Here is a 72,089-nt window from a genome sequence, read left to right as displayed (position 1 = left end):
CACAACGGACATGTACGTGGAGTACAAATACTGATCACGTCCATTGTGGAATAATGTTAATTGGGAACAGTGCAGCCCCACCCTGTGCGAGTGTTTAACAGAATACAGTGAATTCTACCAGATCAACCTGGTACTTTTGTTAGTGGGTCCTCTCCCTGTTAGACAACAGTTATTACAGGACACATCAGAGCAGGCAGATGAACCGTTGCGGGAACGACCAGGTAAGTGGGTATAGGCACACGGTCGTTAAATATCCAGCCCCGTTCCTGTGTCAAGGAACTGTTGCTGCACAGTCTCGAGTGCTAAAGGATAGCTTTTATTGGTGCTGCATACACTATAGGATTGTAGCAGACTGGTAAATAACGATGGAAAAAATCCACAAGCCCAACATCACTACATTTTCATTGTAAACAATGGCCACTACCACTGGCGTTGGACAGGAATAGTAAAAGAAATGCAGTTTATTTAGAAATAAACAAAAAATGCTAGATGGAGAGCCATACGCAATCTCATACGAATCTCTGCACCCACTGCCGCGAATTTTATGAGGTTTTTACTCGTCAAAGTAAGATTTCACATTAAGGTTTTCCTTCGCTAGACATAACCTTGGCTGCACTGCAAAGGGATTCTGCATCCTTAAATTATAAAAAAGACGTGCAATCACAGAACGATCCGTAGCTCTCGAAATTATGGAATTTCAAAATCATATTCGAAGCGCCTAACATCCCAAGTTATAGTAGGTTATAAGTGCCCTTCGATTCGAATCTGAGGATATAGGAATATAAGGTGCGTAATGTACAGTAGCAGCCAAAGTCAGCAGAAAGAGTATTTTTCTTCTTGAGGCCAGTCTGAAGAAATTACCCACTATGAAGTGTGAGACACGTTTTCACGTAGTCTCCCCATCGCTCTCTTAACCATTCTGGAAAAATTCGTTTGTGAAGATCACGGTCACCCTCTGCTTACGTATATGTGTGTACCTACACAGAATGTCCCCAGAAAAGTCTCATTCCGTTCATCAAGCTGATCGTCACTCTTCATGAGATGATTACACTACAGCTGAAACTGCTTCGCATAGCTTGTTACGTAGATAGAGACTAGGCGCTGAGTAATGATAGGGTAAATGGAGCAGTGGCGGCCGGGCATCGCTTCGGCTGCACAGTGGACGTCATGGAGGAGGCGGGCCTCGGCAGGGGACCGTTAGCGGCACCTGCTGCAGGTCGGGCGACTGGGAGCCGCGCCGCGCGTGGGACGCCGGCTGCCCACGCAGAGGTGCGCGGAAACCCATCCGCGCCTCTACTGGCGCTAGCGCGCTTGTCAACAAACCCAATTGTCCAGTCCTATACGCAAAGTCCGCACAATAGAAAAGCAATTGAAATCACTCAACAGAGGAAAGTCTTCTGGGGATACCAATTCGATTCTACACAGAGTACGTGAAAGAACTTGCCCCCTTCTAACAGCCGTGTACCGCAAGTCTCTAGAGGAACGGAAGGTTCCAAATGATTGGAAAAGAGCACAGGTGGTTCCAGTTTTCAAAAAGAGTCGTCAAGCAGATGCGCAAAACTATAGGCCTGTATGACATCGATCTATCGTAGAATTTTAGATGTTTTTTGCTCACGTATCATGACATTTCTGGAAACCCAGAATCTACTCTGTAGGAATCAACATGGATTCCGGAAACAGCGATCGTGTGAGACCCAACTCGCTTTATTTGTTCAGGAGACCCAGAAAATATTAGATACAGGCTCCAAGGTAGATGCCATTTTCCTTGACTTCCGAAAGGCGTTCGCTACAGTTCCGCACTGTCGCCTGATAAACAAAGTAAGAGCCTACAGAATATCATACCAGCTGTGTGGCTGGATTGAAGAGTTTTTAGCAAACAGAACACAGCATGTTGTTCTCAATGGAGAGACGTCTACAGACGTTAAAGCAACCTCTAGCGTGCCACAGGGGAGTGTTATGCGACCGTTACTTTTCACAATATATATAAATGACCTAGTAGATAGTGTCGGAAGTTCCATGCGGCTTTTCGCGGATGATGCTGTAGTATACAGAGAAGTTGCAGCATTAGAAAATTGCAGCGAAATGCAGGAAGATCTGCAGCGGATAGGCACTTGGTGCAGGGAGTGGCAACTGACCCGTAACATAGACAAATGTAATGTATTGCGAATACATAGAAAGAAGGATCCTTTATTGTAGAATTATATGGTAGCGGAACAAACAATGGTAGCAGTTACTTCTGTAAAATATCTGGGAGTATGCGTACGGAACGATTTGAAGTGGAATGATCATATAAAATTAATTGTTGGTAAGGCGGGTGCCAGGTTGAGATCCGTTGGGAGAGTCCTTAGAAAATTTAGCCCATCAACAGAGGAAGTGGCTTACAAAACACTCGTTCGACCTATACTTGAGTATTGCTCATCAGTGTGGGATCCGTACCAGGTCGGGTTGACGGAGGAGATAGAGAAGATCCAAAGAAGAACGGCACGTTTCGTCACAGGGTTATTTGGTAATCGTGATAGCGTTACGGAGATGTTTAGCAAACTCGAGTGGCAGACTCTGCAAGAGAGGCGCTCTGCATCGCGGTTTAGCTTGCTGTGCAGGTTTCGAGAGGGTGCGTTTCTGGATGAGGTAACGAATATATTGCTTCCCCCTACTTATACCTCCCGAGGAGATCACGAATGTAAAATTAGAGAGATTCGAGCGCCCACGGAGGCTTTCCGGCAGTCGTTCTTCCCGAACCATACGCGGCTGGAACAGGAGAGGAAGTTAATGACAGTGGCACGTAAAGTGTCCTCCGCCACACATCGTTGGGTGGTTTGCGAAGTATAAACGTAGATGCAGATGTAGAATGGTTTAAGTGGACGGCGTATTGTCACAAATGCGTGATTCGTTCTGAAAATTTCAGTCATACAACTTAACACGTTATGCTGGACGGCGAGTGTTCATCAGAAGCGAAGGCACCGTCGCGTGCGACCGCTTTCGTTCTCAGGTTACGCTATACGCCACGTAAGCCGCTACCCTAAAATGTATTTGTAAGCATTGAACGTATGTGGTTCAAATGGTTCAAATGTCTCTGAGCACTATGGGACTTAACTGCTGTGGTCATCAGTCCCCTAGAACTTAGAACTACTTAAACCTAACTAACCTAAGGACATCACACACATCCATGCCCAAGGCAGGATTCGAACCCGCGATCGTAGCAGTCGCGCAGTTCCAGACTGTAGCGCCTAGAAGCGCTCGGCCACTCTGGCCGGCTGAACGTATCTAAATAAGGTTTTCAATATTGGGAGGGGGCGAGTATTTTTCTACATGTGAATGCACTTCATCTTCTAATCTATTGAAAATGAGAAGCATAAAGACATTAACACATTCACTTTTGAGATAAAAAAGATCGCATGAAATTTTTCTCTTCGTGTTTCCCGGCAAACCAGTATACAAGCATATCACAAATGCAAATGAAATATTTTTTGATTAGTCACTAAGCCATATATGAAGCTCCAGATTTGTGGACCTTAGGCATCACTTCTCGTGAAAATGTTCTAGACTTAACTTTGTATTTTATTTCCCCTTTCTCCAATAAAATCATGTTATTCAGCAAATTACATATTTTATTTGAAACAATAAACTGTATTTTCTAACGCACAGAAAATATGATTCTTAATGTTAATATTTTTGAACTATATAATTTCCCAATACAGGTTTTTTTTTGACTCTCTGAAACAACTTCATAAAAGCAAGAAGATAACAATCATACAATAATTTCTGGCAAATAATAAATTTCTACTGCCAGTAAATAAATCTTTTACGGTACATTCTACCATAAGTTTCAAAACAATTATTTTTCACACTACATAAATACATTCCACATTCGATGCACGTGTCTCTTGTCTTGGAAAAGCAGCCATGTTTCCTGCCTTTTGAGGCATTCCTTGCCTCAACAGAGTTTGGTATTTAGCGAACATTATAAAACCTAACTTCTGAAATTACTTGCAACACAGCTCTTCTTGGCCTTTTATTCACATTTTCGACGTCGTCTACTTCTTCAGTATCAGAGGAGTTCGCTGTAGAAAGACCTCCTCTTCTACTGTCTACTGGCATGGAATCTTAACGTTCTTATTGTTTATCTGTCAGCTTAGTCACGTTCTGCAGGACAATCTTCAGTCAAAAACGAGAATTCGTTGTTTTCAAATGGCTCTAAGCACTATGGAACTTAACATCTGAGGTCATCAGTCGCCTAGACTTAGAACTACTTAAACCTGACTAACCTAAGGACATCACACACATCCATGCCCGACGCAGGATTCGGACCTGCGACCGTAGCAGCTCGTCGACTTCCCAATCAGATAATTCCACATTGCTCGTCAGTTAATGTTTCATGCACTGCTGCACAGTATAGAAATAATGGTTATTTCTGTATTCCATTATCGAAGACCACATTGAAATTACCAAATATGCATTATGTCCAGAAGATGTTAAGAAAATGGGTTATTTCATAATAATGGACAAAATTTATACAAATCTGTACTAATTCTCGACATCTAGAATAGTTAGCGAACGTTAGGTAAAAAAGTCAGATTCTCAGTTTGATATTAAGGCATAATAATAATTTACATACCTTTTCTGTTCGTAGAAGTAACCATTTCCTGCATACGAGCAGCTGTAAACTAACACGCGAATCGTTCCTTGCAATGGGCTGCGCCCTGAGTTTAAAACTAAGAACTAGACGGCACACACTCACGAACCATCAACCAATAAGAGGAAAAGTACGCCTAAATACGGAGAAAAAATATGAACGACGGTTCACATGTGTGAAACGAAGAAACGAAGAGGTTAAGAAACTGAACTACGAATGTTTTTAAACTTGGTGACAATATTGTGGAAAGAGAACAATAAGTAAATGAAGATGACATGTGTGATGCAATACAGCGATAATAGAACACTCAAAGATCTAAGCCAAAACAAAGCACCTACAGTACACAACACACCTTCAGAATTATTAAAATTCTTCGGAGAACCGACCTGGCAAAATTGCTGCACCTGGTACGCTGATGTTTGGGATACGCGAAATATTTTCGGTCTTGAAGAAAACAGTAAGTATCCCAGGTAGTGTATGTTATCAGAGCCGGTTAAAGTCGGCCGATGGCCAGCTTAGACTTCTGAACAGGAGAAAATCTACACTCCACAAGCTCCTACCAGATGACTCATACATACAGGACGAGCGACATCATCGTGACTTACGTGATGGAATGGAAACTGCACATGTAAATCAGAGTATCACACTCGTAGCCTTAGCAATAGATAAACTTAAAAATAGAAAGGCGCCAGGCCCCGATGAAATATACACAGAAACATTGATGAATGTCAGTACATCGATCACCCCGTGTCTGACTGACCTTTTTAATGAAGCCCTTCTACAAGGAAGAATCCCTACACTCTGGAAAATGGCTAATGCGGTTATTATTAAAAAGTCTGAAGATATGGACCCAACTGACCCGAAATCCTATAGACCTATCTGTCTCCTGAACACACTTGCCAAGGTGCAGGAGAGGCTCCTGTGTGATAGACTACAGGCATATAGGCGCCTTTTTTGTCTAACTCCCCACCAATATGGATTTAGAGAACACAAATCGATAGATGACGCCATAAACCGCGCCCTACAAATTGTGGGGAATACGACCGAGACGTATGCGGTCTCTGTACTTATTGATATCGCTGGAGCTTTTTATAATCTCTGGTGGCCGTCACTATTCGCCAGACTAAGCGAAATACGATTACCTACTGCCCTGTATTCTAGTTTTATGGACTACTGTAAGGGAAGAATTGTAGAATGGTAAGCAGGAACACAGAAGGTGGTTAAGAGAATAACCGAGGGATGTCCACAGGGATCAATCTGTGGGCCCATTTTTTGCGATATAGCGACTGAGCCCCTATTGGACATCTTAGATAGAGACACACTTATAGAAGGTGTTGTCGCTTACGCGTATGATCTTTTGGTTGTTGTTTCTGCACCGTCTAGACTGTAATTGGAAAATAAATGTACATTAACACTACAGATGATCAATTACTGGTGTAATCAGAACAAATTGAAAATAGCAAGAAATAAAACAGTTTACTTATTGCTTTGGAAGTACTACAGCGGAATCCTAGCATAAAATTCAATAACATTAATATACAAAGGAAACAGGTAGCAAGATATTTAGGATTCCACCTAGATGAACGGCTCGCCTTTAAAGAACATATAAAACTTACTGTAGACAAATCTGCTAAAATTATGCATAAACTTGCTAGATTAAATTCAGTGCAGTTTCGATTACCACTAATAACGATGCGAATGTATCACACATCACTATTTGAGTCCATTGCATGTTTTGCAGCTAGTGCCTGGGCACATCGTCTATGTCTAGTGACTTCCAAAACAATAGTCAGGATAGGACAAAGAAGTGTACTACTCAGGATGTCGGGAGCGTTTGGCACAACACCAGTTGGGGCCCTGTATGTGGTTCTAGGAACATGCCCAATAGACCTCCCTATTCGCTGTAGAGCTGCCGCATATTGGTTGAAGAATAGTGACTTCGAAACGGTATTCCAAATAACAGGAGAAAACATACAGACTAAACAACAGCTCCACAAATGGAAATTAGACACGTGGCAAAGAGAATGGGAGACATCAGATAAAGGGCGGCGTGTCTTCTCCTTTTTCCCAAATGTATCTGGGAGGCTAAAACTAAAACATGTTGATCCAAGTCGTTGGATGGTTCACTACTTGACTGGGCATGGACTATACCCAACACATCTACACCGTGTGGGAGTAGGCAAACCGAGATTTGCACATGTGGCATTCTTGGAACGCCTGAACATGTTGTGTTAACGTGTAACTTACTCGACCATGCACGATCTGCTGTAAGAGACGATGAGGTCAGTGCGGTTCTTCGAGACCAGATAAATGGAACACCTTAAATAGTCTGTCAACGACACTGCTTGACATATACAAAAATCAACATCCTATTGCCAGAACAAGAACACAGACAGTAACAGAACCTCAACACAATACTTGGGAAGATACAAGCTCCGACACTGACACAGACACTAGAACAGATACTGATTAATATTGACAGAAGGTGTAGAAGGGCAACGAAATAGATACTGATTAATACTATGTGGATGTAGATGGGCCAAACTTACAATGACTGTGTCACACAACTGATGATGTACTTCATTAGACATATAATGTAGGCTCCCAGTTTTGGCTCACATGAATATCTGATATTTCATTGGACATTCATGCAGATTCCCCTTCCTGGCTCACAACCTTGTCCCTTGTCTTGCCACATGTACTGGATTTAGTTGTAATCAATTTAAGTAACTTTACACTTGAATTATCACATTTTAGACTTCTATGAAACTTAATTTTTGATTTGTCTACTATAGACACTTCTAGCTTTTAAGATATATTGACATTGTTTCTGCTTTAGTAATCTACTGTCCTAAATAAAATCTTGTATAGAGGAATTGATCATGTATAACCTTCAGCTATCTGAATATTTTTGTATTTTCATTTGTGTTGGGGATAACTTTGGTATCAATTATGATTAATAGCCTGCAAAGGTATAATTGTATTGCTGTATGTTAATGTTCATATTGTTTTATTATTCACGTGAAATTTCAAACCTTATTTACAATGTCAAATAGAGGAATCTAGTTATGTTCAATCTACAGGCACATACATAGCCCCCACACTCAGGAATTGCATGTGTGAGAATCAGGTTTTAGGAGACACCATGGTTTTTAAAAAACTCACTATTTATACTCATTTTCTTTTATACTAAGTATAATTCTATTCTTTTTATTAATTATATTAACTTTTGTAACCACTGATCTCTAACAATTGCTGATTTGTATGTTATCTCATATTTAAATTTAACTTTTAAATTTTGAATAGAGGAATGTTATTATGTTTAAACATAGCTACCTGAATACTTCCTGTATCTATGATAGTTTATGCAAGAATTTACCAATACCATTATATCTTAATATTCATAATGCTCTGATGTTTCATGTGAAATTTTAACATCATTTATAATCTCACATAGAGAAATCTAGCTCAGTTCAATTTTCGGGCACATGTATAGCCTTGAACTCTAAAATTGCTTAGGTTAGTTAGGTTTAAGTAGTTCTAAGTTCTAGCTGACTGATGACCTCAGCAGTTAAGACCCATAGTGCACAGAGCCATTTGAACGATTTTGAAACAAGAAACACGATATTGCAATATTCGGTGGAAGAGAATGAACACACTGGCTTACCTGTGTTGGTATGCATGAAAAATGTACAGAGAGCCGTAACTATAAAGATACTGCGTTTTAAGTTCGAATTCGTGAAAGAAAGTGAAACAGAGTACGGTAGTTAGTGAATTACATCATCAGTAACCTTAAATCAAACCAATTTTGGATGAACAGGTGTCTACGGTTTCTGTGGATTGAGTCACTTAGTGTGAGGGTATATAAACAAGTGATTTTTAGACAAGCTCAGGGAACAATGCAACGCAATCAATTCCTGTCGACAATATTGCGGCGTAAGTTCAAAACAGTGCACAGCAGAGTAGAGTGAAACATAATACGTACATAAAACTCTTTCACCATTTTTAACAAGTAGAATGCGATTTAATGAAGTAAACTCACGAAGATTACAGTTTTCGAACTTCCAAAACTATCAACGATCTATTATTTCCACTGCCGCACAGTCATGACCGCATTACAGTAGATAATATAATTATTCTTAGCAATTTTTCTTCTTTAGGGCCAGCAGCATAACATGTGTCTGATAAAGACACGATTATTAGAGTAGATACACCAAATCCCTGCTTATAATAAGTAATCTTAATTATTTTATATATACTTATATTTTATTTATATATAAATAATGATTACTTATTATAAGCCCCGATTTGGTGTATCTGCTCTAATAATCATGTAGTTATCAGAAATATAATTATTCCCAAATCAAAGCTAGGAACTAATAATTTTTTCTAGAAATCTGGGCAGTGCTGCTGCGGGCCCCAACCAGTGGAGGGACATGGATAAACCGTCTTTGATATCGCCGAATAATTGGTTTAATAAGTACAGGATGACCCAGAAATCCTTTACCATTTGCAAAATGCATTAATTCACGGGATAAGGTAGGTATATATATAAAAACTGACACAAGTGCCTGAAATGATATGAGATATTATTGAAACCAAAAACGAATGCAAAAAGTGGTCAACAAATGGCGCCCGACAGCAACACGTCGGCGACAAAATGAGCTGCAGCGAGACAGCGAGTGACAGGTACGCTGCGCACAACGTTTGGTTAGGATCGCGTGCTGCGCCGCCACTTCCGTCATGCTTGAGTGGTCCCCAGACCTCAATGAGTGGGATTATTGATTGTTGGTTTACCTGAAGGTGCAAGTCTACCGTAATCGCCTTACCTCGTTATGGATGCCACAAGACAACATCCGACGGCTATTTCTCGCTGTTCCCACTGATATGCTGTACAGCGCTCTTCGCAGCATTGTCCCTCGACTACAGGTATTGCTCATGAATGACGGCCGGCATGTTGAGCAACTGTTATAAAGAATATCGTCTTTCCCAAAATCCATTTGTTACGCCAATTATTGCTTTTGAATAATATAAAGCTCCATCTGTTCGTCATTTTTGTAAACCTTTTTTGAGTCAGTAAAACTCCATGTCATTTCAAGCATATGTGTCAATTTTTACTTCACTACCTACATTATTCCGTGAAGTGTTGAATTTTCAACCATTAACAGACTTCTGGGTCACCCTGTATGTTGCAGAGTACTGGTACGAATTATCTACGGAAGGACGGGACGATGGCAAAGGCCGACTTGATAGAAAATCACTTCCGGGTCCGGAGACATGTAGGAACGCGCGAAGAATACTGATCCTACAGCTTATCTGCAGGTAAGAAGGTAGAAGGAAGATTGACATTGTTAATTGTAATACACTCTTTGGCATTCTGAAATTATCGGGTACGAAACGCATGGAGCGAAAGGCTATCTACAGTCGTACAGAAAACAGACTGCACTTAGTTACGAGACGAAAACATGAGCTACCTTAGAAGCTAGTCACTCTGTGAGTAAAGTAAACAGTAAAAGAAACCAAAGGAAAAAAAACACCGTCTGTCGCGATATCAATGCACCTGGGTGTTTCTGTGGTTTAAATCGACGGGAAAATGTACTGTAGCATACTGTATCTTCAGTCGGTTCGCTCTGAAGATGGCCGGAAGATATACAGCCGAAATACCAGAAAATGCGTCTGCACTTCCGAAATTTTATGGCTGACGTAATACCAGTATTTGTTGGAGGAGTTCTCGGTACGTGCGCCGCACGAGTAAAGAAAACAACACAGGGACGCTACTGCGACTTATTATGAAGCACCCTGTTATACCAGCTCGTGTACTATCCCTGACGAGCCATTCAGACAGAACCAACCAGCCTGTCAATGCCAGGGGCGTCATTCGGATGGGGCATCGAGGGTCGTGGGATCATGACACCGCTGTCCCGGCCGTTGTCAGTTTGGCAGACCTTTGAGCCACGGCTACTCACTTAAACAGTTTCTCAACTAACATCTCGAGGCTGAGTGCGAGACGTTTCGGTCCTTCAATCAAGAAAAAATTCTTTTCAGTTGCAGGAATTGAAACCGGTCCTCCGCGTTGCAGTAAGACATGTCAGTCACTTAGTTGTGGAGGCGTGCACTATACAGTACTCACTTCAGCGATTGGAGGTCCTATCGCGTAGGCATGACGGCAGATATCGAACTAAATCAGAGACGCAATGCTAGGATCGTACGAACTCAACGTAGCCCATATGAAACTGTAACACAAATTCTCAAGAGACGTAAATGATGAATCTTCAGAAGAAGGCCGACGTAGTCATCGAAGGAAGAAGCGTTAGGGGTTAATGTCCAGTTGACGGTGTCATTTAGACGAAACATAAGACCGGACTGGGAAAGGAAGTCGGCTGTGCCCTTTCAAACAAACCATCACGAAACTTGCATTAAGTGATTTTGGGAAATCGCGCCGAATCTGCATCTGGGTGTCTTACAACTGCGCCACCTCGCGTGCTATTGTCCTCACGAAATCATGTTCGATAAATTTAGAGAATCTGTGTTCGAGGAAATCTGTGGGAAAATTCTGCTGTACTATCGTACACTTAGCATAATAATTATGAGAATTAAGAGATGTTGGGACACGTACAGGGACATATATGTCATTTTTTCCACGCTGAATACGTGAATGGAAGAGCATAGAAAATCGCTAATACTTGTACCAAGTACCCTTCGTCATGTGCGGTACGTTGACTTGTGGAGTAGATGTGAAAATATTCTCGTTTAGAAATTTCGTTTGGTATCTGCAGAAACCTCCAGTACGACGTGTAATTGAATGCACGCATTAGTTCAAGATTTGTGTGATAGTCTACACATGAAACGAAAACGACTGATATTAGTTGTGTTTTACGGACGTACAAGCTCTGCAAAACTTAAGGACGAACTAGATAAAGTAACACGACAGTTCAGGTGCAAGAGCTCACGGAGTGAGAGGATACTCGGCAAATGAAGTGGCCTGCCCGCTCCCCAGACTCATATCCCATCGAGCGCGGGAGGAATGCCTTGGCGAGACGTCTTGCAGCTCGTCCACGTGCACGCAAGTCCTTCCAGCAGATGTCAACTGCGCTGGTTGAGGAATGGAAAGCCCAACCGCAAGAACATTTTTCGAACCTTGTGACCGGCATGGGAACACTTTGCAGTACATGCATTGCCGTCCAGATGATCATATACCCTATTACGAACCATGTCCCGCCTTTTGTAATGTCCAGGGGACCATTATAAATCGCGGTCACTTCGGTGTAATTATTGTTTTTGAATGAAAGTGTCATTTATGTTCGTCTCATTGTGTATGTCTATCATTTTCCTTCTGCAATATTTTTTAGCAGTTCTACGGTCCACGTTTCATCGAGGTTCTTTACTTGGCAGTGACACATAATATGAAACTTGCTTTTATCTTTAAGTTTTGCACATCAGTGTATACTCTGAAGAGACAAAGACACTGGTACACCTGCCTAATATCGTGTACCGCCCCCGCGAGCACGCAGAAGTGCCGCAACATGACGTCGCATGGACTCGACTAATGTCCGGGGTTGTGATGGAGAGAACTGACACCGTGAATCTTCCAGGGCTGTCCATAAATCCGTAAGAGTACGAGGGAGTGGAGATCTCTTCTGAGCAGCACGTTGCAACGCATCCCACATGTGCTCAATAATTATCAAGTCTGGGGAGTTCGGTGGCCAGCGGAAGTGTTTAAACTCAGACGAGTGTTCCTGGAGCCACCCTGTAACAATTCTGAACGTGTGGGGTGTCGCATTGTCCTGCTGGAATTGCCCAAGTCCGTCGGAATGGACGATGGACATGACTGGATGCAGGTGATCAGATAGGATGGTTACATACGTGTCACCTGTCAGAGTCGTGTCTAACATATGACAGGTCCCATATCACTCCAACTGCACAAGCCCCACACCATTACAGAGCCTCCACCAGCTTGAACAGTTCCCAACTGACACGGATTTATGAGGTTGTCTCCATACCCGTACACGTCCATCCGCTCGATACAATTTGAAACGAGACTCGTCTGACCAGGCAACATGTTTTCAGTCACCAACAGACCAATGGCGGTGTTGACGGGCCCAGGAAAGGCGTACAGCGTTGTGTCGTACAGTTACCAAGGGTACACGAGTGGGCCTTCGGCTCCGAAAGCCCATATCGATGATGTTTTCTTGAATGTTTCGCACGCTGACACTTGTTGATGCCCCAACACTGAAATTTGCAGGAATTTGCGGAAGGATTGCACTTCTGTCACGTTGAACGTCTCGTCGTTGTTTCCGTTCTTGCAGGACCTTTTTCCGGCCACAGCGATCGTGGATTTGATATTTTGCGAGATTCCTGGTATTAACGGTACACTCGTGAAACGGTCATACGCGAAAATCCCCACTACATCGCTACCTTGGAGATGTTGTGTCCCATCGCTCGTGCGCCAACTATAACACCACGTTCAAAATCACTTATATCTTGATAACCTGCCATTGTAGCAGTAGTAACCCATATAACAACTGCGCCACATAATTGATGTTTATACAGGCGTTGCCAACCGAAGCGCCGTCTTCTGCTTGTTTACATATCTCTGTATTTGATTAGGCATGCCTGTACCAGTTTCTTTGGCGCTTCAGTGTACATCCTGTTAAATCTGTGACATATTGCGCTACTCTTAGGAGCTTTTTCTCAAATCTCTTGGCAACCACTCCATACATTTTATTCACATATTTTCATTCCAGGCGAAGCTACTGTGACCGATTTCATGCTTCACTAAAGTCATCGTCAGATAAATAAGACTTTAATTATCCTCTTTGGTTGCAGCTTCCAGTTCCAGAATACTGTTGGGCACTAACCTGATAAAAACTGTTGCGAAACAAAACTTTAGAACAAATTTTGATATTTGATTTATTTATGTCGTTAGCTTATGTGAGACTGATACAACTGAATATCGTTTCAGCCACTGAGCCCCGTTCCTCAGGACTGCGACTGCGATGTCTTAACCATTGCAACATCACGCGCACTGGAATGTCGTTACTTTCCTTACGCTTCAATTAGGTAATCTTTTCGGCTGGAAACATCAACTACTTTCGCCAGCTCGAACTTTCAGAAGAGTCGAGGAGCACAATGCTATGGCGTGTAAGTGATTTTTTTTCCTAATGTCAGTAATCCAGAATTGCGACGACCTCTTGGTGAGCAGCAAAAAACGTACGCGGTCGTGCAGAATGATCAGAAATGATGTTGTGGAATGGGACTGGCATACCCTGTTATCTGGATTGTAATATGTGACCGCGAGCACAGAACCAGCTGTGCACGTCGGGCTGCGGTTAACGGACGATCTTCGAAGCAGAGGAAAAACGAAAGGCTACGCCATGAGGCAACCGCTAACAGAGGCAGTCGGAAGGTACAAAGGTGCCAAGCAGTCTCAGTGTCTGATCATTTTGTGGCCACACATGATTTTGTAACAGCCGTGCAGTCAATGTACGAAGATTGCACTGACTTCTGCCCTATCGAAATACAGAAATTTGAAACGGGAAACAGTGACTCATATACTCTGATCGACGGTCTGGTGGACGTCGTCTTCCAGTCACCGTTTTCGATGATGTATGCTAGTAAGAAACTGAATGAGACAATCAACGCGGAGGATTAGCTTTCAATCAGTTGACAGCGACGGTGTGTCGTGATATGAACTCCACAAGACACCGACTGCTTCGGGGGTCAGCTTAAAACTGGGTCCGAGGGATGCAAGTCTCGCTCGATGACGTCACAGGTGTGCTCAATAGGATTAAGGTCAGGTCATAGTAGCACCCTCGGGGCCGTGCAGAGTTCCTTAAAGCATTCCGGCACAAGGCATTGCGTTGCTAAAGGTACGAGTCTGCTACATACTGTTGTAGGAGAAAAACGGCTATCTGACATTTGGGTAATGTATCAGTTGCTGGTGAGAGACGGTGGCATACGTAACACAGGTCGCATTGCATGTCAGGTAAAGACTTCTGACAACACCCGCCTGGATGGTGCTGACACGAATCAGTGCAGACGGAAGTGTCCCATGCTTTGAGCTGGCAATGGCGGTGTCTTTCCGTCTAAACTAAGTTATATATTCTAGAACTTGCGGTGAACAAAGGTACACACGTTGGGACACCGATTTCCTTACCCCATAACGTGGAGATACATCTGGTGGCATTGCTGCTCACAGGTGGTGGTGCCTGTTGTCCAGCACTGGACTGGCGTGTGATTTACTGCACTGTGATTTGCTTGTTCTCTGTTACAAACTGTGAAATTCAATGGCGGCTTTCATCAATACATTGTTGTCTAAGGCAGTGAACTTTGGGAGCACCGGGTTCCTCGATCGAGAAACTCACCAACATCCTTGCACGGCGGCGAGGAAAAGGCTAGTGTCCTGAAATCAGAGACGTGCTAGGCACCCACGATATGATCGCGTTCAAAGGGGATCACGTTCCACTCTGCTTCACAGTCTCACGGGCGGCCAGTGCAATGTCTGATACCTCCAAAACACTTCAAACTATCCCATTCTTCCTGATGACAGAAGCTCTCTCTCTCTCTCTCTCTCTCTCTCTCTCTCTCTCTTTCTTTCTCTTTTTCTCTAAACTCCAGTTATGTCTGATTCAATTCCTCGCAAGTATACAATATATATCTTATGGGCGAAAGTTTAAATTTAGACTCACTACTATCAAGGCCAGTAAAGATGGACTATATACATATCACGTGTCTCTCTTATGAGTGATCAAGAGCGTCTTTCTTTTGTGTTTCTGGATATATTTTCGGTTTCGTTATTGTGTTGTGTGGTTATTGTCACCACAAACGAAGACTAGTGCATCACGTGGCCGTGAAGATCATTGTGTGCAAGGTCGCTGCTGGAAACTATTATTGCAGTTTTTATTTTGCTATTAGCGTCTATAAATAACCTTACCCCGAATACTGCGCCGGACTATTTCGAGCACCATCTACTTACTGAATGGGCACATGTAGTTTAAGCAAGGTTTCGTTTTGTAATGGCAACCAGAACAGAATCTGCTGACAACTGGCACCGCATACTGAGTAAACAGCGTTTTTTTCGGTTAACGCATTACGAAAACAAAGACACCTTTTGAGTCTTAGCAGAGATTGGTGAAATAAGATATCTTTCGACCTTTCGCTGTACGTCTGGCATCTAAAATAGTTCAGAGATTTTCTGGTGTTATAGTCATTAGTCATTTGTGTCTCACTGGCAAGCCCCTGTATTGTGTTGCCTCTGGCCATCGCCGTGTTCCACACATCCCAAACTCATCTCACCATCTTCTTCGTTTTTCTTCGCTTCTCCAGCTATAATTACGTAAGTTCACTTTGTCGTTTGATCTTCTCGTTATATGTCTTGCGCTTATCATTCTAATGTGTTCGGTTGGGCGACTTCGTTATCCATTCAGATGTTATTCCCAATTCTGCCTCTACGACCAACATTTCGAATAATTATTTTCAGTGTTATGGTTTTCCTTTAATTCTCAAGTATTCAAGTGAAAAGTGAGCGCAAGTCTGATTCTAGACTAAAATCTTTTTGCCTTTAGCCAGAAAGTGCTGCTGCTTTTCATCTGAAATTTCAAGAGCCAATATTTCTTCCGAGCGTCCTCGGACATCAGTTTCCATCTGTACACTTCCACTGATTGATCACACTAGTGAACGTACGTAAAGTGGTGTTTGTCTCGAAGTGGTTAACAGTTTAACTTAGACGGTACATTTTATATAGTTAATCTGTGTTATTGCCGACAGCACATTGTCGCCTAAAATCAGATGTTCTGATCTGTTTCCTCCTTACGATGTCTCCGAACTCATTTTTCAGACCGCTCCCGATGACGTCCGCAAACTCTGGAGGGATACTCGTGAGTGGGTCACATGAGAGCGTTCTATGCGTTGGTCCTCTTCTATCAATAATTTAGAGCACTATATCGATTACTTCCACCTGATTTCATATTTCGGCGGATACTTGGGTACTGGATTCTAAGGATATGATCTGACAGCAGCATTTCTCTGAGGCCTATCTGCAGAGCCTATTACATCAACATTACCACATACGAACCGATAATAACCATTCCAAATTGCCATTTAGAGTCATTATGTTGGAAGACTTACACTGATGAGCCAAAACATCACTGTTTACCGGGAGATCGAATGCCGTCTGGTGTATTTGTGGGCCTGTTACGCGATAAGGAAAGCATACGAGTTTAGCATAGACGAACGGTTAGTTTTAGCGATGATACTATCTGAAAATGGAGAAATCCACTGACATAAGCGATTTTGGGTAGAGTGTTATGGTCCTGCACAGGGGAACGAGTATATCGGGAACGACGAAGTTGGTCCGATGTTCACTTGCTACTGTCGTGAGGAATTTGGAAAGTGGTTGAAGAATGGTGGAGCCATGAGTCTGCCAGCAGGTACTTGACGTCCACGCCTCGTCACAGCACGTGGAGGTCGGAGGCTGCCCATTTTGTAAAGAAGGATAGGCAACGATCTGACGACCGAGTACAGTGCTGGCGCAGGTTCAACTGTTTCGGAGCACACCTGTCACCACATATTGTTAGACACGGGGCTCCGCAACAGGCGACCACTGCGTGTTGTCATGTTGATTTAACGACGTGGCAAATTGCTTCTGTAGTGGATATTGGGTCATAGAGATTGGACCATGGATCAATGGAAATGTGTCCCTTGATCGGATGACTTAGGTTTCTTATTACATCAGATAGGTGGTCGGGTCACATACGCCCCCGTTCGTGCGAACAGCTGCTCGAAACATACACTGTGCCACGGACGCAGGTCGCTGGGGACAGTGATATATAATTAGGGAAGGGGGGGGGGGATGGAATTCACCGCCCGTTTCCGTGGGGCCTGTGGTAGTAATCGAAGGCACCATAACAGCTGTATAACACTATTGGGGACCACCTGCATCCCTTCATGTTTGATGTCTCCCCTGACGAAGATGGTATCTTCACAAGGCCACAATCATTCTACAGTGATTTGAAGAGCATGGTTGTAAACTCATGTTGTTATCTCAGCCACCAAATGCGTCTAAACTCGACGGAACGCACGTGGCTCGCTATCGTGCGCCAGCTCCACCCCTGCAATTCACCGGCCGTAATTTACGGGAACTGTGTGTAGACATTTGGTGCCACAAACCTACCAAAGAACTTTTAGAATCCTTGCCACGCAGAATCGCTGCTTTATTGCGTTCCAAAAAGTAAACCAACACGATGTTAGGCAGGTGGTCATGATGCTCGCCTCATCACCGTACTCGCCAGTATCTCGCCGGCAAGGACACGATAGGAGACGCGGTAGCGTGCAGTTTCTGATCATTACATGGTGAAACTAGGCAGATTCCCAAATCCCTTTGCTCTGTCACAGGGCGTGTGGGAACATGAGATTGTTTAATATGGTGTTCTGTGACACACGGTTTCATTTTCTCCCTTCTCTCGCACTCCTGTCAACGACACAATAGTGCGCACTCATCACAGATACCTACACAACACGCACACTAAACAATGTCACTTAGTACAACGCTAAATATGCCACTGTGTCAACAAGTCTAAAAGGTTATACTGTGAACTAAGTTACTTAGTCAGTGAATGTCCTCTCCACTCCTCTTCTTCAGAGTCATTTATGCGCAATGCGAAGTTTGTCTAGGTTTAGGAAGCTAGACCAGTAAGGAGTGTCAGTGTATCTTATACTAGACAGTAAGAAACGCAGGTTTTAAAGGGAAATGGTTGTTCTGTGCCAAACGGATCCCTGGAGGAAAAGAAAAATACTAACTTGTGCTGAACGGCGCGAAATTAAAATTTTGATCAGTGAGAAAAAAAGTTAAGGCTGTCGGAATTTACAGAAAACAACCTCCTGTTTTTTTCAGGTCGGGGAACAGTAATATAGCTGACGAAACGAGCAAGAGACGTATTTCCGGTCAGCGGAAACAACGGCGCCATAACAGATGTGTGCGAAGGGAAACACACGAAGCCCTGAAGGCTGATGTAGCGCCACGCGAAATTCTAGGTGAAGGAGAAAACACTCGAATTACACTGTAGCGAGAAAAGGTCTTGTGAGTAACTATGCAACTTATTAATGAGCATATGGAGGAAGAGAGACGTAGCTCGCAGAAGAAGAGTACGAAGTTGTTGCAATACTTATTCGATGACTACGTTCTACAGTGTCGTCGCTGATACAGTAGTTAATCTCTGGTTATCCAAAACAGTTTCGTTTCTGCGCCAGTGCATTACCTTCCATTTGTTAGCTTCTCGAAGGCGTATTTGTGTTCCTTACATGCGTTATGTGACCTTGAACTAATAGATATGGGAGTTTACCAAGAGCAGGCATTGTCTTGTAGGGGGAGCGACTGGTATAACTTGTCTGGGAAATAGGAGTTTTCGGTGCCTCAAGGTCGCACAGCCCATACAATAATATGTGTCTTCAAAAGAACATACAGAAAAGTAAAGCAAGCACATCGACGAGAAGGTATTCGACAGTCATCATGAACGAAGTCAGAATTTTGTCATAAAGATCCAGTCATTGCTACAGTCTGTTTTTCATTCTTCATCAAAACAGAAACGAAAGCACATAATATTAAAATGAAGACTGCATTCGTTCCTGAGGAGTGGCCAGAACATTTCAAAAACGCAGCGACTATCCGGCTTGCCAGTGACTCCTCATCGAGTAGGTATGAAGATAGTTCCCACAACTGACTTTCCAACATTCTCACTCATAAATCAGCCACACCTTCTACAGTATATCTGACAGATACAGCGATCTCCACTTGAATTAACAGTTTATGTACTTGTTTAATCGATGTTTAACAAGTACTCGAGGAATATGGTTGGTAGCACTAATCCGGTCAGCAAGCCAAAGGTTAGTCACATGTGTGAACGTATGGTCAGTTCTCAGTCATTACAAATTAATGATTTCCAGTAATGTTTTCTTGGATTAGACAGTGAAGTCTGTGAAGTAATTATTTACTTTCTCACGACCATGGTAAAAACTATCATGTTAAGAAACGATTTTCTGCTTAAGTAGAAACTATATTTCCAAAGGGAAGAACGTTGTCGGCAGATAAGTAAATTGGAAGCACTATAGCGTAACATTCGGCGTAGGCAGGAAGTGTAACTGTCGATATATTTCACAGATAATTTAGGATGCAATAGAGCCCCAGGAAACTGTAAAACCTCTACATTTAAATGCGGTCGAAGTCTGGTTTTGAAACTTAACTATCGATTGTCATCTTGTCAAAGATAAAATTGTCTAGCGATTCTGCAGAGCTACTGTCTATATGCCGCTAAGTTTCATTGCCTCCCCTTTCCTATTAAAATTATCCTGATGCTTACAAATTTCAATGGCTTCTCTACATGGTCGTGGATAATAATTCGTCGTTGTAGTTAAAATTTCTGTTTCAGAAAACTTCACTGCGGTATAACTGAAGAGCATGCCCCGCTACTGTTGATTTCTCTATTTTTCCTAGTCGGCAAAGACTTTTGTGCTCTTTTAGCCGGGTATTTACGCTCCTCTTGGTAGTTCCAATATAAACTTTACCACACAAACACGGAATTTTGTATACACCACATGTCGACAGAGGAGGGCGTTTATCCTTCGCAGATCTGACGGAGTACTTGACTTATTTTCTTTGTTGGTCAAAAGACCGGTCTGATGTCATGTTTCTGTAATAACTTACCGATCTGATCCGTTACCTTTTTAATAAAAGGGAGAGAAATTGTATTTTTCCGTCGTTGTGGTTCATCCTTGTCCTTTGGTCTTCTGTTCCTTGGTCGCACAATTCTCTTTGCCTATTTTCCTGAGTAGCCATTTTTCTCGAAGGCCTGCTTCAAATGTTTTATTTCAGCGTCCAGGAGTTCTGATGTGCATATCCGCTCGGCTCTACGACAAGACTTTTAATGACACCTCTCTTTTGTTGTGGATGGTGATTGGAATTTTTATGCAAATATTTATCGGTATGTTTTACTTTCCGAAAAACTTTTATGTTCCAAACTTTCATAGGACCGTCTCATAACTAAAACATCCAAGAAAAATATTCCATTATCATTTTTCATTACCATGGTGTGGTGAACTGGATTTTTTGATTAATTTTATTTAGATGACCAAAGAATTCGTCCAAAGCCTTTCTACCATGGGGCCAAACCACAAATGTGTCATCTACAAACCGAAATCAGCGAGATGGTTTCTTATTTGCTTTGTCCAGAGCCGATTGAAAATAGCGATCTGAGGACCTAATGGGTTACTCATCGTTACACCGTCAACTTGCTCAAAAATTCATTGTCTCACTGGAACTGACTCGAAGTAAGGCAATGTCTAAAAAGAGCAGTCAAATCTCTTGGAAAAATATCCGTTATGAAAATCATAACTTCATTAACTGGAATCATAGTGAATAAGGACACTATGTCAAAACTTACAAGTATATATTCAGGAGCAAGAATTAGTCCTTGAAGTTTCTCAATCAAATGACGCGAATCTTTTATATATGAGTCAGTTTTCCCAATATATGGTTGTTAACGAGTTGCTAGATATCTCGCTATTTCGTGCGTGGGTGAATTAATGGCACTAACTATGGGTCTCAAAGGAATTGCTTTTTTTGGGCTGTGTACCATACGAATAGATCTCTTTACAAGTGGTAATACTGTAAATTAGCATGTGCTTACGTGGTTGATGAACAGATCTCGGGATTCCAGCGGGGTGACAGTATTATAAAATCACGACTTTTCAAAGAGGGATATACTCATCATTCGAGATTTTGCGGACTCCGTCCTACTTATATCTGCACAGTGACATACGTGCTTTTGTGTTTCACTCCGAAGAGCAAGGTCGTAAAACATGTTAAAGAAACGCTTTGTACTTGGTGTGGTTTTCGTTTGGTAATACATTTTAACTGTCACATCTCTTAGCATGGGATCTTTAAAAACTAAAGTAAACTCCGCCCGAACAGGCCATGAAGGCCCAAGGGTACCGACCGGCCGCCGTGTAGTCCTCAGCCCGCAGGCGCCACTGGATGTGAATACGGAGGGGCATGTAGTCAGCACACCGCTCTCCCGGCCGTGTATCAGTTTACAAGACCGTAGCCGCTACTTCTTAATCCAGTAGCTCCTCAGTTTACCTCACAACGGCTGAGCGCACCCCACTTGCCAAAAGCGCTCGGCAGTTCGGATGGTCACCCATCCACGTGCTAGCCCGGCCTTATAGCGCTTAACTTCGGTGATCTGACGGGAACTGGTGCTACCACGGTGGAAAGGTCGTTTTCCTAACGTGAGACCACTAATCCTAATAAAATATGATTCGCCTTAAAGTCTATCTTAAGTAAATACTCTATGGTATTAGTTGTTTCATCTTATACTTTAATTAACGATGAAGTCCGTAGGTAATACATGCTTTAGGATTATTCATTTGGCTAAGCGAATGCTGCCTCCTTAAGCAAGGAGTGTATCTCGTTCTTAATTTGGTGTGTTTATTTCTGCCAATGCAATGAAGTGAACAGTTCGTGGTAGCAACTTACCGCGGATGTGTGCTAGGGAGAAAGGGGGGCGGGAAGCAATTCATATTAGCTTTGATGGAAAGGAATCAGAGTATATACGTTGTTTTACGACAAGGGACTCACTTTATGAGCTCTGTTGTTTCTCTGACCGTATCTCAGAGCCTCGAAACTGGAAGGGATATCTCCTGATGGAAGGATTTCCGATGGTAAAATTAGAATTTAAAATCTCGTCAACATCGTAGTTAATACAGTAGATCCATACCGGAATGAAAGGATTGGGTTTTCCTCGTAAACCGTGTTCCTCAAGAATGTGTGGTGTCTTAAACAATTATTGCTTGCTGGGTTCACGAATGACAGCTCTTTGTGAAACAGAACGCAACGCAAACGCGAACTACAAAAAGCTCATGTGCATACCTCTTCAGAAAATTCTTGGCATGTTCAGGAGATTTGTTGTGAATAGATGTTCTTCCCGGCTGTTGTAGCCTATCTAAGAGAGAGCTGGAATTCGTTTATTTCATGCCTATCCATAATGAAGGCACGGTTACTCCTAAGAGGGTCTGAATCATTCGCGCATCGGCACATCCCTGTAGCCTTTTCCGCTGGAGCTTCTGGCTACGGATGACGGTAAGGGAGTGCCTCTAGGAGATGCACACCTAACCTAACGTTGGTTATTCACACATATTGTAAAGGCCACGTTTTCTTAAACACGAGAAAAATACGTAGCAGCTTGGAACAGACTTAATGAACATTTCCGAACGAAGCCTTACAAGTACTAAATCATACGGCCTATTCACAATCCTTATTTTTCTTACGTCATATGGCAACCAGTCCACTCTGCCACACATGAACTTACCCGTCCCAATGCCACATTACACCACAGTAGAATCAGTCACTCTACGCACGTACTAACATTGTTAGTGCAGTGCTTTACTTTCTTTATCAACAGTTGTTTTAAAAGACAATAAACATATTTTACCATCATCGAGAAATAACTCTTTCATAAAAGACAGATAATTTTTTAAATTGCTAACTTAAGCTTTAATATTCGAATACAAATTAAAGTAAGACATATCGATACCACATTAAGTAGCCAGAACGATAATTTTGGAAATATTTTTTTTCGTTGTCTGTTGGTTTTATGCTATCGTCTGCCACTTAAAGGACATTTACAATGTTTATTTACAAATTGCGTGTTTCACTCTTTATTCTCAACAGCAAAATGAGAAGTCTGAAATTACATTTCGGTCTCTCTGCGTCCTTCTTTTCACAATTTACTGAAAACAGTTTCACATTTTTTTGTTTAAAATTATTCTCTGTTAGATTTTTGGGTCAAGTCCATTAAAAATGGAGCAGTAGTGGCCTAGGCGATTAAGGAAGGAATTTGACCATGACCTTGTCGTAGGGATCGTGCAGCTTTTGAACGTAGACTTTGCGTAGATTTTCGGAAAACATAGGTTACTGCCGCAGATGTGGGTTTGAACTCAACCCTTCAAGGATACGAGTCCCGAGTTTTGGCACTGCGCCACCTCGCGCCGTCCGCTTTTGAAACGTCACAGCGTGCGTGGTAGCTCCAGGGGTCAACGGCTCGTCCGCAGCGCAGCTGCCCTGCTGACATCGCACACCGGCTTACCTTGCAGCTTTTTCTCCGTCTCCCAGAACTTCTGCAGCTCGGTGAAATACTTGTCGAGGATGAAGACCTTGGAGAGGCCTAGCGTCGCCATGGCGGCACATCACTCGCGGAAGCCCGCGCGCCAGCGGCCGCGGCGGCCGCGCTCCACTCGCTCGCACACGCTCTACGCTCGCGGCACGCACTCACGGCTCCGCAGCGCCCCACGTACGGCACACATGCGCAACGCTCGCCCTCCAGGCAGCGACTGGCGACCGCTGCCGCTTCGGTGCAGCGGCTGCGCCTGTCACGTGACGCGCTCCCATTGGCCCGCGACTGGTTCGGCGCGCGTCTTCTTTTTGGAAGGCGCGCGGGAGCCGCAGGGAAGCGCATAGCTGCGGGGCTGGCCTGGCCGCCTGGGCGACTCCCCCCATCTAATAATCAGCCAGTGAAAGGAATTCCTCACACTTGCTACTCTCGTTCCATTACGCCATTACCGTAAACACAGCTTGTGGCCCAAATGTCCTTATGCGCCCGCCTTGCAAGCAGATGCCATTTCAGAAAAGTCACTACTGTAAAACAGAGCTTACTTTTCCACCAATTATTACCTTGCAAATAATAAACGTAGATGAACAGGTAACTCTGTCCCTCCTAGATTTCCAATAGGCGTCCGATGCTGTCGTGCAGTATTTCGTCAAATACATCTACATCTACATCCATACTCCGCAAGCCACTTGACGGTGTGTGGCGGAGGGTACCTTGAGTACCTCTATCGGTTCTCCCTTCTATTCCAGTCTCGTATTGTTCGTGGAAAGAAAGATTGTCTGTATGCCTCCGTGTGGACTCTAATCTCTCTGATTTTATCCTCATGGTCTCTTCGCGAGATATACGTAGGAGGGAGCGATACTGTGCTTGACTCCTTGGTGAAGGTATGTCCTCGAAACTTCAACAAAAGCCCATACCGAGCTACTGAGCGTCTCTCCTGCAGAGTCTTCCACAGGAGTTTATCTATCATCTCCGTAACGCTTTCGCGATTACTAAATGAACCTGTAACGAAGCGCGCTGCTCTCCGTTGGATCTTCTCTCTCTTCTATCAACCCTATCTGGTACGGATCCCGCACTGGTGAGCAATATTCAAGCAGTGGGCGAACAACTGCTCTGTAACCTACTTCCTTTGTTTTCGGATTGCATTTCCTTAGGATTCTTCCAATGAATCTCAGTCTGGCATCTGCTTTACCGACGATCAACTTTATATGATCATTCCATTTTAAATCACTCCTAATGCGTACTCCCAGATAATTTATGGAATTAACTGCTTCCTGTTGCCGACCTGCTATATTGTAGCTAAATGAGAAGGGATCTTTCTTTCTATGTATTCGCAGCACATTACACTTGTCTACATTGAGATTCAATTGCCATTCCCTGCACCATGCGTCAATTCGCTGAAGATCCTCCTGCATTTCAGTACAATTTTCCATTGTTACAACCTCTCGATATACCACAGCATCATCCGCAAAAAGCCTCAGTGAACTTCCGATGTTATCCACAAAGTCATGTCAAGGTCATGGTGGGGCAACTAAGATGAGCCACCTAGATATACCCAGAATGAATAAATATATCGAGGTACGGTTTCGCCAAGTTGTAGCAGAGAACATGGCGAATTACCTGACATTCGCAAGAAACTATCATCATTTGTAGTCGCCGAAATACGACACCATTTTTTTTTCCATAATTGAACGGTGAGGCGGGATCTTCTCATGAAATTTCAATCACCAGTTTTCTTCTCCGATTGCGAAAACATTCTGTTTGACCCCACCTACATAGGGAGAAATGAGAAATGATCATCACGATAAAATAAAAGAAGTCAGGGATAGCACAGAAAAATTTAAGAGCTCGTTTTTCCCGCGTGCCGTTCGAGAGTGGAACGGTAGAGAGACAGCTTGAAGGTGGTTCATTGAACCCTCTGCCAGGCACTTAATTGTGAATAGCAGAGTAATGACGTAGATGTAGATGTAGATGAACTATGTACTTTTTTCTATGACATTTGAAAGGAGCGTCTAAGAGAACTTCTACTACATAGCATATATGTGACTTGATCAAATAGTATTAAGATAATAGGGGCGCACGGCACTGTTTCGCCGTTACGAGAAGTGGTTCCTCATACGTCTACACTATTATACCAAAGGTAGGCATACACGCAACTCAGATATGGTTCTTGTGTTTATCTGTGCGCTTGAAGCCCATCAGTCTGTGTTCTGCTGCTGTAACAACCAGGCAACTTGCTCGTAACGCTACTGAGACATTCGCAATGTATACGACATTCAAAGAAATGAATGCCGTTTACGGTGAATTTCAAATGGTTCAAATGGCTCTGAGCACTATGGGACTTCACTGCTGAGGCCATCAGTCCCCTAGAATTTAGAACTACTTAAACCTAACTAACCTAAGGACATCACAAACACCCATGCCCGAGGCAGGATTCGAACCTGCGACCGTATCGGTCGCACGGTTCCAGACTGTAGCGCCTAGAACCGCTCGGCCACCGCAGCCGGCTACGGTGAATTTCGCCAACCACTAGAGCAGCTGTGCGGTTGTACGCTGAGGAGTATCCACATCGTGCCAGGCACTCACAATATGTCTTTGCAAACATTATCAAAAATGTTCCAGAAACTGGAAATGTGGAGAATAACAAAGGCAACTGATGAAAGAAATGAAACTAACATTTTAGCAGCAGTAAGGCACAATACAAATGCCACAGAGAAGCATCTCGAAAGCACGAGAGAGATCAACCAAGCGAGTGTTCTGCGAACACTATAGTCCATCCTCTTCACATTTCGCTGCATCTACAATTTCATGGCAATGGCTTCCAAAATTAGTTACGTAAAGTGCAAAGTGATGCGGCATATCCATGCAAAATTTTGTTTAAGGAAGAAGTGTCGCTTACGAACAAGTGGCAAGTCCATCTTCACAATACACAGTGACAGTCAGTTGAAAACCCACTCTGACTCAAAGAATGAAAACCAAACGGTCTGAGTCTATCAACGTTTAGAGCTTGTTTTTCTAGACCCGCATCATTGGTCCCCTTTTTATAGATAGGAACCTGAATACATTCAAGTATCTCAAGTTCCTAAGATATGCTGCTGCCCTACTGTACGTAAGACAATCAGTGAGTTACCAGCATGACTGATGTACCCATTCTGCGCATGTAATGACAGACCCTCTTAAGTGATCATTTGAAAAACATTGGATAGGTCATTCAGAAATAGCAAAATGGTCAGCACACCCATCAAACTAACAAATCCATAATTTTATTTGTGGCAAAAATTAAAACAACAGTTTTGTCAGGAATAACCGAAGACTAGCGAAGAAATAAAATGCCTTAAAAATGGGCATGTGCTGCCGTGAACTGCAAACTAAATTCAACGTACACTGCGGTTTCTCCAGAATTATTTTATAACGCGTAGCAATGCTCACGTCCAACATTTTGAGCACTTGGTACGACAGACCTAATAATAAACACACGAACCGAACTTGGGTTTCGAGCTAGCTTACATTTGGCGTAAAGGGCAGAAGTTCGTGGAACCCCTTCTCCTGACGGCGCGACAGTGGTTTGCGGCCCTGTTTTCTTGACACTATTTGATCAAGTGGTTCAAATGGCTCTGAGCACTATGGGACTCAACTGCTGTGGTCATCAGTCCCCTAGAACTTAGAACTACTTAAACCTAACTAACCTAAGGACATCACACACATCCATGCCCGAGGCAGGATTCGAACCTGCGACCGTAGCAGTCGCACGGTTCCGGACTGCGCGCCTAGAACCGCGAGACCACCGCGGCCGGCATTTGATCAAGTCCCATACACGTTATGTCCTTGAAGTTCTCTTAGAAAATTCTTTCAAATATCACAGAAAAAAACTATATAGTTCCGTTAGAAAAAGAAGTCGATGTCGTAATTCGGCGTCTACAAACGATAAAAATTACTTGAGAACGTCAGGAAATTCGCCATATAGCCCCCTAAAACTTCGCGAAAACTGTTGGTCATTGGGACTCTTCGAAGCGGGATTCATCGGTAAAGGCAGTTCTACTCCAGTCAGTGAGATTCCAGACGCCCCGGACAACGGCGGAATACCAAGCTGGCTGTCGCCCACCACGTGGCCCCACAGCCACCAGTGGTGGTCCAAGGTGCCGTTCCTTTTCACCCGCGTCACCCTTATAGCACACCAGTACGTCGAACATATTCTACGCCCCGTTTTGTTCCTCTTCCTGGCAAACCATCCTGGGCTTACATTTCGGGGAGTTAATGCCCACCCGCACATGGCGAGAGTTTCTACGGCTTGTCTTCGTGCTTGCCAAACCCTAGCTTGGCCAGCAAGGTCGCCGGATCTCTTCCCAACTGAGAACATTTGGAGGATTGCGGGCAGGGCGATCCAGCCAGCTCGGGGTTTTGACAACCTAATGCGGAAGTTTCGAAGACAGCAAGAACACACAAGTGCGGTACTTCTCGCACAGTTAGCTTAACAGCTCGTACATCCAAGTTGCTCATAAAAATTATACAGAAGGATGTAAAAGAAAGTTGAAGGTTTGTTATATGATGATCAGTTTGGCTTTAGGAAAGGTAAGGGCACCAGAGAGGCAGTTCTGACGTTGCGGTTGATAATGGGAGCAAGACTGCAGAAAAATCGACAAGGGTTCACACGACTTGTTGACCTGGAAAAAAAAAAAAAAAAAAAAAAAAAGCGTTCGACAATGTAAAACGGAGCAAGATGTTTGAAATGTTGAGAAAAATAGGGATAAGCTATAGGAAAAGAATTACCATATACAATATGTACAAGGACCAAGAGGGAACAGTAAGAGTGGAAGGCCAGGAACGAAGTACTCGTATTAAAAAGGGTGTAAGTCAGGGATGTTGTCTTTCGCCCCTACTATTCAATTTGTACATCGAAGAAGCAAAGACGCAAATAAAAGGAAGGTTCACGAGTGGGATTAAAATTCAGGGCGATATGATATCAATGATAACATTCGTTGAAGACACTGCTATCCTGAGTGAAAATGAAGAAAAATTAGAGGATGTGTTGAATCGAATGGACACACTAATGAGTACAGAATATGGATTGAGGGTAATTCGAAAAAAGACGGAAGTAATGAGAAGTAACAAAAATGAGACTAGCGTGAAACCTAGAATCAGGATTGATGGAAACGAAGTACATGAAATTAGAGAATTCTGCTACCTAGGCAGCAAAATAACCTATGACGGACGGAACAAAGAGGACATCAGAAATAGACTAGCACTGGCAAAACGGAGAATTCCTGACCAAGAGAAATCCAGTAGTATCAAAAATAGGCTTTAATTTGAGAAAGAAAGAAATTTCTGAGAATGTACATTTGGTGCACAGTATTATATGGTAGTGACACATGAACTGTAGGAAAATCAGAGCAGAAGAGAATCGAAGCATTTGAGATGTGATACTACAGAAGAATGTTGAAATTTGGTAGACTGATAAGGTAATAAATGAGGAGGTTCTCCGTATTGTTGGTGAGGAAAGGGATATGTGGAAAACACTGACAAGAAGAAGAGACAGGATGATAGGACATCTATTAAGGCATCAGGGATTAACTTCTGTGCTACCAGAGGGAGCTGTACAGGGTAAAAAATAAAGACTGTGCAGCTGTACAGAATTTGGCATGATGCCACTCAGGCGGTCATTCAACAATTCTATCAATCAATTGTACGCCGAATGACTGCTCACGTAAGGGCCACACATTACTGTCTTGCTCAATTTGTAAAGCTCCTTCTTTTGAATAAATCATCCAATTTTTCTGTAACTGTAATCGTCTGTTTAGCGTAGATGAACATCACATCTGTCGATTTACGTCCCATTAGAATAATTCATTCTTGGTCCATCGGTTTTTCTTCTTGTTCTTTTTAGGGTATATCTGGTGTCAGTAAACAGTAACTTAATTTCTCCCGCGTAGCAGAGCAATATGACAGTGGTCTCTCCAGTTTACTACTCTGTTCACTACTGACCGTTCGGAACATTTCCAGGTATGTCATACGGTAGTAGGATAATGTTGACATGAACCCGGTACTGGCAGAAGTAACGCTGTGGGGACGGGGCGTGAGTCGTGCTTGGATAGCTCAGTTGGTTAGCTACCCTCTGTGAAAAAAAAAAAAAAAAAAACTGAGTGAACGGATCAACGAAGAAACCGAACGGGTATCATCGCACGCCCGCCCCGTCCAAATTCAACGAACAATACAGAACAAAATGGGATAAAAAAAATAAAAAAAATTGGTAGAGCACTTGCCCGCGAAAGGCAAAGGTCCTGAGTTCGAGTCTCGGTCCGGCACACAGTTTTAATCCGCCAGGAAGTTTCATATCAGCGCACACTCCGCTGCAGAATGAAAATCTCATTCTGGTACCCATAAACTAATGGCAAAGTAAAGCAGATGCAAATTCTAGAAAGTCTCCATAACATATGAGATCACAGACTTGATACCTGATCTATTTCCTAAGCCTCTATGACGTCGGTCCGCTGCCTTCACAATTTCTCAAATTTATTTTGTTTTAGCGCTATCGCCGTCTGTCTTGAATGGTTTACGCTTATTTCCGTGTGTTAACGTATTTTGACTATTTATTTATCTTATTCTCTGAGGCAGCGGTTGTGGACCAGTCTAGTATTTGCCGAAACGATCGTGGAGAACCGTCTTTAGCCGGGTGGTTAGAGGCGCCATGTCAAGAACTGCGGCCTCTCCCGCCGGAGGTTCGAGTCCTCCCTCGGGCAAGCGCGTGTGTGTTGTCCTTAGCGTAAGTTAGTTTAAGTAGTGTGTAAGTGTAGGGACCGATGACCTCAGCAGTCTTCACACACATATGAACATTTAGAACCGCCTTAAAAGCACGGTGAGGATGCCCGGTGTTGACCGGCGGTCCGCGTCTGGCTCACTTCCCTGTCTCGCAGTCTGGCGCGCGGTCTGTTAAGCTGTTCGAGCAGGTCACTCTAAACTAGAGCCTATCTGTTTTTATTGCGGGAAACTGAGAAAGTATCTGCCTAAACAATTATTGGGAAACCAAGAATAAATACCTTTTATTTTTATGAACTTCTCCTCTTACATTCAATAATGGAAACTGAACTTAAAATACATCTTTTATGTAAAGTGAAAAATAGCGCAATGTTAGCAATTATTATTCTGAGATCATAGATGTATTTTACTGACACGAAAAATTATTTCTGGTATGGATATTGAATATTTTTCTTTCTGACTCAAAATAAATTCAAAATTCTTTTAATTCTGAAATATTACTTCGCCAGTCTCAAGCCAAAGTTAATACAAGCTTCTGCTAGTGTGGTTTTACGTAATAATAAATTTTGAACAATCAGAGATAATCGTGCGGTGTTAACTGAAAGTCGTACTTTGTAAATAACTTCACAATGTAGGTTGTTCAGAATGCAGAGCGCAAGAAAGAAAGAAAAGTAATTTTAAGCTACTTTTGAAAATTAAAATACCACACGAACTTCCACCCGTACAAATCGCTGGCCACATTTACATAAATGGTAAGGAGAAGTAAGAACCCAATTTTAAAATTCAACAATGATAATTATTGTTTAACGGTAATTCCACTTACACGAATAGGCAGCAAGGCTCTGTACATCGGATGGCATACAGAACAACAAACGCAAGACAAGACAAGAAGTAAGCAACAAATCGAAAAGACAAACGACAAGAAAAAGATAGCATGGCGTCTTTCCTTTATATAGTAATTCATGAAATCTTTATATGTCACCGAGAAATCTAAAGTTTCAATACACCACTTGTGATAAATATTTTTTAAAGCTTTTATCACTGTAATTACTTTTATCACTAATTAGAGGCGTCACAACTCGTAAACTAATATCAACGTAGGGGTAATGGATTCAGACGAGAAATAAATGTGTGGTGTGGGTAGTTTAACAATATGATTTTTATTTATGATTTGCGTTCCGCTTTTGGGGATGGAATGGCAGCGCCTAAGCTGCCGCTTTTCGGCCTTTGGCTGACAAAATAAAAAGGAATATAAAATATACTTTATAACTGTAAAACAGTGATTATATACATGACGTGATGTTTATAACGTGCGTTTTTCTAAGCGACGACGACGATGATGATCGTGGGCTTCTGGTAACTGTATGTAAGGAATTTGTATCTGGGAATATTACACGACTTAGGATGGGGGAAAAACTGATACTTGGGTTGTAGAAAATAACTTGTGCATAACATTTCTGTTAGCCAAAAGTAGGGTCGCTTGGATCTTGGCTTAGGATACTTTCGATGGGATAGGCTGTAGCTAATAGGGTAGTTAGATCTCATAAATTATTTCATGGTCTAGATGTAAAAAGATGCTGAGAGTTTTGTGTTGAAGAAAAGTAGATGTGCTGTGTGGCAACTGGTCGGGGTTGTCAAGGATGGTGGATGCAATGAAGAGCTGGGATCCGAGTTACACGGAGATAAAGGGCAGGTGACGGTGTCTGAGGTGTTGTTACAACTTTGTGGACCAATACAAGAGATGGGTGTGCTTCGGTGGCTTAGTGGTCAAGTGTTAGACTAAGGAGCCAAAGGCCTGGGTTTCGATGCCCAATCAGTTCTAGGATATACATCTATCTTTTATCAATTGTTTCGCCTCTGGAAATGTTTGTTAACGTGTGATTCGGAGTCCACCTTAAACTGCAGGTGCCCCTGTAATTGGCTGGGTAAGTCAGTTCATAGAAAGACAAGAGTATACCATTTCCAATAGAACAATGAATAGTAAAGCACTTCAGTGTTCAAACCAACCTTTAGCTTTATGACGGTTTTACTTTACCAGACACGGGTGGAAGAAGGTAGATACTCAAAGTGAGATGCAGTTCATGAATTTGAAGGATCTGGAGAGATTGGCCAAACTTGGAAGGAGTCAACATCTACGTTACATTTCCATAGCTGAGTATGTGCCGGAAAAGGGTCTTATATGTATGGATGATGGTCTTGAGACGTTGTACCCATGTTTGGCTAGTTAGTATTTTTAGGCTATTGCGGTCTTTCTTTTTGATGGTTAGTTTTCATTGCTCGAAAGCATAGGTGGTTTTTTATGAGTATTAATTGGGTTTTTGCAGGACTGATGAGGAGCAATTGTTGTAGTGAAGATAGAGAGACAGTTGGGATGAATACAGGGCGGGATGGACAGCAAAAAGGTGCTGCCATCAGAGCATTTGAGTTGGTAAATTTGAATGGCGAGCTTTTGGACGTCAGCTGTTTGGGGGAGACAGAGGTGCAGTGATATGTCGGTTCGTTGAGATGCGCCTGCAGGTATGTTGAAAATATAATGGTGGGTGTTGTTTATTGCTGCCAAGAATCGACAACCCACCATGAAAGATTAGGTAGACCAGAGAGTTTCATCAAGAGGCCGGAATGCTATACATGATTGTAGACCTTTTTGAGTTTCTAGGATTAGAAAGAAGACGGAAAGATTCTTGTTGTATTGTTAGTACAGGTGCTATAATAGATGTAAGAAGTGCCATGAAGGCATACTGGATAGTGCGGAGCGAGAGATATCATTCGAGATGTTTGTTGATGCGCTTGTAGAGGCTGGATTTAAGGATCTTTAAGATTGAGGTAATAGGTCTGTAGAAAGAGGTAGCACAAAAATATTTGTTGGATTATAGGAAAAAAGAAAACTTGAGGCCTTCCACCACGGATCGAATCAGACGACGTAGCCTAGTGGGAAGATTGTATTCGAGACGACTGCGGTTTATATCCGCGTCCCTCTAAATTTGTTAGTGCGAATGCCGGAATGTTTCGGTTTGCTTCCTCATCATTTACGGAATGACTAAATTACGAATGTTTCTATGTAATGTCTCTGGTAGAGCGCAGACAGAGAAGTGGTACAGCCCACTTGATGATGCAGAGAAGGAAATTGTTTCGTTATGGTCGCGGCGTTGTTCTTGGTCAAGGGGGATGCTCGAGTTCAGGCCCACTGCCGAGCATCGTTGTTTTAGCCAAATGCCAGTCGTCTGCGGGACAATGCGCGCGCGCGCCTGTGTGTGTGTGTGTGTGTGTGTGTGTGTGTATGTGTGTGTTTGCATGTCTATATAAAAAAAGCCATAGTTAACTCGGAGTTCTGACGCTCTGAAGCTGTGAAATGGATCATAGTGGCGCCATAAAAGTGCGGTTCAAAACCATAGTGAATCGTGCTGTCAGTGACACATTATTTTAATGTTCTGTTACTGTGTTTCATAATCAACTGAATGTAATTTCCACTACAATGCGCTCAAATTTTCTTCCGCGAGTAGGGTAGTACAAACACACTGAGATGGGAGGTGTAGGATAAGTGGAAGAGTACGATTCATCGGAATGATGCCAAGAAAATGTTGTTCAGCCACAAATAAACCCGCTCAAAGTACTATCATTCAACCAGTTCTTGAGTATTACTAGTCAATCGAGAATACTTCCCAAGTTCGATTGTTTTTTTTATGTCATCGTAGTTTCGACTGATTTGACACTGTTCTTCCGTCTTTTGCTCTGTTCTGATAATGTTTTCATCTTTGCACAACTGCTTGTAAGTTTTTCCTCTACTGCTCCTGCAGCGCCAAATCAACTATTCCTGGACGTCGTAGCAAGTGTCGCACTAATTTGTCCCTTCTTCTCTTAAGGGTCTCAAATAGGGTTCTTTCCTCGCCTATTCTTTTCATTAGATCACGCCATACTTTAATCTGACCGTTTAATTTTTGACATTCTTTGCCAGTAAGACATCGTCTGCTCCAGATTTTCAAAAAATTCGTATTTCATTTCCATAGAAGCCTTTCGTAGGCTTACAGAAAGATTTGACAATTTTGACTGGAGTACTCTCTTTAAAATTCTGAAGGTACCAGCGGTAAAATACAGGGAGCGAAACGGTATTTACAACTTTTACAGAAACTAGGTGGCAGTTATAAGACTCGAGGGGCATGAAAGACAAGCAGCGGTTCAGATGGGAGTGAGACAGGGTTGTAACCTATCCCCGATGTTATACAAACTGTACACTGGGGAAGCAGTAAAGGAAACCAGATGAAACATGGAGTAGTGATTGAAGTTCAGGGCGGGGGGAAAAAAAATAACAGGAAGATTGAAGTTTGCCAGTGACATTGTAACTCTGTCAGATACAGCAAAGGACTTGGAAGAGCAGCTGAACGGAATGGACAGTGTCTTGAAAGGAGTATATACGATGAACATGAGTAAAAGCAAAACGAAGATAATGGACTGTAGTCGAATTAAATCAGGCGATGCTGAGGAAATTTGATTATAAAACCAGACAGTAAAAGTAGTAGATGAGTTTTGTTATTTGGGGAGCAAAATAACTGATGATGACCGAAGTCGACGGGATATAAAATGTAAACTGGCAATAGCAAGAAGAGCATTTGAAAAAGAGAAATTTGTTTGTACCGAATTGTATAGACTATAGGCTTGTGTGGAAATCAAACATGGTCGATAAACAGTTTAGAGAAGAAGAGAACAGAAGCTTTTAAAATGTGATGCTACAGAAGAATGCTGAATATTAGAAGGCTAAGTCGCGTAACTAATGAGGAGGTACTGAATGGAATTGTTGAGAAAGGAACTAGCCTGACTAGAAGAAGGAATCGTTGGTATGACACATTCTGAGACGTCAAGGGATGACCAGTTTAGTATTGGAGGAAAGTATGTGTATGTGTGTATGGGGGAGGGGGAATCGTAGAGGGAGATTAAGAGATGAATACAGTAAGCAGATTCAGAAAGATCCATTGTACAGTACTTGTTCGGAGACGAAGAGGCTTTCAGAGGATAGCGCAGCATGGAGAGCTGCATCAAACCAATCTTCGGACTGAAGACCACCTCCACCACCACCACCAGAACAACAACAACAAGAAGCCTGTGCTCCAGACGTACACTTTCACGATTTTCTTCGTCATTTCCACACCGATATGTGATACCAATTATCGCACAATCAGCTTAACAGCTCATGCATCGAAGCTGTTTATAAGAATAATATACAGAAGAATGGAAAAGAAAATTGAGAATGCGCTAGGTGACTATCAGTTTGGCTTTAGGAAAAGTAAAGGGACGAGAGAGGCAATTCTGACGTTACGGCTAATAATGGAAGCAAGGCTAAAGAAAAATCAAGACACTTTCATAGGATTTGTCGACCTGGAAAAAGCGTTCGACAATAAAAAATGGTGCAAGCTGTTCGAGATTATGAAAAAAGTAGGGGTAAGCTATAGGGAGAGACGGGTCATATATAATATGTACAACAACCAAGAGGGAATAATAAGAGTGGACGATCAAGAACGAAGTGCTCGTATTAAGAAGGGTGTAAGACAAGGCTACAGCCTTTCGCCCCTACTCTTCAATCTGTACATCGAGGAAGCAATGATGGAAATAAAAGAAAGGTTCAGGAGTGGAATTAAAATACAAGGTGAAAGGATATCAATGATACGATTCGCTGATGACATTGCTATCCTGAATGAAAGTGAAGAAGAATTAAATGATCTGCTGAACGGAATGAACAGTCTAATGAGTACACAGTATGGTTTGAGAGTAAATCGGAGAAAGACGAAGGTAATGAGAAGCAGTAGAAATGAGAACAGCGAGAAACTTAACATCAGGATTGATGGTCACGAAGTCAATGAAGTTAAGGAATTCTGCTACCTAGGCAGTAAAATAACCAATGACGGACGGAGCAAGGAGGACAACAAAAGCAGACTCGCTATGGCAAAAAAGGCATTTCTGGCCAAGAGAAGTCTACTAATATCAAATACCGGCCTTAATTTGAGGAAGAAATTTCTGGGGATGTACGTCTGGAGTACAGCATTGTATGGTAGTGAAACATGGACTGTGGGAAAACCGGAACCGAAGAGAATCGAAGCATTTGAGATGTGGTGCTATAGACGAATGTTGAAAATTAGGTGGATTGATAACGTAAGGAATGAGGAGGTTCTACGCAGAATCGGAGAGGAAAGAAATATGTGGAAAACACTGATAAGGAGAAGGGACAGGATGATAGGACATCTTCTAAGACATGAGGGAATGACTTCCATGGTACTAGAGGGAGCGGTAGAGGGCAAAAACTGTAGAGGAAGACAGAGATTGGAATACGTCAAGCAAATAATTGAGGACGTAGGTTGCAAGTGCTACTCTGAGATGAAGAGGTTAGCACAGGAAAGGAATTCGTGGCGGACCGCATCAAACCAGTCAGTAGACTGATGACAAAAAAAAAAAAAAAAAAAAAAAAAAAAAAAAAAAAAAAAAAAAAAAAAAAAAAAATAGCTCTTCTAACAGAGAAAGCTTCGTCCCTCGTGCCAGTCTAGATCAAAAATCTTGGAGCGTGTGCACCAAGACTACCTGGGAGCAAAAGCGTCACAGCGCAATTCTGCTTCTTTTCGCAAGGTGTTCTCGTGAATGCAAAGAGTGCACGACAGAGGTTTGGGTGTCGTCCGCAGCACAGGGGAGTGTGCGAGCAGTGGAGCCGGAGACGCGCAGGGGGGTGGGGGGGGGGGGGGGCACTCGCTGGTCCAATTACTGGGGAAGGGCCGGCCAGGAATGTCGCGCTGCCCTCGAGAATACCGATGAGGGCGGGCTGGCTCCTGTTGGCAGCGGCGCAACCCTCCCTCCAAACAAGGCGCAGACCGCCTCGCGCCGCAACCGCGTCATCCGCAGACCCCGGGCCGTTCGTGCGTCCATTTACCCTTCGTGCATGCTGTCCAAGAGGAGGAGCAGGCTTGTAAAGAGCACTATACTACAGTATTATTATTCAGGGGTGGTCTCTCCAGGACCACAAAACGCAAAACGAAAGGGTTTTTAGTATATATTTTTTTTACTTTCTTTTTGCACAAATTACTTTCATTCTCTCAGAATGGGCTCTTTTTCTAGCATCCGACCAAGTGGCTCAGATATTCTTGGTTTTCTCCGCCTATCCAACTATCTAGACGCGAATTTTCTGCCTAAAACTTTTTGTCTTGAATGTCACGTTTAGATACCGGTGCTTCTTCCAGCTCTCCTATTACTGTGTGATACAGGGTAACATTCATCAGTTGCCCAAATATGTGATTTATTTAACACAACATGTTCTGGGGCGACATAATCCCATTATCAAGTTCTGAAAATTAATTTGACACTAGGTACAGTCAAAAATAATAAGCGAGCAGCAAATATGCATTATCAAACATACGAGATTCTCTGTTGTGCGTATCGTGGTAAAACGTTCATAATTGCCAGCAGCGCTTAACAATCTCCCAGAGCTCTGTTCTCTGACTTAGTTTCGTTAGTAAACGGAGCTTTGGGAGAGTGTTTGGCATGAACAGAAATTATGAATGTTATACCATGATATGTATAACACACAATCTTGTATGTCTGCTGCTTGCTTATTACTCTGAAAAGTTATGGAATAGCGATATGCACACATACAAATTGCGGTAGTATCGCGTGCACAAGGTATAAAAGGGCAGTGCATTGGCGGAGCTGTTTTTTGTACTCTTTGATTCACGCGAAAAGCTTTCCGACGTGATTATGGACGTAAGACGGAAATTAAGAGACGTTGAACTTGGAATGGTAGTTGCGAGCTAGACACATGGAACATTTTATAACGGAAATTGTTAGGTAATTCAATATTTTGAGATCTTTAATGTGAAAAGTGTGCCAAGAATACCGAATTTCAGTTACTGCCTCTCACCACGGGCAACGCCCGAGAGCAGCAACGTTTACGTAGCGTTGTCAGTACTAAAGGACAACCACCACTGCGTGAAGTAACTGCAGAAATCAATGTGGGACGTACGATGAACCTACCCGTTAGGATAGTGTGGCGAAATCCGGCGTTATGAACTATGGCAACAGACGATCGGCGCGAGTGCCTTTGCGTTAACACGACATCGCCAGCAGTGCCTCTCTTGGGCTCGTGACCTTGTCGCTTGCACCTTAGACGACTAGAAAACCGTGGCCGGTCAGATGAGTCCCATTTCAGTTGGTAAGAGCTAATGGTATGGTTCGAGTGTGGTGCCCCCCACGGGGCCATGAGCCAAGTTGCCAACAAGACACCGTGCAAGCTGGTGGTGGCTCCATAATGGCGTGGGCTGTGTTTATGTGGAATGGACTGGATCCCCTGGTCCAACTGTACCGATCATTGACTGCAAATGGTTATCTTTGGCTTCTCGGAAATCATTTAAAGTCATTCATTCATTTTATGTTCCCAAACAACGATGTCATGTCATCAGGCCACATTCTAGACAACTCGAGTGAACGATTTGGCCACCCAGATCGCACGACACGAATCCCATGGAACATTTATGGGACATAACCGAGAGGTCAGCTCGTGCACAACATCCTGCACCGGCAATACTTTCGCAATTATGGATGGCCACAGAGACAGGCATGGCTCAATATCTCTGCAAGAGATTTCCAAAGATTTGTTGAGGACATGCCACATCGTGTTGTTGCATCACGCAGGGCAAAAAGAGGTATGACACGATATTAAGAGCATCCGATGACTTCTATCATTTCAGTGTATTTCATACTGTACGTAATGACATTTTTAATGGGATCATGTCGCACCGAAATGTGCTGTGCTAAATAAATGACAGGTTTGGACAAGTGATGCGTGTTGCCATCTACTGATATTGTGAGATAATTGTACTATGGGCAACAGATAATCTTCTGTTACTGCCGTGGACTATTCTATCGCCCTAATTTTAACTATAATGTGAATTCCACAGAAATCTACAATTTTTCTTGGCTATATGGTTGGTCCCATTCTTTATATATACCCTTAGAATTTTAGCTTTCGTATTCTACGTCCGAATAAATATTGCTTTAGTTGCTGTAGTCTTCAGGCTGATAACTGGTATGATGCAATTCTTCGGGGCTGCCTGTCCTGTGCAAGCCTCTCCAATTCCGCAAAACTACATAGATCCATTCGAATCTGCTCGCTGTAGTCAAGCCTTCATCTCCATCTACAATTTAACCCCCATTACCAAACCACTGTTCATTGATACCTGAGGAGGATTCTCATCTCAACCTTTCCTTCGTTGGAATTTTGCCATAAACTCCTTTTCAGGTGGCTGCCTGCAGTACAACCAATCGTACAGGCGTGTACGTACCACAGGTACAGTGTGCAGGAAACGTTACTGTGGGAGATGGCATGCAAAGTGCGCGGCACAACGATAATATGTCAGGTTGTTTTCAAGCGATCGCCAGAGCACTGGTTGACGCCAGTCTCGCACTGGCAGCACGCATATTGCAGTACATGTTGCTGCCGTCGTAGGCACCACTACTCTTCCACAAAATTTCGTGCCCACTGAGTGCGGGTCTGAATTCTTCTGTGAGGCGGATGTTTAGGGCGGCGCTCGGCCACTCTGCGGCCAGAGCTCAGCAAGCGCTCGTCATGTACACCTCTGACCGTCCAGGGCTCCCACCCCTCTGAACGCCATCTCCGCCCGTCTCACTCCCGCCGCGCTGGACGCCTCTCCAACCTTCCACGGCTGCAGCCTCGCTGGTCGCCACCTCTGACCACCGAGGGCTTCCGCCTCACTAGAAGCCTTCTCCAACCACCCAGGGCTTCCGCTCCACTGGATTCTGACTGCCACCCATCATCGAGCAGCCTACTCATTTTGGCCGACCATGGCCTAACAGCTCCACCTGTGTTGTTCTATTCAGTTCATTAGTGTTAATAAAAGTACAATTGTTCTGTGCCAAATGTACACCTCAATTGTAGTGTGTTGCTCTCTTTCGGTCAAGAACACAAAACTCCCAAATTCCATTTAGCACCTCCTCATTAATTATTCGATCTACCTATCTAATCCTCAATATTACTCTTTAACACCACATTTCAAAAGCGGCTATTCCTCTCTTGTCTGAACTGTGTATCGTTCTCATTTCACTTCCGTACAAGGTTACACACTAGATATAACCCGTCAGAAGAGGTTTCCTAACATTAAAATGTTAAAAAAATTCTCCTTTCAGAAACGTTTTCCTGACAGTCTCCATTTCACATCTTCTCTACTTTGTATTTGTCAGTTATTATGCTGCCCAAATAGCGTAATCTAATTTCATTAGTAATGTCTGATTTGATGCAATTTTGTAGGTGACCGGAAGCAGAGATATGCCTCGGTAATTGTTGGTATCTGTCCTGTCGCCCTTCTTATGTAGTGGATGGGTTATAGCTAGTTTCTAGTCGTTCTCTATTCTTCCTTTCTCCTAGCAATCTTTAATAACTTCATAAATGATTTCAGCTGCCCGCTTACCTCCCAGTTGCCACACCTCAACGAAAAAAAAAAGGGTTCAAATGGCTCGGAGCACTATGGGACTTAACTTCTGAGGTCATCAGTCCCCTAGAACTGAGAACTACTTAAACCTAACTAACCTAAGGACATCACACACATCCATGCCCGAGGCCGGATTCGAATCTGCGACTGTAGCAGTCACGCGGTTCCGGACTGAAGTGCCTAGAACCGCACGGCCACCGCGGTCGGCTTTGCTGGTAACTCACAATTCTCTTTGTCGTTGGTAATCAGCTTGCCTGCTGAATCTTTGAATTGTAGGTTCATCGGCTTGCAATCTCTTATTTCTTCTTTGAAAACTTTGTCGAAGTCCCTAGTATTGTTCTGTCTGAAATTTTGTATCTATTTCGTCTAATCGTTTTTTTGTCATATTTTAATTTCTCTGTTGGAATAATTTTTGATGTTTGTTTTCTGATATCAGTGAATGTGTTCCGATGTCGTACCTTTTGGAAGGAGTTCCATTTTTTCCAAGCAGTTAGTCTACATTCTATCGCTTCGTCGTATATCTTATTCCACCAACTATGTTCCCTTCTTTTCCGTGGTTGTTCTAGTTCTTTCACCGTTCCTACCACTGCTTCTCTGATTTCATCCCAATTTCCCATGTTCTTTGTGTGAATCTTTTTAACGAATTCATTTCTGTGATCTAACAAATTTTGTGTTTATTCTATGGACTTTTTGAATTTTGCAGTTCGGTTTTTAGACTGAAATTTGGCTTTGATTTCTGTTAAAAAGAGATATGAATCTATGTCTAGTCCTCTTTTGACCCGCACGGTCATGATTTCCCTTTGGTTTTGTTTGGTTATTGCCACATGTTCCTATTAATAGAAGCCTAAATGTGTATTAGCGAAAGACCAGATTCACTTTCTCCTTGGTGATTTCCTGAAAAAGTCTGACATTAGTTTTAAGCCAAATTGTCTGCAGAAGTTAATGAGCCTTTCTCCAGTCTGGTGCGTTTGTGCGCAGGAAAATTTCCTACTGTTGTTTTGTATTTCTCTTCTCTACCGACCTGTGCATTGAAGTTTCGTACGAGTAGTTTTATGTGGTGCTTTAATATTTTTGAGGTCTCAGTTTCTAGTGTCTCGCAAAATTGTTCGACTATTTCTGGATTTTTTTCTGTTGTCATTATTGGTAGGTGTACATGCATTTACGATGACATGGCCCTTGTTGGCTGATCTAAACGAGGGAAGTGATATGCGCTCCGATGGGGACGCAAAGTTTGTTATGGGTTATGTTGGATTCCGTTTGACCATGAAGGCTGTTCCAAGCATAGTGACTTCCTGTTTATTCTTTATGGCCGGTTTTCATTTATGGATATAGGTATATAGATATAGATAACTACATTTTCATATCCTTTTACATACTGAGTTACCCTTCAATGCCCTCGTATACGTTCAATCTCTTCTGCTTGTCACATCGGCATGTATACCTGAAATGTTTTTGTTGGTATGCTGTCAAATCTGATGAAAATAATTCTATCACTGAAATGTTCACATTATTTCACTTTTTCCCACACTTTCTTTTTCATAAAGGATTCCACTCTCGTTATACTATTTTCTGCTGCTGCTGATATTTCCTTTTCAATACACTGACTCCTCCAATATCTACATTAAGCCATTACATACATCTTTCCAGATTTTTATAGCTTCCATGCCACGTTCAGATTTCTGACATCCCATTGTACGAGTCATAGACTGTAATCATTTCACCGTTTTTTAATCTTTTTCCCGTTGTCTGCTCCCCATGGGAGACGTCTATCAGCATTCTAATTGAGGGACATTGACCAATGCAGAGTCCTAGTGAGATCCAAAATGAATCCGACTCCGAACTAATATGGACTAGATCGTAGAGTCATTCATAGACAGCCTGAATACGATAGAAAGGGACTACATCAAGCATAAGATGGTAGTAGGTGATGACAGGCAAGACTACGCATACGTTATTGGTGGTAAGGGCAATTAGCCTCACGAAGTAATACTGAATACACTGTCTGACACGTGCCTATAACAACGAATCCGCCAACCACCACGCGAAAACAATGTTTCGGATGTGCTGAGTACACAGAGACCCGGTTTTTTCAAGTGTGTCTCTGTTGATAGAGGGGGTAACGGACACTATGCTACTACAGCAACGACGGTCACCAAACACAGAAATGTCATCTAGAAAGTTACCAGAATAATTATAATTGTTCGAACTGATAGACAGTTGATTTACAGGACGGAGAGTGAACATCTACTTCAGGTTCGAGTAAAGGTAGAACAATAGTCTTTGCTGCTGAAGTACATTATAAACCGAGGTCTGGACAAAGACGTATCAAATAAAGTAATAACGACACCAACACCCACTTACTGGCATTCTGAGAATATTGCGATAACAGAGACTCCTACACTCACTACGAAACAGAGTACAGGAAACGCAAACAGAAAATTTAAAAGCAACGCGTGCATCTGTGAAAACGGTTCCAGACCATCCATTCCGTGACCCTTGTGTCTTTCTGATGTTGAGCCTGTAGACAGCAGACAGAAATTAGAAGTATTAAATACTCATTTAAAAAGCGTTTACGCATGAGAGTAACAAATAAATGCATGGACTCTCAAAGGACAGTTATTGATTGAAGCACTTTCATTACTGAAAACATATTAAGGCTACTTAAAGTGAACAAGGCAAGTGGCGCTGACAGAATTCCATTCAGGCTTTATTGACCGCCACGCAGTCCAGCCCCTTTCCTTGCTCATATTTATCAAGAAACTCTCGCGCGGCGAAGAGTCACTTTTGTCTGGAACAACTCTTGTTTACAAAAAGAATAAAAGATCGGATGTAGAGAGTTACAGACCAATATCGCTGACGACCGACTGTCTGTTACAGGAATCAGGTATATTCTAAGCCCAAAGATTCTCTCAGAGAATCAGAACGGTTCCAGGAAAAATGACTTATATGAGACCAAGCTTGCTTTATTGACATGTGAATTGTTGCAAACCGCAGATATAGGTTAAAAACAAATTCCGTCTTCCTATCTTTCCGAAAAATGTTCAGCACTAAACCACATCGTCCACCACAAACCAAAACGCCACAAACGGAGTGTCTTCGGAGATATGTGATTGGTTTGACGAATGTTTGACTGTCGGAATCCGGTAGCTCATACTATGCACCGAATGCTCAATAGAAGCGAAGTTGACACATGGCGTGGTCAAAGAAGCTCAATAAGTTGTCTAATGATCTCAAAAATACCCCCGTGGTGTAACTTAAGTCAACTATTTTTAAGTGCACGTAAATGTAAGATAATAGCTATAACAGAGAGGAAGACTGGATAGTATCCGATTACAAACATGGTGCTGAAAATTTTGAGCATGTCAATCGGATAAGATAAGTTAAAAAGCGTGCAGAGGCATGCAGTCATTTGTCCTCCGCTCAATAGGCGAGTGGAATTTGCAAGAAAATCGCTAATACTGGTACGAAGTACCGTTCTCCTTGGTTTACACTTTGGCTTACCTAGTGTGTATGTAGGCCTTTATGTAGATTCAGAAACTTCAGTATGCGGCGAGATCTCTTTGTGAGAACTTTCTTTTTCACACAAAAGAAGCACAGTCAGTCGATCCGTTGGCTGAAGTACATTTCAGGCGTTTGAGTATGCTGTGCTGCTATCAGTGCCGGTTACAGTGGGGAGTCTGCCCACCTTTTCGGCATCTTATTAACATTCAATGTTTGCTATCTGTGATCCGTTGTAATTTATGCGTGGTATAGAAAGGGACATTAAGAAACGTTAACTTGTATTAGGAGCCGGGCACAATAGATTGTAAGTGATTGTTATTTAAAAATAGGACGCTTCAGAGAACATGTCAGAAGTGTCGCAGGTGAAGGTGTCTCCTCTTAGGAGAAAGTGATACAAACTAAAGGTCAACTTGTACAATACCGATAAAAGATGTGAGATGTAGTCGAATTAAAAAGACCAGTGCAAGAGCATAGACGACCAATGCATTGAAGACAGTATTATGAGATACTACATGAAATAATCGTAGGTCATTTCGTAAGGTGTAGATTTCTGTAAAAAAAAAAAAAATAAAGAAAAGGTTATTCAGATACCTATTGGAGTTATGAGATGACGGAGAAAAGTTTGGTTCAGTTTCATGTGACACTAATTGTACGCCAAACTTCATGCACAGGCTCTTGGTGTAACTGACGCAGATTTTCAGAACTTCAACGTCTGTTGTTTTATCGCACAAGTTCCCCGATTAATGCAAGCATGCTTTATCCGGCGGTAATAGCCAGTTGCAGTACTGATGATAGACAACATTATCTGTGGAACATGAGTTTCTCCCGGCGTATAAAATATTCAGACAGCTTACGGGAATGCAGCTAAGTGATGTCTTGGACAACCACTTATATTTCGTCACGTGAACGCTCCATAGCTTTCAGTAAGAGATCGCCGTGCAAGGAAATTCAGATCCTCGGCTGGCGGCTACAAGACGTCCTCCGAAACATTACTAAATGTCTTCTGTGAGAACTGCACTGAACAACTTCTTCGGAAGCCCAGTCATGGTGAAAATATCTTCGATCTAATAGCAACAAATAGATCTGACCTCTCTGAGGATGCCCGTATAGAAACTAATATCAGTGACTATGAGGAAGTTGTAGCAAAGACTGTAGATAGGGAGATGCTGAATGAAATGCGTTTGGCTGTCAAGAAGGCTATGAGTGAAGCCTTAAACGACTATCATAGCAGAATATTAGTACAAATTAGTCTCTTAAATGTACCACTTCTGTATTATGTTCATAACACACTTACTGTGCAGATCTGTTTCACGTAGTTAGTTACTTTCATGTTACATTGATTATTTCGCACGATAAATCGTCATAATGTGGAACGAGTCAGTTTTCATTCAAATTAATTTGTACATCTATTTGTATTCTAAACATCACCATATTCTTCTTCTTCTTCTTATTATTATTATCATCCCGAAATGAAAACGAGAAATGTAGATTGAGTTAGCAATTGCTACCCACTAACTTTTGCACATTACAAACATAGAAATTATTGTACAGAGTTGTCAAGGAGAAACTTTTTCAATTTATCTTCAAATTTTACCTTGCTGTCTCTTTTTATATCATTGGGCAAATGGTCAAAAATTTTTGTTGCGGCGTTGTGCACCCCTTTCTGTGCTAAAGACTACCTTAATGTTGAGTAATGATTGTCATCTTTTCTTCTACTATTGTAATTATGTACCTCATTGTTCCTTTTGAACTGAAGTGGATTATTTACAACAAACTTCATGAGGGAATAAATATACTATAAACCGGTAATCAGAATGCCCAACTCCTTAAACAGACGTCTTCAAGCTGATCGCGGGTGAGCACCACATATTATTCTTACAGCACGTTTTTGGGCAATGAAGACTTTCTGTCTTAAAAGATGAGTTACCTCAGAACATTATTTCATATGACATTACTGAATGAAAATAATCAAAATATGTCAGCTTACTGATTTCTTCTCCCCAAAGTTTGCTATGATTCTAAGTGCAAATATGGCTGAACTAAGTTGTTTTAGGAGTTCGAAATTTTTTTTTCCAATTTAAATACTCATCAGTATAGACATCTAAGAATATTGAAGTTCGCACACTATGTATTATTTCTTCACCATGTGTTACACTTATCATTGGTGCAGTAATCCTAGAGGTACAGAACTGAGTATGATATGTCTTTGTGAAATTCGGGGTGAGACCATTCGCAGAAAACCAGTCAATGATACTTTTGAGAACTTTGTTCACCATTTCTTCCATTTCTGTATCTATACTGGGAGTGATTACAATACTGGTGTCATCTGCTAAATGAACTCATTTTGCTTGTTGTACAATGGACGGTAGATCATTTACATATATGAGAAACAGTAGTGGACCTAAGACTGAGCCTTGGGGAACCCCCATAAGCGATTTCTCCATAGTCAGAGTTATGTTAGTTGAATTACTACTAAGTACAACTTTCTGCGTTATTTTGGCTAGATATGAGATGATCCATTGGTTAGCTGTATCATCAGTCGCATAAAACTTCAATTTATCTACGAGTACCTCGTATAGTATGATTCACACAATCCAATGCCTTGGTAGGTCACAGAAAAAACCTAGCGGTGTTATTTTGTTATTTAATGCTTGTAATATATGGTGTGTGAACATGTAAATGGCATCTCAATAGAGCAACCTTTTCTGAAACCCACACTGTGATTTGCTGAGTGAATTATTGTTGCCACGGTGAGATACTATTCTAGCATACATCACCTTCCCAAAAATCTGCCCTGTAGTCTTTAATGATTCTGACTTCCACTGAGGTGTATCCACACTGTAAGGCACTATGTCATTTATCCTGACTAACTGTGCATCACGATCAGAGAGAGCATTTATTACTGGGTAAATAGTTGTTTTCTTGCTTTGTGCCTCATCAGATAAAACATTACCACTTAAGGACCTACTGTCTTTACTGCCCGTGTTGGAAAGTTAACTATTGGCAGCAAGTTGTAGTATCCAAATAAGGTTTCCAGATCATTTTTCCTATCAGATTCGTTTAGAAAATCTACATTGAAGTCACCACAGATTATTAACTGCTTGCTGATGTCTGACAGGCACACAGTAAAGAATCCAGGTTCCTCATAAATGATTCAAAATTTCCCAGTGGCAATCCATATACTGTTACAATTAAAAGTGAACTGTTTTTCAGCATTAATCCACAAGCACACACTACTATGTGCTAATCACTACAAAATGTACTTGTGTCAAAGCTTTTGACCTTGTGTTCTACCCTAATATATGCAACAACTCCTCCTTTACCCATATTAGTTCTGCAGGAGTAAGCTGTTAGACTGTAATCTTTTATATGTAACTTATCGAATCCTTTGGTTATGTGGTGCTCAGACAGGCACAAGATGTCTATCTTTTCCTCTAAATTTTACAATCAGGCTAGAAGCTCTTCTACCTTGTTACTCAATCCTCTAATAGTTTGGTGGAACAAGCTAACCTTACTTTTCTGAGCATTCTTGTGGGGCTCTACTGTTATAGTGACTTCTTTCAAAACAGGATGCCTGAAACTTGATTCTAACCTAAGGAAAGGGTGCCGCTCTGACACCATTAACCACAAGGATCTTGCATTGTGTGATGGTGGCCCCCTGTACATTTCCTGCAAGAAGTTCAGACAACTTATCTTTCCCTCTTCTATTTAGGTGCAGGCCGTGTCTAGTACAACCCCATTTCCAAATTGTAGCAACGGGCACTGCTCTCGTATGATAATTCATTTCAGTCACCAGTAACCTGGTCAACTCAGAGTTAACACGGCTCACAGCAGTGTTAACCCAGGGCTGGTCATGGCGCTGTAGGACTTCCACAAAGTTCACATTTGTGTGTGTAGTTGCTACTCCTATTTTATCCAGGTCACCCCTAATGCTGTTATTTCTGTTCTTAGCCAGGCTATTTCCTGCTCCACCTACTATAATGACCTGATCCTCTTTGCCAAAACCTTTGCACAGTTTTCCAATGTTCTCTGTCACCTGGGTAAGGTCAGCACTTGGCTTCACAATACTTGTGATCTGGTACCCTGCTCCTCACTTTTTCTGCACCACCTGGCCTACACCCCTCCCAAGGCTACTACCTAGCAGCAAGACTCTTTTCTTCCTACTCTCTTTTGGTACCGACCTACTTTGAGTTTCTGGCTAGAAACCTGCTGCACTCTACTGTAACCCACAGCTGTATGAGACTCTCCCCCCCCCCTCCCCACTTCAGATAACAAGCCAAATTTATTCGATATTGATAGTTCAAATATAGAAGAAGCTGATGAGCTGTTCCCCTTTCGCCCATTGCGTGTTACCTTTACCCAGTTCCCACGACCTTTTTCTCACTTCAGTCTGTCTAGTTCCAATTTCGCGTGATCTAATTCATCCTGAAGGGCACAAATCTTTGTCTCCTGTTCAGCGATTCTCTTGTCTTTTTTGCAGAGCCTCACTGAGTTTCCCATTCAGTTCCACACTACAATCACCCCAGCGAAATTCCATCCCACAGTCTACACATACCACTCCCTCTTTGACTATCCTACGGCACCATCCACACTTATCACGCATTGCAAGACAGATTACACGCTTAAAAACAGGGTTAAATCACTTAGCACGCTTCACACTACGCGAATGTTCGTTATTTATGAGCAGCAAAAATGGGCTTACCGTTTAGCGCCTCAGGTGTTTTCTAAAACGTAAAAAGTTATTTACTTTCGCTTACAACACGAACTTAGCACTCACTTAAATTCAGTATCTGTTAAATAACGTAATCACAACTGAATATACTTTACTGTACGCGCACTGTATGAAAACAAAAGACTAGTTCGAAAGTTTTTAAATAAAATAACTTCGCACTGTTTACGTGACGAGACAAACGAAAACAAGAAACTGCGTCTAGACTGTATGAACTTCTCACTTATTTCTGAGCTGGACTAACAACACAAACTGTACTTTACTGAAACAATCCGGTAACTGGCAGTATACGATAATGTAAACAAAACTTAAGCCGAAGTTCGCGTCTTGTAAGTGAATCAGTGGAATTACTCTGTAACAAACATTTGAAATACTCGCAATAAACGTTAATATTCGAAACCAGTCACCACCGAGAAATTGTACACAATTACGACAGAAGCCTGAATAAATAATAATGTGACTTTTGCTTTCCTGAATAGGCACCCGATCTTTTATTGATTTGACTATGTTCGGAGGATACATCGGCAAAATGTCGGATGTTTTTGGCTCATAATGAGCGGTCTGTGTACACAAAGGACGAGTTGCTATAAGAAGTTCTATTCAAAATCTTCCGAAGGTAAGCCTAGATTTACTTAGAAATCATTGGCGTGCAACAACATGCTACCGCTCGCGACAGTCATTGGAATGCTTTGGCCGCAGAGTTTTAAATTGCGGAGACGGCTTGGCCGCCTGCGAGTACACTTCTCGCGTGCCATTGGCAGCAGGCTCGGCGAGCTGTAAAAAACTAATGAAAAGACGGGGGTTAGGCAGGTAGAGGAGCAGCCCGCTCCCCAAGGTCGCATTCCTGCCGCGCTCCCCTCCCTACCGGGCGTCCAAGTCTCCGGACGCCTCGCCCGCGCCGCCCTTGGCGCTGCTCCGGTAAACACACATTACGCGTTCGCGACAAAAACAGTTTCTTCTTCGCCATTCGATGATAACCTCAAAATCGAACTAAGCGACACGAACCGTGGGAAACGTCTCTCCAGTAATTCAAGCCCGCAGCTCGTGGTCGTGCGGTAGCGTTCTCGCTTCCCACGCCCGGGTTCCCGGGTTCGATTCCCGGCGGGGTCAGGGATTTTCTCTGCCTCGTGATGGCTGGGTGTTGTGTGATGTCCTTAGGTTAGTTAGGTTTAAGTAGTTCTAAGTTCTAGGGGACTGATGACCATAGATGTTAAGTCCCATAGTGCTCAGAGCCCTCCAGTAATTCAAGACGAGGAATTACCTCATTCCGTAACTGAAGTTACATCTTTATCTCTCGTTGTGTTTCTCACTCTCAATTAAAATCATGTTCGCAGGTACGTGCACAAGCGCGTAGGTGCGTGCATGCGTATATGTGTGTGTGTGTGTGTGTGTTTTTTTTTCTCAGGGGTAATAACGAAATTGCTAACAATCAGTACAATTTTTGGTTCGTGATATAGTAAAAAGAAAAACAGGACACGAATTGGAGCTTGAAGTTATTTTTTTCCCCGGATTCTGGTGATCGTGGTTAACTGATTTATGGTGTAGGACATCAGTGCGTTACTTGACGAGAGATTACAGATGCGGAATCATCCTAGAATTCATCCACGGCGACGCAGAAAATCCTGCATCTGCATCAATTTCCTCTTTACAGGGTTTCTAGCACTTGCAGAATGCATTTACTACGGTGGAACTCATTACATTTGAAATACGATAGCGGAAAACTGAAGAACTATAGTGCAAGAAAAATTTTGAATTGGACGTTTGAAAGTAAAGATTTCTCGTTTACTGTCACGAGGTCTTCAAGAGTATAAGAAGTTATGATGCATTATACAGTACGCTTGCTTGAGCACTAGGCAACAGGTCCTTTCTTTTGTTTGTAGCTAAACACCAATAACAAATCTTGTTAGTGTGTCATTACAAATATCTAATTACCTGTTCAGAGGTCCTAAAAGTATCGAGATGTACCATAGGAATCAAGAATTCAGACAGCGACTATCTTAACATCAAACGAGCAACTTTCCAACTGCGGAATTTGCGACCAGTCACGTGAATGTAGTGCTCCTGACCACAAATATTTTATCTGTGAATTTTTCGATCGTTTTAGTAGTAAGAACAACTTTTCACATTTTATCCAGGCTTAGGACTGGCTAAGTTTAATTTTATTTTTTAATTTTTTTTTCTTTTTTTATTTTTCTGCAGTTATCACAGAAAATGACTAAAGATGTTATCCTATTTAATGTATATTAGCTTCTTACTCAATTTTTCTAGAAAAGCCAGATTTTAAACATATTCCTACATTCCGCGAGTCGTTATATATCTTTATAATGTCTTTTAATCTTTTGTCAAGATTTATGTATATTTTTCCTTTTTGGAAACACAGGCTAATGGAATACTTTTTAACTTCAAAGACAGCATTTACTACATCTTCCTTCAGCTTATTTATTACAAAGCATACTTAGAATGTTTTGATGTATTAAGAGTTTCTTGTACCAGCCTTCGAGAGTGTTTTTGGTCCTGTGCTGCTGGTTAAAAACGTAGCACATTTCAGTTGTTATACAACATTTTCTATTCACTGATTGAGCACGTAGTCTGCGAACTGCGTGGATTTTTTCTCCACTGGACAACATTTATCGCCATCACGCTTCATCAACACAACACAGTTTAATGCCAGTTGTGCCACTGCAGCACACATGCGACAAAGTAATTGGCCTTCTCTCAATCCCTGTATTCCTCCGTTAACCCTTTGAGTACCAAAAATATAAAAAATTAATTTCAAAATTGTTGCAAAACGGACTATTATCATCAGAATTAGCAACTAATACGAGAAGAAGTTGGGAAAAAGTAAACAGCAAAGTATTTCAAGGAGGTGGTTTCCTTTTGGAATATAATTTTAAATTTGTTTACAGAATTAACCTTCATTTTCATCATAAGGAAAAAACACAAGACACTGGCAACAAGTAAACAATGAACTGATTTAAGGAAACGGTTTCGCTTTGGTACCACTGGCACATGGTGTTTTCAACCACCCATTATTTCATGACACATATTTGAAAGTAATTTCTCAGTTTTCCTAGAAATAATCCCACATCTCGAAACTTCCATGAACTTATAACGCTTAAAACAAGTTACAGCCCTAAACAACAAGCAAAAATGAGGATAAAATTTAATAAATTTGTGTTACGAGTATATACTACCAAAGTTGTTTCATTTCGAAACTGTTCATAAAAGCACTAGTATAAACTCAAATTTAGGTTACAGTAACTGTAAATATACTTACTTCCACTGTCAGTTATCTCCTCAGCATGATCACTATAAAAATACTACATCTCACCATTTCCTACTATCACGTAGCACAGCCTCGGCGCCCACTGTTGTTCTGAACGCTGTAAGCGAATGCTACAGTACGCCACATTAGTAGAAATTCCTCAGTGCGTCACTAGATGTCTGTGTCCTGCAATACATGGCGTCGGTGGTTTGACAGGAAAGACACCGGCACTTAAAAATAAGTAAATAACTAGATAAACTAGAACAGCGTATGTCACTGGTACTCAAAGGCTTAATCTCAAGCCTTCTAATTTCTTCCACAAACATTGGCTGAAGTGAAGGTCGCAATCGAAAATGCATGTTTCGCAGCATACTGTTCTTATAACTTTAATCGCAACCATTTCAAAGTCGAACACTGCAGTTCTCGGCGACAACCAAACCATTTTAGTTTTCAGTCGGGGAAAAATCCTTTTACACCTATTTTGAATTTTCTCTGGGAGCGAAGCAAGTAAAACAGGAAGTAGCTTAGTCTTCTATGTTTTCGATGTTGACGTGTGTTGTGTACTCTTGTTGTACATGTTGCGAACAATACAAATACTTCCATTTTCAGACAGAATTTTCTCCGCTTCTTTACAAACTAACACCAAGATTGTTTTGCCAGGAACGGATTTTTGGTTTATTTTTAAAAAACATATTACGTTTAGTTATTTAAAATGCCTTCGCTCCGTTAAATCTCCAACCTCGAGCAAGTGTTCTGAGTCGTCCTAACAGCTTCTCTTCTTGTTGTACACAATCTAGTTATGGAGATCTCATAATTTTGCATATTTTTGTGTGACGCAGAGGCATTACTTTTCGTACCCCCTTGTATATTTACTATTACATACGCAAAACGCAAAACATTTCATGGACATTTGTACTGAAAGTGTCTGAGAAACTATTCTCAAAACAAAGCTCGTAACTATATAGACCTTATTTTCATCCTAAGATAAATCTTAAGACAAAGACTTCCACTTCTAATTACGTTAAATCTTCATATCTATCAAGAACCCTGAAAATTTAATGTCTCAAAGTGCTTTACTGACTCTCTGTTTTAAGAAAGTAAGAGATTACTTAGAACAGGGTTATGTGTAATGAACTGATTATATAGTATTCTTATGTAATCTGTTGGTTATGAACTGTAGATTAAAACTGAGGAAACTGCAAAAAGGTGGGAATTTAAGGCGATGGGACCTGGATAAACTGAAACAACCAGAGGTTGTACAGACTTTCAGGGAGAGCATAAGAGAACAATTGACAGGAATGGGGGAAAGAAATACAGTAGAAGAAGAATGGGTAGCTTTGAGGGATGAAATAGTGAAGGCAGAAAAGGATCAAATAGGTAAACAGACGAGGGCTAGTAGAAACCCTTGGGTAACAGAAGAAATATTGAATTTAATTGATGAAAGGAGAAAATATACAAAATGCAGTAAATGAAGCAGGCAAAAAGGAATACAAACGTCTCAAAAACGAGATCGACAGGAAGTGCTTTTGCTAAGCAAGGATGGCTAGAGGACAAATGTAAGGATGAAGAGGCTTATCTCACTAGGGGTAAGATAGATACTGCCTACAGGAAAATTAAAGAGACCTTTGGAGAAAGGAGAACCACCTGCATGAACATCAAGAACTTTGATGGAAACCCAGTTCTAAGCAAAGAAGGGAAAGCAGAAAGGTGGAAGAAGTATATAGAGGGTCTATACAAGGGCGATGTACTTGAGGACAATATTATGGAAATGGAAGAGGATGTAGATGAAGATGAAATGGGAGATATGATACTGCGTGAAGAGTTTGACAGAGCACTGCAAGACCTGAGTCGAAACAAGGCCCCCGGAGTAGACAACATTCCATTAGAACTACTGACAGCCTTGGGACAGCCAGTCCTGACAAAAAACTACCATCTGGTGAGCAAAACGTATGAGACAGGCGAAATACCCTCAGACTTCAAGAAGAATATAATAATTCCAATCTCAAAGAAAGCAGGTGTTGACAGATGTGAAAATTACCGAACTATCAGTTTAATAAGTCGCAGCTGCAAAATACTAATGCGAATTCTTTACAGACGAATGGAAAAACTGATAGAAGCCGACCTCAGGGAAGATCAGTTTGGATTCCGTAGAAATGTTGGAACACGTGTGGCAATACTGACCCTACGACTTATCTTAGAAGAAAGATTAAGGAAAGGTAAACCACCGTTTCTAGCATTTGTAGACTTAGAGAAAGCTTTTGACAATGTTGATTGGAATACTCTCTTTCAAAGTCTGAAGGTGGCAGGGATAAAATACAGGGAGCGAAAGGCTATTTACAATTTGTACAGAAACCAGATGGCAGTTATAAGAGTCGAGGGACATGAAAGGGAAGCAGTGGTTGGGAAGGGATTGAGACAGGGTTGTAACCTCTCCTCAGTGTTATTCAATCTGTATATTGAGCAAGCAGTAAAAGAAACAAAAGAAAAATTCGGAGTAGGTATTAAAATCCATGGAGAAGAAATAAAAACTTTGAGGTTCCCCAATGACATTGTAATTCTGTCAGAGACAGCAAAGGACTTGGAAGAGCAGTTGAACGGAATGGACAGTGTCTTGAAAGGAGGGTATAAGATGAACATCAACAAAAGCAAAACGAGGATAATGGAATGTAGTCGAATTAAGTCGGGTGATGCTGAGGGAATTAGATTAGGAAATGAGACACTTAAAGTAGTAAAGGAGTTTTGCTATTTGGGGAGCAAAATAACTGACGATGGTCGAAGTAGAGAGGATATAAAATGTAGACTGGCACGGGCAAGGAACGCGTTTCTGAAGAAGAAAAATTTGTTAACATCGAGTATAGATTTAAATGTCAGGAAGTCGTTTCCGAAAGTGAAAGTATTTGTATGGAGTGCCATGTATGGAAGTGAAATGTGGACGATAAATAGGTTTAGACAAGAAGAGAATGGAAGCTTTCGAAATGTGGTGTTACAGAAGAATGCTGAAGATTAGATGGGTAGATCAGATAACTAATGAGGAGGTATTGAATAGAATTGAGGAGAAGGGGAGCTTGTGGCACAACTTGAAGGGATCGGTTGGTAGGACATGTTCTGAGACATCGAGGGATCACCAATTTAGTATTGGAGGGCAGCGTGGAGGGTAAAAATCGTAGAGGGAGACCAAGAGATGAATACACTAAGCAGATTCAGAAGGATGTAGGCTGCGGTAGGTACTGGGAGATGAAGAAGCTTGCACAGGATAGAGTAGCATGGAGAGCTGCATCAAACCAGTCTCAGGACTGAAGACCACAAAAACAAGAACACATGTAATTGTGAATGGTTTTGATATCCTGACAACCAAGAATTGGTTTGTCCTTGTACTATCTGCTGCGAGAAATGGAGATTAAATCTTAGTTCTGAATTAAATCCATTTGTGTATAGTATCACAGCGGCTAGGGCAACACCGTAGTCAGTCACAATTTCGTCGATCAAACGATTCATTTAGGTGCAGGCTTGTGAGCCGTCAGACACCGGAATAGAGTTCGCGTGAAAAATGAATATTGTTTTTCTTGCAAATATAGTGGAACACAAAAAACTCAAGTACTCCGCACGCGAATGGAACGAGGGGCATCGAGCGCTTATGATCAGCGAGAACGGTCGCAATCTTGTTTGACTAACGGTAGAGCGTAACAGACACGCAGAAAATTCGCAGTTATAAGATATTCGAGGGAAGACCCTTCTATACCCTCGACCAAAAATCTACCTCAAAAATTCCAAGAATAACTCTTGAGGTAGCTATTTTCGAATATAGTTCAGCGTATTACGAATCAGTCTCGAAAAACAACTGCCAGAGGCGAGCCTTTGGATTTGTAGATTGAAACCACTTACCCAACTATCCAGTAATTTTCGGAATATGTGTGTGGATTAAATTCTCAGCAAGTTCCCGTGTGATGCACTACAGGGATTATACACTACAAAATAATTTGCTAAACATATATTAGCTTATCCGACAAAAACATTGCCCGCATCTAGTGGTCGTGCGGTAGCGTTCTCGCTTCCCACGCCCGGGTTTCCGGGTTCGATTCCCGGCGGGGTCAGGGATTTTCTCTGCCTCGTGATGGCTGGGTGTTGTGTGATGTCCTTAGGTTATTTAGGTTTAAGTAGTTCTAAGTTCTAGGGGACTGATAACCATAGATGTTAAGTCCCATAGTGCTCAGAGCCATTTTTGACAAAAACATTACACAACGACGTGAAGGCAAAACTAGAGGAATCCGTGACTTCCTGAGTACCACTTATGAAGTGGGTTTTGGAGAAGATCTTAATTTACAGATCATAATCTTCTTCCAGAAAAAATTTAACAGAAAGTTTTGGGAATCCGAATACTGCCATCCCAATACGTTCAAATTATTCAGAAGCAGCTGTGGCAATCGATCAGTCAATACAAAAACAATATGCACTACAATAATATTGTCCAAATGATTTTGGTGCAATTGCGCAACAACCTGAAAATTGCACTTGCAATAAGTTTCCATGGAAATTAAAATTGGCAGCATAAAAATTAAAAAAAGTTTCAGATTTAATCTGATGGTCTTCTTTCCTAAATACTCCATTTATTCGGTACATTGGTTCGTCTAAGTATTTTGGAACCTTCCGTTGCCTATACCAAGACTGTTCTACCCAACCTTCTTTTACTATCAGGGCACTGTTAACTGCTATGTGCTTATTCGTTCCAAGAGCAGGAATCTTTCACTCAGATAATCTCGTGAATCTGAACGAAAAAAACAACATTTCTAAGCTAAAGACTTTCTCTTAACCCCACATCGATGTCATCACCGGTTATCGTTGTGTTGGACGCTTTGAGGTAATATACCTCGCGTTAGGATATTGTCAGCTTTTCGAGGGTGAGATTTTAAAGCATTCTTCAAGTTCTTAAATCTGTTGTTGCAGCCAGTTTACGACATCATTACTTCTGGTTGGATGTACAGTCTTTTTGTCAGTGTGCGTACTGGGCTGTAAGCTACCTGTTTCCTACTGTTTATAGGGTTTAGATTGTCCTGCCTGTTTGCCTAGTCTCATTTAACTGAACTTTATTTCTGAGCTCTGTAACTACAGGGGGACAAATTCACTATCTTTGGCCATAAATCAAGCATTACCAAGATACAAATTTAATTGTGATATCGGAGACGCAAGATTAAAAAAAAAAAAAAAAAAAGATTAGGACAAGTACTGTAGAGATTAACAGAATTTGAACTGATCAGATAGAACGTGGGTTTGCAAAGTGGAAGAACTAGGGGTTGTTTAAGACGTCACGATTGTAAGTCATTTTCAATTTCATCAGGAGCCAAAGTTCACATGAGGCAATCAACATTCTACGTAAGACAGTAACCAGCACTCACATTAAGGATAACCATAAACATAAAATTATAGGAAATGTACTCCGGCTTACTCTCGTTTATTTCAAATACTCACTTTTTATTTTTGGTCCTAATATATCCTGAGGTCGCTGAAGACAGACAGAATGCTGTGGAATGCTCATGTGAGTATCACTGTCTTTGTTGCATATGAATGTGTCATAGCATTAATCGAATGTTCAACAGACTCTGTGTTTTTTTGCCTCGAAATTATAAAATGCGGTTAGCTCGCAATTTTCATGACACTTGACGGATCATTGTTCGACACAGAAGATGTGAAGATAACAGCATTCTTCGCCTTCCCGTCAGCTACGAATTAATGACATCTCTTCTATACTTTTATTTGAAGTAAACTTCTTTGTTTTACGAGCTCTTTCCACCGGTAATGATGCAGTGCCTCTCATGAGCAGCTCTACACGGTTCATATCATAAGAATACTACTCCAAAGAACTGTTGTTCATATTACGAGTATTGGAACTTAAATAGTGGCAACTATTTATTCACAACCGATACAAAAGAGTTACATGTTTGCACCTGTTACTGTCCGTCAAAGTAATCACCAGCGTTAAGTAGAACCCGTTGCCAGCGATGTGGAAGGCGTAGTATGCCGTTAGTAGAGCCTGTTCTGTTGATGGTGCGAGTGGAGCCGTCTACTGCCTGTCGAATCTCTGGAACAGTTCTGAAGCGAATGCCACGAAGTGTTCCTTCATCTTCGGAATCAAATCAAAGTAACAAGGACTTAAGTCTGGGGAGTATGGTGGATGGTACATACTTCCCAGTCCCATCGACCGAACAGAGCAGCCACAGCTTGCGCTGTATGCGCCCGCGCATTGTCGTGCAAAATGATGGGTGGGTTGCGCAGAAAGTGTCGCCGCTTCATTCGCAACGCTGGTCGCAGGTGATGTTCCAAAAACAAACTGTAATACTGTGCATTGACGGTCTGCAGTGGAGGAACGTAATGCGTTAGGATAACACCATCACAGTCGTACAGGAGAATCACCATAACTTTAGACCGCTCCATTCGCACCATCATCAGAACAGGCTCTGCTAACGGTATACTACGCCTTCCACATCGCTGGCAACGGGTTCTATACATCGCTGGTGACTACTACAGGTGGAAACATGTAACTCTCTTGTATCGGGCCGGCCGAAGTGGCCGTGCGGTTCTAGGTGCTGCAATCTGGAACCGCGAGACCGCTACGGTCGCAGGTTCGAATCCTGCCTCGGGCATGGATGTGTGTGGTGTCCTTAGGTTAGTTAGGTTTAACTAGTTCTAAGTTCTAGGGGACTAATGACCTCAGAAGTTGAGTCCCATAGTGCTCAGAGCCATTTGAACCATTTTTTTGTTGTTGTTGTATCGGTTGTGAATAAATAGTTGCCACTATTTAAGTTCGAACCCTCGTATTTATTCAAGTTTAGAGGTTTATGTTGGTTATTAATTGGGGAGCGGGATAGCGGCACTTTGTGGCCACACTGTACACTAGATCTTTCTTCGGATAGTTTTTCTTTTACAGTTTTGCGAGTTTCATTTTGGCGCATATTTATAGTTCATATAGGTTTTTCCTCCATTTATGCAGTTCATGGCCGGATTTTACAAAGCAAAACTGAGTTTGCAGACTGTGCTTAACATTAAGCGTTAAACACAATGAATATTAATTCAGTTTAATTCAATTGTTTACACTTACACTCCTGCAAAAGCAACTGTAATTATTATGGACTTAAAATGAATTGCGAATTTGAGTTAACAGTAGGTACGGACAGCTCTTTCAGAGCAACTATCAACGGAAACTGAAATTTGCTTTATAAACTACAGTCGCCCCGAATAGTGTTATCTGTTTACCGATGCGCCGTAAACCAAGGATACGCGCCTGTCATGTTGCGCACGTGCACTCCGCTACAGCTACGGCAGGGGTATGCATATCTCCAGCCGCCTGGCGAGCTATAAATTCGGCAAATTTGAACATTTTAAAAAAATACTTGCAGTGCATATTAGCAGTTAAAACTTTGACAGGGTCTTTCTTTCAGTGTATTATTCCAATATAAAAAGATGTGACGGTATGTTTCGTCTTATCGAATTTGATCATTCTCTTGTATGTCTGAAATCTCACTTTAAAACAAAATTACAGTATACCAAGATCATTCTGCTACATGTACCCACATCTCCGAGTGTCTACAAGAGATACAACCTGAGTTACCAAGACCTGGAACAAGAGTGTCCGACGATTCCGTTGACCAGCACTTGCCCACTCCAGAAACCAGAGAGGCGGAGAGCGCTGAGCCGAAGTCCAGTGCTGCCTGGTACTAAACCTCTCTGTCCTTCTGCCCAACCACTCTACGGAAAATGATTTAGGTCAATAAACAGATGAAGTGATTGGAAGAAAAACATAGCTCTTTTCCCTCCTTGAGGTTCGCTACCATCACAGATAGGAGCCGCGCGCGATTAGCCGAGCGGTTTAAGGCGCTGCAGCATGGACTGTGCGGCTGGTCCCGGCGGAGGTTCTAGTCCTCCCTCGGGCATGGGTGTGTGTGTGTGTGTGTGTGTGTGTGTGTGTGTGTGTGTTTCTCCTTAGGATAATTTAGGTTAAGTAGTGTGTAAGCTTAGGGACTGATGACCTTAGCAGTTAAGTCCCATAAGATTTCACACACATTTGAACATTTGAACACAGATGGATAGTTGGAAAAACCCCCCAAAAAATTAAATAATTCAATTATAATCATAACAGTATGGCCGTGCGGTTCTAGGCGCTACAGTCTGGAACCGAGCGACCGCTACGGTCGCAGGTTCGAATCCTGCCTCGGGCATGTATGTGTGTGATGTCCTTAGGTTAGTTACGTTTAATTAGCTCTAAGTTGTAGGCGACTGATGACCTCAGAAGCTAAGTAGCATAGTGCTCAGAGCCATTTGAACCACAACAGTATGTTACACACAAGTTAAACCATTATAATTTATCTTTTAAGAAAAACTAATCTGTAAATCAGTCACTGAATACAATCCCTAGTTAGTGGCAACCTTATAAATTTTAGTTTTTACGAGGAGCTTCCAACCCGAGCAAGAGCATTAACAGCACCCTTGTCTCTTTGCCCATTCGTTCTATCTGCCATCAGGTTCTTCACTGCTCTTTGTAAATTCACAACTGGGATACTACGAATTTAGACGTGAATTTTTTATTTTACTGTACGCGTGAAGGGATAATTATTAATCATCTTGAAAAATGGATTATGCGACAGAGCTGTCGGCTTTCAAATCAGCTGATTACAGACTGGTGTAGTGTGACTTATGGAGCGCAGTAGTCAGTTGCCTTACGAGGCCCATTTTCTTGCAGCTGCAGAGCGCGAGGCTAGCTGTTCTGTTCCCACGATGCGGCGCCGCGCTACGAAGCGAGCACCTGACCACCTACACGGCGCGCAAACAAACCTCTCAGTACCCAGACCAATGAAAGTTCTTGGCTGAAATGTTTTAGAAAGCTTCTGTCGCAATGAAAAAGTTCATCTTTTAGTGGCGCCATCCCGGCTCACTTATCACATCCGTGATACACTCTCGCCTACATCGTAGAACCAAAACAAGCTGCCCTTTACGAAATTTTTCGATATCTTCGGTTAATCCTATCTGGTTAGGATACCATACTGCACAGCAATACCCAGGAGAGGACGGACACGCATATCGTAAGCGGTGAATTTATTCACCTTCTTTGTTTTCTACCGACAAGACACAGTCTATCAGTCTTCTAAATGCTTGTTCCAACTAAAGCTATTCCTGACAGTAACATCTGGATATTTAGTTGATTCGAATCTCCCTCAGTCTATGTCTTTTATCATGCGGCAAAAATAAAATCGAATTCTGTTAATACATCTAAGGAAAAGAAAAAAAGACGTACCAGGTAAGAACTACCCGAAAGGGACGGAAATCGATGGATGTGATGCACATGTACTAACAAAAAACTGATTACAATAAGAAAAGTTGGATAATTTATTCAAGAGAAAGACCTTCACAAACCGAGCAAGTCATTAATGCACTGGTTCACCTCTGGCCCCTATGCAACCACTTATTCGGCTTGGCATTGGATGAGAGAGTTGCTGGATGTCCTCCTGAGGGAGATCATCCCAAATTCTGTCCAATTAACGCGTTGGATTGTCAATATCCTCAGCTGGTTAGAGCGCCCCGCCGATAATTCTCCAAACGTTCTTAACTGGGGAGAGAGCTCGCAACGTTGCTGACTAAGGCAGGATTTGGCAAGCACGAAGATGAGCAGATGAGCAGTAGAAAGTCTCGCCGTGTTCCGACGGACATTGTCTTGCTGAAATGTAAGCCTGGGATAGCTTGCCATGAAAGGCAAGAAAACTGGGCGTAGAATATCATTGACGTACCGGTCCTGTAAGGGTGTCGCGGATGACAACCAAAGGGGTGCTGCCAAAAAGGAAATGGCACCCCAGACAGTCACTCGTGGCTGCCGGGCCGCATGGCGGGGGACCGTCAGGCTGGTGTCCCTCCGCTGTCTGGAGCGTCTCGAGACACGTCTGAGGCCTGGAATCTCGTTTACTGGCGTACAGTTGTCCTCAGCGATACATCACGCTTCAAACTGAGCCCCGACGACGAGCGAATACGTCGCTGGAGATGCCGTAGACAGTTGTGGAGTACCAGCCTGAATGTCGCCCGCTGTACGGTCCGACAACCGGGAGTGATGGTCTCGCGTGCCATTTCATTTCAAAACGGGACCCCTTTGGTTGTCATCCGCGGCACCGTTACTGCACAGCGGTACGTCGACAATGTTCTACGCTCCGTTGTGTTCCACTTCATGGCAAGCCATCCTGAGCTTACATTTCACCAAGATAATTCCCTCCCGCACACGGCGAGAGTTTCTACTGCTTGTGTTCGCGTCTGGCAAATCCTACCTCGGTCAGCAAGGTCGCCAGATCTCTCCTCGTCTGATAACGTTTGGAGCCTCACGGGCAGGGCTCTCCAAGTAGCTCGGGGTTTTGACTTTGACGAGCTGACACGCCAATTGGAGAGAATGTGACACAGTACCCCTCAGGAGGACATCGAACAACTCTGTCAATCAATGTCAAGCCGAAAAGTGCTTGCATAAGGGCCAGGTCGTACAACATCGATTTTACAAAGAAAATTGAAAGCTTCGGGACAAAAACTGTAATTTTGCAGCAGTTTCCGTGACAATTTAAAAGAAATTAGCGAAAACAAACCATATATTGGTACACAGCCATGCATTTCTCGCAGTAGGGTCCCAAAAAAAGGCCAGATGGTAGATTTCCACCTACAAGATTTTTTGTTACACCGTCTTCATAATCGCTCATTCATTATCAGGACAGAATCACAGTACATTATACACTGTTGTACGTAGTAAGAGTTTTGTATTACTCTTAACAAGATATTTTTGCCCTAGCAAAGTACTGAGCAAAAACAAAAAAAAACAAAAAATAAATAAAAGAAATGGATCATGGATAACGGAGAGAACAATGAACAGCACCCTTCTTACAGCTACATCAACAAAGAATGACAGCTTACGGACCACACATGCATATTTCGACTACAGTGTAATTGATGTGTGTGTCACACACAGATTACTGTACTCTGGTTACGAGCTTTCTGCTTATATAATGCTACCTTCACATTAAATGTGAGGGTAGGAATGAAAGTAATGACAGATGTTTATAGTAACTTTGTGCGGTTAGCAGCTGGCTGCGGGTCTTCCAACTTTTCGCCACTTTGGCAACGTATGTTCCCTAGGCAGCCCCAGTTATATAATTGCGAAAAGGAGATCTGCAGTTTAATCCGAATCACATGTCGTTTCCGGCAAAGCTTCATATCACTGAGAGGTGAATGGTAAAAGAGAGACCGAAAAAAAAAATCCATGGCCCAACCGGGATTCGATTTTGTGCTCTTTCAGTTTCCAAGCAAGCGTTTTATCGTTATAACACCATGTCCAACAATGACGAAAGCGTACATGTTGCATATCAAAACAAGATGGCATTACCGTGGGTTGCCTTCAGGGTGTACATAACAATTTTACTTTTCTATACATACTGGTAGATCACAAACTAATGTAGAAAGAACAACAACTTGGGATTAAATCAGTGCTGTTTACCAGAAGTTAAGAGTACTTTTACATTTTACAATTTCATCTAGAAGGAAGCCTATGAAGTTACCCCTCATTTTGCGCTTGAAAAGTATAGTCGAAACTACAGAATGTTGTGGCATTATTCAGTACGAGACTTATGAAAATACACAGTACTCCTTATGTTACACAAGCAACGTTGAGGCCCAGTAAGGCGGGAAATATCACATGACAGTTAATAATGAAATGCAGATTGCGGCAAGCGGGGGGAAAACGATGGCCATACTTTCCCCAGACAGAGCTTTACCATTGCCGCCACCACCTCCTTCCTATTATTTATTTGCAGATTTGAGGAGTGACGCGTTACTTGTAACACCCATACTAGTTACTTTTCAAGGGTAACGGTCGATAACGGCATTATTATTTCCATAAAGTAACTTCAACTAAGTTACTTTTACGGCAACGATTTAATAAATGTGTCTTTTCTTTTTTAATCGTGTGTAACTTATTTATTTATGAGCAGTAAGTGGAACTGGAAATGCTGAAGGAGACGTAGTATTGCCCCCTCACCACCGTTATGCAGTTCATATATTAAATTTGATTGCCATTAGAGGTTCTATACAAGCACTTGAAAATATGAGATTCAAAACAGTACAAGGAACACCATGGAAAAGTTAATGCCTGTAATTATGAGAAGGAATTCAATGCATGAGATTGTCCGACGGGTCTACAAATTTGCGGATAGTGTCAATAAAAAAAAAATAGAGTTTCATGGGTTTTCGATCATTGTCAAGACCATCACCTGCAGAAGTTACTTTCGTGACAGAGCACTGTAAATTGTTGAGACCACTGGCACAGGCTATGAACTTGCTACAAGGTGAACATAACATGTTCATGGGTTTCTCTCTCCCAACTTCGACGTAAATAAGAATGAGTTATCCACTAAGCTGACACTGTGCAGAAATCTACTTGATACAGTTCCGCTATTGCCGAAGAAGACTTAACACGCATTTGAAGATAAATATCTAAACCTGGCAGCATGTTTTCACCCAAAATTCAAAACCAACTGGATTCATCAACCGCATGCCTGTGTACCAGGGAACATACGCTGGAACCAATGCTGCAAACAACAGCCACGGAAGAAACAGATGTTCTTGAAGCAAAATACACTTACTTCATGTTCTCAACAGGATCGTGAATAATTTTTACTAAATTTTTTAACTGATATACAGATGCTCACTGTGTTTCCCACATTCAAGACCCTCTTTATTAAATGTAATTAAGCATACCAAATAGTGCAGCCGTAGAGAAAGTTTTCGGTAATTGGGGGTATTGTGTTGAGGTCAACGAAACATTTGAAAAACAATTTGTTTTTTGAAAATAAACATTCAGTTCATGTGACGGATTGAAATAGAAGAGGCTGTAGGTAATGTTTTTAATTATCGATGGAGATTCATGGTTGTTTCGTTCCTACTTGTATAGTGTCCATTTTTTATTTACAGCTGAGTTAAAACTATATTTTTTTAAAAAGTAACTGCGAAACTAACGGTAATGGTAGCTGTAAGTACACAGTTGCTTGAGATGTATAGTAACTATAACTGAAACTAAGTTACTGTTCCTGGGAAGTAACTTAAACTGTAACTTAATTACTTTCAGAATGTAACTTTCCCAACTCTTCTTATTTGTTACTCTTGAGTAGTATGGCTGGAGGGAACCTGATCCATGACATTACAATACACACCTCTATTATACGTCTTCACTATCACGACGTGGCAAGCAACGCCTAATTTTCCGTGAGCTCATAATCATGACGCCATAGACCAAACCCATTTACGTGACGTCACACTGGCAAAAAATCACCCAAAATACCTATCACGAAATCGAAACAAGCAACCAAAGCGCAATATTTTACAAACCACTAAGACAAAACAAAAAAAATGGCTCTGAGCACTATGGGACTCAACTGCTGAGGTCATTAGTCCCCTAGAACTTAGAACTAGTTAAACCTAACTAACCTAAAGACATCACAAACATCCATGCCCAAGGCAGGATTCGAACCTGCGACCGTAGCGGTCTTGCGGTTCCAGACTGCAGCGCCTTTAACCGCACGGCCACTTCGGCTGGCAAGACAAAACAGCCAGTGAGTTTGTAGCCGCCATGTTCGAAAATATCCAAACAATCTTATATTTGTGCCTTATGCTAAGGAGGCAGCTGACACTTCATTTTCTGCCTAAATGAGGCTATGTATAAAAACGAACATGACCAGGCTCATAACTGTACGAAACAGATGTTGTCTAAGATACAATGCTAAGCAAGAAAGCAATGACAGTTGACACAAACCAATAGGCAATCGGAATTACTGTTCCATACCTATTAGCTACTGGAAGCATGCAGTTAATGTATAATTTGCATTTGACACCTAAAACATGACGATTGACTCTCATATTACGTGACAAAGTACGATTTATGAAAATACGTAAAGATATTGGCATTTCGATACAAGGTCTATGTTTACATAGCTTGAACTTTCATCACCTTACGTTTTTACAAATTTTTCAGTAGTGCTTCACCTAAACTGGCACCATTTTAGGGGAGAAGATAATGCGTCATGTTCTACACTAGGAAAAAATCTATGTTACTCACTGGCTATTACAGATACATTACTACCTTTTGATCTTGGACATACCTCTGCTAGCTTTATATTTTCCCGCAGTTTAGCACAACAACCGGTACTGAAGATGATGCATTGTATTATTTAAATACATATTTCTACACTCCTGGAAATTGAAATAAGAACACCGTGAATTCATTGTCCCAGGAAGGGGAAACTTTATTGACACATTCCTGGGGTCAGATACATCACATGATCACACTGACAGAACCACAGGCACATAGACACAGGCAACAGAGCATGCACAATGTCGGCACTAGTACAGTGTATATCCACCTTTCGCAGCAATGCAGGCTGCTATTCTCCCATGGAGACGATCGTAGAGATGCTGGATGTAGTCCTGTGGAACGGCTTGCCATGCCATTTCCACCTGGCGCCTCAGTTGGACCAGCGTTCGTGCTGGACGTGCAGACCGCTTGAGACGACGCTTCATCCAGTCCCAAACATGCTCAATGGGGGACAGATCCGGAGATCTTGCTGGCCAGGGTAGTTGACTTACACCTTCTAGAGCACGTTGGGTGGCACGGGATACATGCGGACGTGCATTGTCCTGTTGGAACAGCAAGTTCCCTTGCCGGTCTAGGAATGGTAGAACGATGGGTTCGATGACGGTTTGGATGTACCGTGCACTATTCAGTGTACCCTCGACGATCACCAGTGGTGTACGGCCAGTGTAGGAGATCGTTCCCCACACCATGATGCCGGGTGTTGGCCCTGTGTGCCTCGGTCGTATGCAGTCCTGATTGTGGCGCTCACCTGCACGGCGCCAAACACGCATACGACCATCATTGGCACCAAGGCAGAAGCGACTCTCATCGCTGAAGACGACACGTCTCCATTCGTCCCTCCATTCACGCCTGTCGCGACACCACTGGAGGCGGGCTGCACGATGTTGGGGCGTGAGCGGAAGACGGCCTAACGGTGTGCGGGAGCGTAGCCCAACTTCATGGAGACGGTTGCGAATGGTCCTCGCCGATACCCCAGGAGCAACAGTGTCCCTAATTTGCTGGGAAGTGGCGGTGCGGTCCCCTACGGCACTGCGTAGGATCCTACGGTCTTGGCGTGCATCCGTGCGTCGCTGCGGTCCGGTCCCAGGTCGACGGGCACGTGCACCTTCCGCCGACCACTGGCGACAACATCGATGTACTGTGGAGACCTCACGCCCCACGTGTTGAGCAATTCGGCGGTACGTCCACCCGGCCTCCCGCATGCCCACTATACGCCCTCGCTCAAAGTCCGTCAACTGCACATACGGTTCACGTCCACGCTGTCGCGGCATGCTACCAGTGTTAAAGACTGCGATGGAGCTCCGTATGCCACGGCAAACTGGCTGACACTGACGGCGGCGGTGCACAAATGCTGCGCAGCTAGCGCCATTCGACGGCCAACACCGCGGTTCCTGGTGTGTCCGTTGTGCCGTGCGTGTGATCATTGCTTGTACAGCCCTCTCGCAGTGTCCGGAGCAAGTATGAAGGGTCTGACACACCGGTGTCAATGTGTTCTTTTTTCCATTTCCAGGAGTGTATTATGTGCAATGATAACTTTGTAATGCAACACATTCGAATTCCAAGCACACAACATGGCATAAGACAATTATGGACAAGATTCCTCACATAGATGAAAGTTTTATATCTCGAAAATATGGTACTTGCATCAAAATAAAATTATTAATTATGTACACAGAGATTATGAGTACTAAAGACATGTGGCACTACTGTCATAACTTAATTGTTCTGCAATATTAATTTGCTGGGAGCATTTCCTCGAAAATAGGAAGAATTCTAAAAAGATATCATTTTAAAAGTATTTTTTGTCCGCCAGCCAACATTAGAGCGCTTCTTGGCTCAGTTAGGGATGACTTGGGTCTGAGGAAGCCCGGTGTGTACAAGATCCCTTGCCACCGTGGGAAGGCTTATTGGTCAGACAATCCGGACCATTCAGGACCGATGTGTTGAGCACCAGCGGCACACACGTTTGCTTCAGCCTGACAAATCTGCAGTGGTGGAGCACTGTCTCACCGTGGAACATAGAATGCTGTATGACGAGACACAAATGGTTGCCCCTGCATGTCGCTATTGGGAATGTGTTTTAAAAGAATCCATAGATATTCGATTATCTGATAATCTTACACTACTGGCCATTAAAATTGCTACACCAAGAAGAAATGCAGATGATAAACGGGTATTCATTGGACAAATATATTATACTAGAACTGACATGTCATTACATTTTCACGCAACTTGGGTGCATAGATACTGAGAAATCACTACCCAGAACAACCACCACTGGCCGTAATAACGGCCTTGATACGCCTAAGCATTGGGTCAAACAGGGCTTGGATGGCGTGTACAGGTACAGCTGCCCATGCAGCTTCAACACGATACCACAGTTCATCGAGAGTAGTGACTGGCGTATTGTGACGAGCCAGTTGCTCGGCCACCATTGACCGGACGTTTCCATTTGGTGAGAGGCCTGGAGAATGTGCTGGCCAGGGCAATAGTCGAACATTTTCTGTATCCAGAAAGGCCTGCACAGGACCTGCAACTTGCGGTCGTACATTATCCTGCTGAAATGTATGGTTTCGCAGGAATCGAATGAAGGGTAGAGCCACGGGTCGTAACACATCTCAAATGTAACGTTCACTGTTCAAAGTGCCGTCAGTGCGAACAAGAGGTGACCGAGACGTGTAACCAGTGGCACCCCATACCATCACGCCGGTTGATACGCCAGTATGGCGATGACGAATACACGCTTCCAATGTGCGTTCACCGCGATGTTGCCAGACACGGATGCAACCATCGTGATGCTGTAAACAGAACCTGGATTCATCTGATAAAATGACGTTTTGCCATTCGTGCACCCAGGTTCGTCATTGAGTACACCCTCGCAGGCGCTCCTGCCTGTGATGCAGCGTCTAGGGTAACCACAGCCATGGTCTCCGAGCTGATAGTCCATGCTGCTGCAAACGTCGTCCAACTGTTCGTGCAGAAGGTTGTTGTCTTGCAAACGTCCCCATCTGTTGACTCAGGGATCGAGACGTGGCTGCACGATCCGTTACAGCCATGCGGATAAGATACCTGTCATCTCGACTGCTATTGATACGAGGCCGTTGGGATCCAGCACGGCGTTCCGTATTACCCTCCTGAACCCACCGATCCCATATTCTGCTAACAGTCATTGGATCTCGACCAACGCGAGCAGCAATTTCGCGATACGATAAACCGCAATCGCGATAGGCTACAATATGACCTTTTTCAAAGTCGGAAACTTGATGGTAGGCATTTCTCCTCCTTACACGAGACATCACAACAACGTTTCACTAGGCAACGCCGGTCAACTGCTGTTTCTGTATGAGAAATCGGTTGAAAACTTTCCTCATGTCAGCACGTTGTAGGTGTCGCCACCGGCGCCAACCTTGTTTGAATGCTCTGAAAAGCTAATCATTTGCATATTACAGCATCCTCTTCCTGTTGGTTAAATTTCGCGTCTGTAGCACGTCATCTTCGTGGTGTAGCAATTTTAATGGCCAGTAGTGTATTATTAGTGACAAGGGTTACCTTTTAAGTAAGACTTGGAACCCAGTGTTATCAGACACTGAAAAACAACGGTCTGTGTTTCGACTGTCGGAATAATTTTTAATTTTTTGTTAGCGATATCTCGATTTCGCCTGTTTCCACCACTGGGCGTTGTATGTTTACTTGCTCTAGAGGGCGGTAACGCAACTTCTCGCGCACGCGTTGTGGGCCTTCTGCGGCCTATGTAGGGGCCGCCGCTTGTGCTGAGAAGTCAGTTCCGGCGAGATCGTGTACAAGCACTCTCACCTGAAGATGGCGGCCAGATGGGCGGCTGAAATATTCTATCAAGATGACGTTATAATCCGGCTGCACACCCGAGAAGAATATTATGATTTGTCTCTCTTTTGTTAATAGCGTATAAAAGAAGTTGAATGCCTTCCTGTATTTGAAGCAATATTGATTTGTTTACGGAATTACTTACATGTCAAGTTTACTTAAACCACTGTCCGGCTGGGTCAAAGACGAGGTGCACACTGACAAATTTTTCAGAATCTGGAGTTCAAATTCGATTCCTGTTCTGGCTCATAGTTATAAATGGCTGTGAACACTATAGGACTTAACATCTATGGTCATCAGTCCCCTAGAACTTAGAACTACTTAAACCTCACTAACCTAAGGACATCACGCAACACCCAGTCATCACGAGGCAGAGAAAATCCCTGGCCCCGCCGGGAATCGAACCCGGGAACATAGTTATAAGCTTCAAGGAAGTTTGCACAAGCAATCTGTGTAACGATTATACACTGAAGCGCCAAAGAAGCTTTTGTAGGCATGCTTAATCAAATACAGAGATATGTAAACAGGCAAAAGACGGACTGCGGTCGGCAACGCCTGTATAAGGCAACAAGTGTCTGGCGGAGTTGGTAGATCGGTTATCAAGATTTAAGTGTGTTTGAACGTGGTGTTGTACTCGGCGCTCGAGCGATGGGACACAGCATCTCTGAGGTAGTGATGAAGAGGGGATTTTCCCGTACGACCATTTCACGAGTGTACCGTGAATATCAGGAATCTGGCAAAACATCAAATGTCCGACGGAAAAATATACTGCAAGAACGCGACCACCGACGACTGAAGTGAATCGGCCGGCCGCGGTGGCCAAGCGGTTTAGGCGCTTCAGTCCGGAACCGCGCGACTGCTACGGTCGCAGGTTCGAATCCTGCCTCGGGCATGGATGTGTGTGATGTCCTTAGGTTAGTTAGGTTTAAGTAGTTCTAAGTTCTAGGGGACTGATGACCTAAGATGTTAAGTCCCATAGTTCTCAGAGCCATTTGAAGAGAATCATTCGACAGAAGTGCAACTCTTTCGCAAACTGCTGCAGATTTCAATGTTGGTCCATCAACAAGTGTCAGTGTGCGAACCATTCAACGAAATATCATCGATATGGTCTTTCGAGTCGAAGGCCCAATCGACTACCCTTGATGACTGCACGACAAAAAGCTTTACGCCTCTCCTGGGCCCGTCAACACCGACATTGGGCTGTTGATGATTGGAAACATGTTGCCTGGACGGACGAGTCTCGTTTCAAATTGTGTCGAACGGATGGACGTGTAGGGATATAGAGACAACTTCATGAATCCATGGACCCTACATGTCAGCAGGGGGCTGTTCAAGTTAGTGGAGGCTCTGTAATGGTGTGGGGCGTGTGCAGTTCGAGTGATATGGGGCCCCTTCTACGCCTAGATACGACTGTGACATGTGACACGTACGTAAGCATCCTGTTTCATTACCTGCATCCGTTCATGTCCACTGTGCATTCCGACGGACTTAGGCAATTCCAGCACGACAATGTGACACCGCGCACATTCAGAATTGCTACAGAGTGGCTTCAGAAACACTCTTCTGAGTTTAAACGCTGCCGCTGGC

This window comes from Schistocerca americana, chromosome 3, assembly GCF_021461395.2.
Source record: "Schistocerca americana isolate TAMUIC-IGC-003095 chromosome 3, iqSchAmer2.1, whole genome shotgun sequence".
Classification (NCBI taxonomy): domain Eukaryota; kingdom Metazoa; phylum Arthropoda; class Insecta; order Orthoptera; family Acrididae; genus Schistocerca; species Schistocerca americana.
Note: the sequence above shows the minus strand (reverse complement) of the source record.